The sequence below is a fragment of the Musca vetustissima genome, unplaced genomic scaffold (genome assembly GCF_032173495.1).
Source record: "Musca vetustissima isolate MV318-11 ecotype Yass unplaced genomic scaffold, APGP_CSIRO_Mvet_v1 utg8222, whole genome shotgun sequence".
NCBI lineage: Eukaryota > Metazoa > Arthropoda > Insecta > Diptera > Muscidae > Musca > Musca vetustissima.
Genome location: NW_026887855.1, coordinates 751,325 through 823,413, shown reverse-complemented (window position 1 = coordinate 823,413; position 72,089 = coordinate 751,325). Strand labels below are relative to the sequence as shown.

The 72,089-nt window shown below is 34.1% G+C and overlaps 3 protein-coding genes and 1 long non-coding RNA gene across 6 annotated transcripts; 2 read left to right on the top strand and 2 right to left on the bottom strand.

Annotated features, from left to right (window-relative positions):
* Positions 1 to 4,430: 4,430 nt before the first annotated feature.
* On the bottom strand, positions 4,431 to 8,984 carry LOC133335614 (uncharacterized). Its single transcript, XM_061543923.1, has 8 exons — positions 8,701 to 8,984; positions 7,988 to 8,649; positions 7,007 to 7,246; positions 6,712 to 6,876; positions 5,833 to 6,066; positions 5,497 to 5,781; positions 5,113 to 5,424; positions 4,431 to 5,042 (listed from the first exon to the last, which is right to left on the bottom strand). Exons 1-8 carry the CDS (start codon positions 8,963 to 8,965, stop codon positions 4,431 to 4,433), a joined length of 2,775 nt encoding a protein of 924 aa, XP_061399907.1. The 5' UTR covers positions 8,966 to 8,984.
* Positions 8,985 to 30,721: 21,737 nt separating this feature from the next.
* LOC133335660 (atypical protein kinase C) lies at positions 30,722 to 44,029 on the top strand. 3 transcript variants are annotated; one of them, XM_061543970.1, is made up of 9 exons: positions 30,722 to 30,893; positions 30,973 to 31,093; positions 40,826 to 40,876; positions 40,948 to 41,033; positions 41,093 to 42,088; positions 42,217 to 42,411; positions 43,435 to 43,550; positions 43,645 to 43,771; positions 43,889 to 44,029. In XM_061543970.1, exons 1-8 carry the CDS (start codon positions 30,729 to 30,731, stop codon positions 43,730 to 43,732), a joined length of 1,818 nt encoding a protein of 605 aa, XP_061399954.1. In that variant the 5' UTR covers positions 30,722 to 30,728; the 3' UTR covers positions 43,733 to 43,771; positions 43,889 to 44,029. The 3 variants fall into 3 exon arrangements, with proteins under 3 accessions (XP_061399954.1, XP_061399953.1, XP_061399951.1); XM_061543969.1 differs by lacking the exons at positions 30,722 to 30,893; positions 30,973 to 31,093 and adding exons at positions 35,342 to 35,788; positions 36,317 to 37,223; XM_061543967.1 differs by lacking the exons at positions 30,722 to 30,893; positions 30,973 to 31,093 and adding exons at positions 35,342 to 35,788; positions 36,293 to 37,223.
* Positions 44,030 to 44,055: 26 nt separating this feature from the next.
* On the top strand, positions 44,056 to 44,263 carry LOC133335659 (uncharacterized). Its single transcript, XR_009754528.1, has 2 exons — positions 44,056 to 44,114; positions 44,168 to 44,263. It is a non-coding gene; the product is annotated as an uncharacterized LOC133335659 (long non-coding RNA).
* Positions 44,264 to 54,962: 10,699 nt separating this feature from the next.
* LOC133335658 (fas apoptotic inhibitory molecule 1) lies at positions 54,963 to 55,925 on the bottom strand. The gene is made up of 3 exons (XM_061543966.1): positions 55,722 to 55,925; positions 55,321 to 55,593; positions 54,963 to 55,155 (listed from the first exon to the last, which is right to left on the bottom strand). The coding sequence occupies exons 1-3, from the start codon at positions 55,923 to 55,925 to the stop codon at positions 54,967 to 54,969; spliced, it is 666 nt and encodes a 221-aa protein (XP_061399950.1). The 3' UTR covers positions 54,963 to 54,966.
* Positions 55,926 to 72,089: the final 16,164 nt, after the last annotated feature.

Sequence of the window (72,089 nt, the reverse complement as noted above, 5' to 3'; positions counted from 1 at the left end):
AAAACTGCAAAAACTTATTTTGACTAATTCGCGTATATAATCGCGTTTTTCTTCGAATTGATTTTTCCTACATTCATGCTTGTATTATCATATGCGCGGATAATATGCGTATTTTATCCAAATTTGATTGTGGTGGCACACATCCGCGGTTCTTAACCAATTATTTTAAAATAGATGTACTTTTATGTATTTTCATTGGAGATTACTGAAATCTGACGCGCATAGAAATCTTATGCACGTTGCGTCATTTTTAGCAATTTTTACGGTTTTTGCACACATTGACCGCTAAATGAAACATCGAAAAATTCATAATTATTGGAAGAGACTGCTTCGGTTTATACGAAAACCGCATGCACAACAACTGATTTCCACGAATACGCGGATTGCATGCTTTTCAATATTGACCATTTTTATGTATTGTAAGTGCAATATATTTAGTCATTTTTAACGTCGAAACTCCTTTCAGATGAATCTACCGATATTTAACAACCATCTAAAAGAATTTGCAGAAGAAAGCGTCGTATGTTTTAGAAGATTAAGGCAAAACCGCATTCCCTTAACCATACTAAAAATGAAAAATTCAATGTCTTAATTAAAAAAAATTATTTATTACTATTATATTATACCGTATTTCAATGTGATTTGACAAGTATGCAAAGAAAACGAATGTGTTTATCCATTTGTGAAGAAACTCGCGAATTACAACAAATAGAAATACATTTAATTTATGTTTGAAATACAAGATTTAAAACCACTATAACTTTTGTGCGCAGCATCCGAACTTGTATGTTTGAAATACAAGATTTAAAACCACTATAACTTTTGTGCGCAGCATCCGAATTTGTGAACGCGAACAAATTTCGAATCAGCATATTTTTCTTAACCTATGTACCAAAAATTATAAATGTGCTTGCAAAAAAAATTTCAAAATTTTTTAATGGAATTTTAAAAGAATTTTGTAATTTCCCATATCTACTAGCTGTGTATTAAATATAAGCTCTAAAACATTTTGTTGCCTGTGGGCAACATTGGGCCACAAAGGGTTAATAAAAATACACACACGAAATAGAAGAAAACAACAAATTACCATATCTTGACGCAATGATAATTCGACAAGGCCAAAAATTAACAATAGATTGGTACCAAAATCCCACCGCATCTGGACGGTTAATAAATTTCTATTCTAAACACCCAGACGCATAAAAATAAATCCGGCCACAAACTTTATAAACAGAGTTTTAAACATAAGCGACGAACAATTTCACCAAGCAAATGAGGAAAAGATACGATACGTATTAATGAAAAATGACTTCCTATTAAAAACAATTCAGGAACTACTAAAATCCTGCAAATCGAAAAATAAAACCAAAATTGAAAAAGAAGAAAAATCGTACAAGCCAATGACATATATACCAGGACTTTCCGAGAGATTGAGCAATTCAAATATCAACTAGCTCTAAAATCTAAAAATAGTATCAATAGCCTATTCAGCAAGACAAAATCGAAAATAAAAAAGAAGACAAGTGCTATGTAGTGTATAAGATAAAATGTAACGGGGACAAAACCAACTTATGCCAAAAGGTATATGTTAGTACAACAAAAAGCAAACTAAAGACAAGACTTTCTGGACATAAGTCAGATCAAACTACAGAAAAAACATTATAACAAAAGACGGCTCTTGCAGCACATTGCACAATGACGGGGCATACGCCAAATTTCAAAGACGTTGATATTTCGACACAAGAAAACAATTATAAACGACGATTTACTTTAGAAATGCTTAATATAATAAATGTACCGCAAGAGAAGAGAATGAATTACAAGACTGACACGGACCACTGTGCACATATGTATAGAAATTTAGTTCATAAGCACGGACGAATTAGAGTTTAGTTTAGCAAAGACGGTGTAAAAAACCTGTAGCTTCTCTCAAAACGTAATATTTGTGTTATATTATTTTGTGAAAACCTTATTAAATAATTGTATCTTTTAGTATTTCTCTGAAGATGACTGTCGAAGACAGTCGAAATATTGGAAAATAAAAATAAAAAAAGCAGAAAACAAAATACTGAATTTTATTTAACCTTAAGCCGAAACAAATCCAAAGAAGAAAAATACAAACATTTAAATTAAGTGCGCCAAATACAAAAATCTTAATTAGACTCGAAAACATATTCTAATGTCTCCACAAAATTGTGTCTAGTTATTGCCAAATACTGCGATATCGGCCGGATAGAGGATACACGATGGTCGCTGCATTTCTCCCACAAAAATAGTACTCCTTATGAACTTTTAATAGGCCACTGGATATATTCTTTCTAGGAGATATTTTCAGCAATTGCAATTGTCGTCATTGTTTTCTTACACTGTTTTTGCCTCAATTGTATACTATACTATAAATAAATGCAAAAACATTTTTCATATAAAGATTTTTATTTATGAGTACGGAATCGTAAAAAACTATAATAAACAATTATAATGAATAGACAACATGTCATTGAAAGAATATGTATGGGCTCTTAACATAAAAAAATCGAAAGTTAAATACCTCGGCACATTGCCCTAACTAATTTGCTTTATTGTAGGTTCACTTATTTTGAAATTCGGGTTTCTATGCTTTATAAGGGGATAAAATAATAATATAAAATATTAGTTGTATCCGTCCTCTCCTGATACAAGGTATCAATGGACTAATATAAATAATTTGTAATTATGTTATATTCGATTCATCCTTTTTATTTAATAATGCAAGTATAAATTTTATATATATATATATGTATATGCTAGTTTGTTTTTAATGCTACTTAACACTCGTATTTGTATTATTACTTGTGTTTTATTAACCATACCATTTCTCAATGAATGCTTTTGTTAACATATTTATGTATTTTGCATTTTTTAACGTACAAAAATGTATACTTTTAAAAAGCTTAATTTTTGTTACTAAGTGGAATAATCTTTCATGTGTTCATCCTTAATGTTAACATTTATATATTGTATAAGATAGAATTGGAAAAGGCCTTCTCCAGTATATATTTATTTTAATTATATTTGTGCAATACGAATAAATGCATAAGAGTTTTAATATATATTTCCTACATATACCTCGACAGTATTATGCACAGTTAACATAGTATATAACAGTGGAACAAAAATTTATTATGGAATTAAACGAAAAAAAAAAAACAATTCAACTGAGCCGTACTTTAAAGTTTTTTAGTATGAAGGGCATGTATTTTTAATAAACACATGAAATCGAAAATACTGATTTAATTTCCATAACTCAATATTCGAAATATCAAGTCATATTTCCTTATTGTGTTTGCTGTTTTTAAGTATTGAGGATTTTCACGAATGCCTGCTTATATATACATCTCTTGAATATGTACTATAGCCTTTTGAAATGAAACGTGCTGTGTTCCCCTACAAATTTGTAGTTGTATGTAAGAAAAACTAATGCTATTTGCTTGGCGAAAAATTAAAATAAATCGGGAAAATGAATCAAAATGTTAACCTTTCGCAAGTCCTTTCTCCAAATTGGGGCTTGTTAAGATTTGTTCTATAATTATAATGTGCTGCTTCTTGCCATCCATTCTCTTTGAAATTTGGCAACAAAAACACGGACAAAACAATGAAATGTTCTACACTCATGTAAAAATAATGCACGTACAGTACAATTTATGAAGTAAATTAACAAACTTGTGGTAAACCGGTTTTTAAGGCATTTTTGTTGTGATAAACACACAATATTAACAAGATGTTCTAGCTTTGCAAAGCCACTTTACAACGATTCATGATTTCCGTTGTTAATTTCTTTAACTTCATCAGTAATGAAATGAGAGAACCGATATTTCAGTGAAGTTCTGTAGGACTCTTATTTTGTTGCTATAGAGTGAAATCAAATATTGTTCTAATATGTGAATTTATTAATAAAATCTTCCTGATGTAAGATGTATCGAGCTATAAGATGTGTATTATGAATTTTCAAGTACTGGAAATATTTAAATCACTTTTAAAATGTGATTCAATCAATACAACTCTTAACCATTTAGTCTTATTACCTAAATATTATTTGTCTATTTTGCCTATTTAAATTAGGGTGACGAATCGATACCATTGGGAAAACATAAATGCGTATATATATAAATATATATTTTTGATTAGGTCGAGTTATAACTTATATTATGGATAGTTGTCGTTCACACATTGGAGATAGCACCCGTTTATTTCTCGAAATAACTTTTTAATGCGAAAAGCAGACACCTGCCCATTTCTTATGTTAAGCTACCACTACATGAATGTGTATTATCCTATGTAGTCCACGGCGTCTTAACCCAACTTTCATTCGAAAAAATATTTTTTTTGGGTACAGCACCTGTCGTTCATTTAATGTAAGTGGATTTGATTGCCAGATTGCCATATACCCATGTCTATTCACTGTCAGTATTTAAGCCAACACGCTTTTCTTCCTCGAGCATGGCATCTAATTCATCAGTTAGATTTGCTAACATATTACCAATATCGTTAAGTACATTTACAGAGACTTTCGGTCCATTGGATGTTGAGGATGAAATATTTTTTGCATCACTGCCACAGGCACTAGAATTCGTTATGGCACTTGCTTCTGTTGAATTACCAGAATTATTTTCGTCGATATTGGCATTTTCAACTCCCGCCAGTGATGGTACACTCTCGGCCTGAATCGAGGGATATTGTAATGTTGGCGATCGCAGCAGAGTGAGACCTACACTACCACCACTAGCTGTGCTACCGATGCTATCGCTCCTTATCAAGGATGCGTCATGTAGAGAGGACGATGACTTCAAAGAATGGAATGAGTGTGCTATATTAGCTATAGTATTAGTCGAAGACGAGGACGATGATGAAGATGATGAATGTAAGTGGCTGCCAAGAGTTGTTTGTGCTACAGAATTGGTTGCATTTGCAGAAAGTTCTTGTCTATTCAGTAGTCGCTGTTTTATTGTTCCAGTGTTTTCATTCGCAAACGGTATTGTATCAATTGAGTCTATACTAGAATTGGACTAGAAAATGCAACATCGATTATTTTAAATATTTCCCTTCTGCTTGAAGGCCATAGGATTATAGTCCTACCTTATTATCATGGGTTTTTTCGCAGTGTATTTCTGCTGTTGTTTGTTGTATTGTAGCATAGTTTGCATAAATTGGCTGAGCAGCCTGCTGCTGTAAATATGCAGCATGGGGATGTATACTCGTAGACGCGTTAGAGACGCCCACAGAGCTGTAATACATGTTTGCCGCAAGACCATGTCCAACAGTATTTGAAACAGCATTTAAATGTGAACCATCTTGACTTATTGTTCGTGAGTTTCGTATACTACAATGACGTCTTGGGGGTTCTGGTGCTATTTTTTTACCGACCATCGGGCTTCCCGCTATATACGGCTACAATAAATAAATATTGATAAATAATAAAATGTTATCAATACAACAACTAAAATTAATACAATAACTAACATTGTTTATATTGGCGTTGTCGATTACGTTAGCGGAGGATGCAGTGCTACCTGCAACATTTGCACCTGTGCCTCCGAGTCCGGCGGCATGACAGACATATTCTGCCGCAGCAGCATTCATGTAATGATGTTGTTCCAGCGGAGGCATAGTATTCAGAACAGCACGCTGAAGAATCCCACGCTGTTGGCGAGGTAATGTTCCTCCTCCATCTTCATACATCAATTCTCTGGCAGCAGCATCATTTGTGGGTGTTATGTCACCATCATCATAAGAACGGCGCCAATTCTAAAAATAAATATGGTTTAAAAAGTTGATCGGTGTTGGAGTATTTATTACCATTGTGCTTGGATTGCTTAGGATTCGCTGAGGTGCACCTACCGTTGCTCCTGCCAAAGTGACTTGTTGTAAATGATGTTGCTGTTGCATGACTTGGTGTGGCTGAACTTGCGATGGGTGTCCAAAATGACCATAGTCCGTGGTTGTGTAATGACTGAATGTCAAGTGGCTTCGAGTGCTGTTGTCGTGTATATCTTCAAGAGATTCCAAACTTTTACCTCGTGGTTGACGTACCTGATCAAGTGGATTATTATTGTATTGATATGATTAAATCGAAAAAAACTAGCTTTCAAAATAAATATTACAAAATTCAAATAAAATCAAATTAGAATGAACATTGAAATCCCACACCATACGAAACCAGATAAATAATTCGTCGAGTTTCCGACTTCCCTCCAACTTACATGTAACGCAATATTGTTTTCATCTAATAATAGACTACTGCCACATATTTAAAGGGTTTCTTTATTTAGCTCGTATACAGCAGTTTAAAACATACAATGATGCTAAGAACTAGTAAGCGCACGAGTAGTCAGACTGAACTTTACATTTTTGTTAAACAGAATCCCGATGTTGGAAAAATGCAGCGATATGTAAGTTTTCTTGTGTAGTAATGGTAATATTAAACCATATTAGAAAAGTTGTTACCCTTTGGAAATTGTATAATAAACCATATATATATAATAATAATTTTAAATTTTCTGTGTAAAACCCTGAAGTAAAATAATTAACAAAAATTTTTTATAAATTGGTTCACATACAACTGACGCTGACGGAATGTTTCATCTATTTTTTTATAAACATGCTTCGAATTTTGCATATTAAGTTATATATTTTCTAATTTTGAATCGCAACGAAAATATTTTTCCTTTTTATTACCTTAATTAATACAACATCATTGTCATTACAACATTCTTGGCTACTATTGTAGCATGTGTATGTGGTGTCTGGCATTGCAGAAGTATTGGCGTAAATTTTAGAATCATCCCACGAAACACGGGCAGTGGGTAAATAAGTTGGGGTGGGTGGTAAATGTTGCCAAGGCTTGGCATAAATCTAAATAAACAAAAAATAACAAAACAATTTTAAAATAAAAATGTGCAAACAAAAATATATGAACATATGTATCTAAAGGAAGCAAGGAGAAAAATATTAATTTTGTTCCAGTAGTTACAGTATTTACCTGGTTATAGAGGTTTGACCCCCCGGGATTCCATTTTCCGCTTATTATATCCTTAACACGTTTTATGGCAAGCAAGATTTTCTTTTGATGTCCGAGCTTGACAATACCAATATCTTCCAGATCTTCCCATGTTACTTGAGTAACCTCGCGGACAGTTTTATAATTTTGATCCAATAAAGGCTGCAAGTACTCCTCCAAACGAAGTAGTTGTAACCATTCTTCAATAGATCCCTGACAACAATGTTATGAATGGAAATAATTAAAAAGTTTATGCAGACGCCCAATAGTAAAGTTAGACCTCAATTATTCGAAAACAAATCGGTTTACCATAATTTACAAATATTCGCCCATCATTAAATACGCCAGAATATATAGTCGAAACCGTCTATAACGACGAAATCCAAAAGTCCTGAATTTCTGCCCTTTTTAGCCCACACAAAAAAATATCGCATGTAACGTTGGCATATCGGTTTTAACGACCTGTGTTTGCAAAATATTCGAATATTCCTACAAATATTAACGACAAACCCTACGAACAAACATATTTGTCACAAAATATCGAACGCACTTTGTTCTTAAGTGATTAATTTACATTAAATATACATTCCTCGTACACACACGAAGTACAGAAAATGAATTTATGTTATTTATATATCAAAACAACAAACTAATAGTCTAAAAATTACTATATACATATATCATCCATATTTTATTAATATCGCTTATAACGACCAAATTCACCGGGTCCTTGACCGTTGTTATAGGCGATTTCGACCGTAAATTATTTTAATTCTTTCTCATTTCTAGACCGACTTAAATGTTTGACTTTGCCACTGTTAACATACTAAAAATAACCTAAATTTAGGAAAATGTTTTGTAAAAAATGTTTAATGGTTATTAGATTAGACGCTACCACCGCCAGATATCCCGACCATCACGGATAATCGTGGTCTAACTGTATTTGTAACTCACCGGTACGAAATGTGGCAGATTGTCTAAAACTTGTAGTTTGTCGATTCGCTGCTTGATACGTTCACGATGGTGTGGATTTTTAATGCCAATGGCTGTTAAATCTTCCGGAGTCATTCTTGCTATTGTTGGCAAATCATATCCTGCCGCAATGAAAAGTTGTGCATACTCTTCATATTTCATTTCCATCAGCCAATCTACAATCAACTCTTCATTACGCTGTCGATCCATGGAGCCAATCGAACATGAACTTAAGGAGCTACATCGTGGTGATGAGAGGGCCCCACCTCCACTACTACGTATTGATCCTGCCCCAGAAACTCCTGTTAAATATGATGATGCTCTACCCGAATCTAAACTGGCTGTTGAGTGTCGTGATCCAGAACCTGCTGAACCAGATGAGGAGCCGGGAGAATCTCGGCCCGGCGATTGGGTTAGATCAATTCCCTGATCCTCTTGCAGTGCCAATTGTTGATGGTAATAAACGGCGGCTTTGTGTGTTAACGGCTCTCGCAATGTAGCACAAAAGACTGGTGGAACTCCAGGTATTAGGGTATTCGTATTGACCCCAGGTGGCATACTTTTAGCACCGGTTGTACCCGGTATGGCTGCTTGTGAAGAACCCGAAGATGCCATAGCGGACGATGAATATTCTCCAATTTCGTCTGCAAAACAAAATATTATTATATTGCTAGACTTGAAACATTTCACCTCACCTTTTATTCGCAATGCCACTGTGGGCTCCCGAGGCAAATTAAAGCCGCCTTCCTCGAGCGATGGCGATGAAACCATATTACTCATTATAATACCATCCTCCAACTGTGCTTTACAGGCAGTATTCGGTGCATTTGTCGGTAAACGGTATAATCCTACTTGTTGCTGGTACGATGATGGTGAGGGAACAGGATCTCCTGGAAGGGCTGGTGGGGCGACTTTTGTAATCTTTTTAGCTTGTGTGTGTGGTTTCAGTGAGCGATGCATGATCGCAATGACCACTAATATTTACCGCGCTGCCTTGTATATTGTGAATGAAAAAGTATCTGCAATCTCTAGAATGACGCTAAATTGGAAAATAGCTGAGGTCAACACATACTTTCTTATTTATTTTTTTGTTTGAGTTCGAGGTGAATGTGGATTCAAAGCACCATTAAACCAGATGTATTAACTATGAGCAACCTAACTAAAGCTACGAGTAGAGCATATCAGCATTTAAAAAAGGGGAGAGGTATACATTTTAACAATAAGCCAGCGCAATTGAATTAATGAAGTAGAAACAAAGAGCTAAGCAAAACCAGTTTTCAATTCAATAGCGCACAGGTAGGATTCCATCTTCGAGTGTTGCCAAATAAATCAAAACATTTAACGCTTACAAATTATATATACATGTACAATGATGGCCACGTGAATAGAACGTCACTTACAATTATTTTTCAATATTTTATTGGGGAGATTTGATGTAAGAACAGAAATGATCATCAGACTTTAGGGAAAGTTGTCCGACATAACTTAACATTACTGTAACGTAATATGAAACATAGTTTGAATAAGTTTCAACAATATATTTAGTTTTAATATTGAAAAGAATTAATAAATGTTTGATGAACATTTTGTCTTCCCATATGATTTGATCGATCAGAACGTTTAACAATCCTAGCATATTGTCTCGAGGAGCCGCCCCTTAATATCTTATCGACATTGTATATTCCTATTTATATGAGATCTCTAAATAGAAAAAAAATTCCGTCTTTTAGTTTTTGCAAAATTTGCATCGAGGTAAAGTTGTAAGTAAATGACTGGATTGTCCACACTGGTGGACATCTACAAAGTGGATTTGCTATATACAGGCAGGTTTAGCACCGCCTCCGTCTAACCAATGCAGATTATGGGACATGATGCAGTTGCTTAGAAAAACCAAAAAAGGATGTAGGAGGCAACAAACAACACATTACCTGTATGAGTTGTACAGATATGATGGAATGTTGAAGACATATATGGAATAACTATCGTCGCTGGCATCTAAATGCAATCTACTTTTATGGAAGAGACCAAACAATCGCTTTTGTATATATTCAATGTATTAAAAACATGTTATATATCCCTCACACATTAAATATGCAATCTACTTTTATGGAAGAGACCAAACAATCGCTTTTGTATATATTCAATGTATTAAAAACATGTTATATATCCCTCACATATTAAATATCACAGAGACTCGAAAAACAGGCCCCTAATATAATGGGCACCAACTTCCGTTCCAGCAGATCCAAACATTACGTTCGTAAATGTTTTTGAGTAGCTCCAAAGCTTCTACTTAACCATATTTTCTGCATTAAATTTTGTATATCAAAATTATTCAAGATACATTTTAACAACCAACTGACTTTAAAAGTAACAAGAAAAAAAGTGTCAGTCGGTGTTGCCGACAGATATATACCCCAGCCTATGGTTTGCGGAGATCTTCAGAATTACACACAGATTTTATTATTAGCTTTATATAAGAAATATGGTTTTATCGAAGAGGTTTCGGTTTTAATGTTGCTAAAATTTTATAAAATATTGACCATTTGTGAGGGAAGTACAGGAAGGAGTGGACTATTGGGTCCCATCTTCGGAATTGATATAGGATTGGTAAAGATAATAAGTTGTGCAAGGTTTGGTTCAAATCTGACATTCCATTCGCCTGGTATTGGATTTACTAATATTGAAAATAATAATATTGACCATTTGTGGGGGAGGTACCAGAAGGAGTGGACCAATGGGTCCCATCTTCGTATTTAATCTAGACTTCGTAAAAATAATGGGTTGTGTAAAGTTTGGTTCACATCGGACATTCCATTCGCCTGATATTGGATTTACAAATATTGAAAATGTTGACCATTCGTGGGGGAGGTGCTAGAAGGTGTGGACCAATGTGTCTCATCTTCAAACTTGTTATTGTAAAATTAATTTTTAGCACAATTTTGACCATTTTGTGGGGGAGGTACCAGAAAGAGTGGGCCAGAAGGAGTGGATCTATATTCCCCATCTTCAAACTTAAAATATGTTTGGAAGAAATATTAAGATGTGCAAAGTTTGAATGAAATCGTTTGCTGGCTTCAATAGTTATCGTGCGCACCAGCCAGCCAGACGGACAACGCACGTACGGAAGGACGGATTGACATATGTAAATCGACTCCAAATTTTTTGAAACGGATTTGGTCCAAAGAAACATGGGGTCTAACAACAATATTTCGATGAGACACATTTTCACCGTATCAAAGTGTATATACCCTCATTAGCCATAAGGCTGAGGGTATAAAAAGCATACAATACTTTTCATATAATATGAATGAAGGGGACATAAAGAACAAAGGAACATACACAAATTTAAAACCAGTGAGCGGAGCAGTATAGTCGGACGGCGCCGACCATACGATATCCTACACAACTACCACGAACTCTAACTTTCTGAGGATGTTTATTCCGAGTTTGAGTAATATTTCGTGATATTGGCCCCCTCTTGTCCGATTAGAGGTCAACAACACCTCTTCCTTACTTTTTTCGAATATTCAGTACAGTCCTTCTAATTACTTGTCCAGATTACCTTCACGGTGGGTTGTGTTGTGATTTTCGGATTATACTCTACTCGAAAACACACAAAAAATTATGTTTTCGGTCCATTTCATCCCAAAATTTTAATCTGATCATCGCCGAAAATTGTAGGCGTTGTTCTTGACCATAACTGGAACTTCTTGAAAAATTTCAAAGCCATCAGCGCTATATTTCTCCCTCTAATGTGGTAATGGGTTACTAAATAATATCTGAATACGTAAGCACCTGTAAATATTTGACTGTAACTCCCACATCTGAGTAGATACATCACTATATTTGGTATCAATTTAAAGGCCAACCACTCCTCTTGGATATGCTATCAACTCCTGGGGTCTACATCCTCCAGGAGTAAATATATATGCCATAGAATACAAATTTTGTCATTTTTCACACAAAAGTCAGGGTCCATTTGACCCGCTAAACATTGACCGATCTTTATCAAAACATGCATGCTTATTCTCTGGCCCGATTTCTCCATGCAAAAATTCGCGGTGTTTGGGCCATAATTGCGGCCTCTGGAGCGACCAGAAAAACCGACAAAAATTTAGTATTTGGTCCATTTCATCCCCTAAATATTAACCGATCTTTTCCAAAAACAATAGGGGTCTTCATTGGCCAATTGTGCAAAATTTCGTGAAGATTGGTCCATAACTGTGGCCTGTATCGTGTTTACAAATTATAATGGACAGACGGACGGACGGACGGACGGACACACATGTCTAGATCGACTCAGCTAGTCGAGATATGACTTATACTTAAAGGTGGGTCTAGGACCAATATTTCGCGGCGTTACAAACATTTGGGGCTGCACAAAGCTATAATACCCTGACAACATAGTTGTGTAGACATTTTCATGATTCTTAGGCCGTACCAAAGTAGTGTTAGTTTAATCTTCGCAACAAACGATTTTTTCATTATTTTCATATTAATTTTTGAGTAAATTGTTAACATATTAAAATAGTTGTTTTTGCCAATAGTCGCCAAAAAATAAAATAGTTATTTCATAGATAGAAGAATGTGGGATTTGTATTTGATTTTTCAGCTACGTTTTTACTCTACGTGTTGTAGGAAACCTTCTTTCAGCTGATGCTGTGGTTACCGGTATTGCTATTAAAATTTGTAGGTCGTGGATCCACAGATCCACTTTCAGATATTTTTCATAAAATTGTATGATTTCTTTAAAATCTTAAGATCAAAATTTTATAATTCTCGATAATTTTTTCATTCATTTCATTTTCCAGAAATCTGCTTGTTATATTTACAATCAGTTCGTTCAAACATGGTAAAAATATTGTAATTCTATAAAATATTCGGAGTTCGAACTCATGACATTTGACCTGAAACTTCTTAGAAATAAATTCAAATTAAATTTTACCATTTTTCCTATGTCTTCCAACGATTCCACTATCCCTTCTATATTTGTACGCAATCATGCGGTTCAATATATCGTGTTTCGCAATATGAACGTAATCATTTGAAAGATTTATTTGCTTCTCGAAATATTGTACATAATGTATCAGAACTTTTTGGATTTTCTAAGGAATGAGTAAATTTCCAAAATTGTAGAAAATATTCTACAGCTGCATTTAAATTAAATTTTAAAATGTGAAAAGAATAATTAATGTATACCGCAAAAATGAATTTTGATTTAATAATGGTCTGCGCCGTCATATCCTTAACATCTCAAAAATGTTGCATCCAAACCTAAACTGATTACTATGTTTATTCTGACGGTCTAAAATTATGTTGCTGTTAACCATTCTAATTCCTCGTAACAAAGGAAACATTCTTGACTTTTTTAGATATCTTGTCAAAAATTTTATACATATATGGTTTCGTTTGCTAAAACCGAAAAGAGTACAGCACTTTTCACTTCTTCGACAAAAGACTTCTGAATGTATTCTCCAATTGGTTTTATTAACTCGTTCTGTATTCTGGGACTCAAGTATATTGAATTTTTGGGTGTACTCTCCAAACATTTGCTAAGTTTACGTCTAAAGACAGTATTCAGAAGCCTTTACTTTCACTCAAGACGATGTCTTCCCTTTCACATAATAAAATTGTCTCAGTGACCACTTTAACATACTTTTGTTCTTTCAATATATCTGAAGCTTGTTTGTTGTTGTACTATACGTATTGAAACATATATTCTCGATATAAAGTCCTGAGTCCTCATCATCGCATCTTTGTGGTATTCCTTCTTTCGTGATCTGTGAAGCATTCTAGAGCATCTTTCCAATTTGTAAGAGGGTGCGACAGAGGTTATTTTGGGACTTGGTGATTGCCTCTTCCGCACCCGCCTTTATTTAAAAATTTGATGCCGATTTTACATAAATCACCTTTAGCTAACTCTGAATATGCGATACAAGAAACCCTGGGACCGGGTCGGGCATAATTAAAATTTTACAAAAAGCTCATTTTGCTAAATCTGAATATGCGATAAGAGAAACCCGGGAGCCGGTCCGTGTATAATTAAAATGAAAAACAACAAAATATAAATAAAACAAATTATCATAATTAAAAATAATTTTTGTTCATTTTAAAGTGGTCTCCTGCATGTTCTTTACACTTACGAAAAAGATCCTTGTGAAAATATATAATTTTAATATAGTTACAAGTCTTAAAATCGACATTGTTTCTTAAGAAACATGAATTATCGCTAGTGTTAAAAACCCACATTGGCAAATGCAACATTTTGGCTGAATAGATGTACTTAGCTCGATGAAATTTTGCGCAGAGATGGTTGCAATATTATTGAAGATTACTCAAAGTATTTTTCAGGATGCCGACTATTAGTACATGCCGGTATTAGGAGCACTTACCCTATATAATATATATACATGCTAAATTTTCCCTTAAAAGTCGACTGCCACATTTGACAATCTTCATAATACATATCGTAAGTTAGAATTCATTTCGGACGAATGTGTACCATATATACAAAATCAATTGTGTGCCATCTCAACTGCAACCGCTGTCACCCTTCTATAACGGCTCCTTCACCAAAAGCAACACCAACATACACACCTATCAACTACATGTTCGTTCTCTTTGAAGTATCCATCTCTCTTAGACACCGATGGAACCTTACGGAAAATATGTAGTATTACTATTAAACTTTTACACTTTAAAATAATACAACAAACATATTGGTTAAAAGAAAAACAACAAGACATTTTTTCTCACTATATTCCCAATTCACCGTAGTAGGGCTAGGCTAATGAAAACGGTAGTACGTACGGCCGCACAGATTCAATTGGAAATTACCATTTTTTTCGTATACACACAAAATGCACACATTTCGTTAGCTGTAATAAAACAAGTCACTGCGGATTTTCTTCGTTATTTCATTTATTTGACTCAACAAAAATTATATTCAAATATCTTTCAATTCGTTTGAGTCGATTTTCAATGTTCAATTCACATTTTCTTTCAGCAAAAACTTGTATGAGCAGTTTTTCTGCTTTTGACACACAGACACACACTCAGCGATGGAATAAATAAGATACAACTCCCGACGACCAACAACGATGTCGGATGACGGCGAAGGAGCAACGATTATTAAAAGCAGCACAAATTTAAATCAAAGTCACACAATGACTCCAGGTCGACAAAAAGCTCTCCTCTCTACATTAGAAAATTATCGGAGAAGAGAATTGTTCTCATGTGTATCTTTCGGTTTGTTTTTGTTTCGTCCATTGTTGCCAACATTCCGATAATAATGGGCTAGGCGTAAATGGAGCAGAATTAGGAGCTAAATCTTGTACTATGTAGCAGCGGCAAATTGGCTTTAGTAAGGTATTGTTAAATATGCTGCTCGATAATCCGGACTCCGCTAATCCGGATTATTCGATAATGCATTGAATAATCATATGATGGGAATAATGAGTAGCTATGAAATAAGGTGGAATATTTGTAATTAACTTTAATATGGCCACATGAATTATAAATTGGCTTCAATTGCAAAGGAATTAAATAAATAATATAATTGAAACTCAAGGTAGTCTCACCAAGTCGTATGTTTACATTTTTTTTTTATAATATTAGACAGAGAAAATGTTTTTTTTTTTTAGTTTAGCAGGATATCATTTATACGTGGCAACCCAGTACAACCAAGTTTATAGAATGAGAAAGCTTTTGAAAAATAAACGAAGAGCAGAATGCAAACGGAAATATACCGGCAACTGTGCATTAAGTGGAAACCGGTTATATGTATAGGAATGAAAGTGGAAATATTAAATGGATATGTAACCCTTGAAAGGATTTTATGTTGTGTTCGAATGTAATTCCAGCCTAAATGACACATCCATGGCGCTCCACCAAATTCTATTGACATCCAAATGAATTTGGATAAGGTCTACACATTATGAAAACCCGTACAGTCGGACGAGGCCCACCAATTGATATCCTAAACAACTTAATTTAATTTTCTAAAATTTCTAGAACATGGTTCGGCTTCCGCATATAGGTATGTATTTTCGTCCGATTTCACGTAAATGGCGTGATCAATTGGCATCACATTTAGCATATCGTGCTAAGTTGAATCCAGAATGACGTCTGATTTTATGATTTCAATTATGGTACGATTCAGATTCGGACATAACTTCCATGGGCATACCGTTGTGTTCAAAAAAATAGTAGTGCAGTTGCTCAATTTACAACTGCCATTCAAACAACCAAATGCGTACATATTGTTAGTTGGTCATTGGTATTCAAATTATGAAGAATGGAATCTTAAGATCAAGAAAGCGAATAAAGTCCGGAGAGGTTTGCTGTCGTTCTCTTGATTTTGTTTAGTTTGTTGAAATTCATGAAATCAGTGATGTAACTGTACGCCGGAGATTGATCCTGATGTAACTGTACGCCGGAGATTGATCGAAAATAATGTATATGCCAGAAGTCCTAGAAAGGTTGCCTCATAACGAGGAAACATTCCAACGCTAAGTTGAGTTTTGCAAAATCGTATATAGGCTGGCCACTAGAAATGTGGCGTATGGACATTTCAACGGGATAATTACCCTAAACATATCAGAAAACACGCAAAGGACTGTTTGTACCAGAAAGGAGTGACGTAAAGCCACGGCCTGCAATCACCGGATCTTAATCCGATAGAAATTTTGTTGGCAGATGTAAAACCATGTGTGGCCAATGTCAAAGCAACAACAAAAGCCGAACTATGGTATGAATTTCAAGAAGCATGGGAACAGATACTAAAACAACAACGCAAGAACCCTTTCAACTTTATCCGTGCCTCGCAGGCTGTAATTAAAAATAGGGGATTTACAATAAAATATTAAGTATGCTATTAATACTGCTTTTATCCAAAATTGTTTTTAAATGGAAAAAACATTTTTTACGGAAAATAATAAAAATAAAATAATAGTAGTCATAATCCAATTAATCAAACCCTTTTTCTAATGTACGTATACAGTGGTGGCCACAGAATTAAAACATTTACTGTGGTAAACATTTTTTGGTCAGCCCTCGATTCGTTTGAAGTATTTTTGAAATTTTTTTAATTCAGAACACTTCGATATACTGCACTCAAGAGATTTAGTGTGAAAATGGAAAATTATTTCATGCAATTTTTCCATAAATAACGGTTTTTATGAAAATACATCGACTTTGAAGTGGCCATATAATTAAAACATTGTGTGATTTTTTACTAGACTGCATTTTTTGAAAATATTTTTTAAAAAAGCTCTTTAATTTAGTTAAATTATGTAAACTAAGCACCGATAAAATCATTTACTGATAAAAATTTTTGAAAAAATCTGTAAAATCTATCAAAAATGCCAAAAATGTGTTCAGTACACCTTACATTCAGAAAATAACCCTTATTATAGAAAATAAAGGTCCGAATGCACCAGAAATTTATAGAATTAGTAGAAAACAATAAATAATTCTCAAAATAAATAAATATTTGAAATAAAAACTCAAAAAATTGGAATTAACCTAAAAGAACGATTAAATTTCGATAGCCTTTATTGAAGAAGGCCGGAATATTTTTGCAGTATGTGAGGAAATATCGATTGATATTGGCATTTATTATATGAAATCGATTGTTCGAGTAGTACACAATATATTTGATCAAAAAATATACCAGTCACAACAGAAAGAACAGAGATCAACACCTAGGTTGACGAGTAAAAGTTTCTGCCACACAGCAGCATTTTTGATGCTCAACTCAAGACTTTAAATATTTGTCAAATTGTAAAATTTGTCTTTCATTTAGGCTAAAATAGATTAAATGGGCATTATTCTATTCAAAAAATATTATTTTGGAAAAATATTGTCATGTTCAATAGATTTTAAGGGTCAAGAGTTAACCATCAAACATGATGCTGTGTACCAGAAACGTTTTCTCGTCAACATAGGTGTTGATCTCTGTTCGTTCTGTTGTGACTGATAATTTTTTTGATGAAATATATTCTGTACTACTCGAACAACCGATTTGATATAATAAATGCCAATATCAATCGATATTTCCTCACATACTGCAAAAATATTCCGGCCTTCTTCAATAAAGGCTATCGAAGTTGAATCGTTCCTTTAAGTTAATTCCCATTTTTTTGAGTTATTATTTCAAATATTTATTTATTTTGAGAATTATTTATTGTTTTCTACTAATTCTAGCAATTTCTGGTGCATTCGGACCTTTATTTTCTATAATAAGGGTTATTTTCTGAATGTAAGGTGTACTGAACACATTTTTGGCATTTTTGATAGATTTTACAGATTTTTTCGAAAAATTTTATCAGTAAATGATTTTAACGGTGCTTAGTTTACATAATTTAACTAAATTATAGAGCTTTTTTAAAAAAATATTTTCAAAAAATGCAGTCAAGTAAAAAATCACACAATGTTTTAATTATATGGCCACTTCAAAGTCGATGTATTTTCATAAAAACCGTTATTTATGGAAAAATTGCATGAAATAATTTTCCATTTTCACACTAAATCTCTTGAGTGCAGTATATCGAAGTGTTCTGAATTAAAAAATTTTCAAAAATACTTCAAACGAATCGAGGGCTGACCAAAAAATGTTTACCACAGTAAATGTTTTAATTCTGTGGCCACCACTGTATATCTTTTTATACCCTCCACAATAGTATGGAGGGTATATTAATTTTGTCATTCCGTTTGTAACTCACCGAAATATTCATTTCCGACCGTATAAAGTATATATTTAGGCTTAACCGTAGCCCCTGTGTGGGAGGTACCAAAAGGCATGGACCGATAATCCCCAAATTCGGACTTGAACTAAGTTTGGAAGACATAATAAGATGGGATGTAATCAAATTTTTCTGAAACGGATTTGGTCCCAAGAAACATGGGGTATAGACCAATATTTCGATGAGGCACATTTTCACCGTGTGAAGGTACACACTATATTATACTATATATACACACTAATTAGCCATAAGGCTGAGGGTATAATTGTCTATTAAAAATTATTGTTTACATAATCGGACTGTAGAAATGTCTGTATAGGTCCATTTTTTGGTATGTTCCCTATATTTTCATTTCAAGTACCTGTCAGTATATCTATGGTGGAGGGTATCCGAAGTTCTGCCCGGCCGAACTTAACGCTTTTTCACTTGTTTTGTTACACGTTTCTATATAATTTGCTCTTGTGTTTAAATTGGCAAAATATTTGTTTAGTAGACCAATAGTCCTCCCTTTTACATTTGAGTCGCTTTATAATGATGAAATTTATATTTAATTGTGAAATGTAATTTACAACCTTTTTTATATTACAATGAAGTGAATTAATAAATGAAATAAATAAAATAAGGTTGAAAGACTGGGCAATATGAAATATAAATAAATGAAATAATAATCACCCCCCTATTCCGTATATCGTCGTCGACACAAAACGACGTCGAAGAGAGTCGTCTAAATAAAAATAAACTATATATCCCTAAAAATAAACTATATATCCCTTTCGCTAAGAAAAGTGGAGGGGAAAAAATCATAAGGAATCCTACATAAAAATAAACTATTTATCCCTCTCGAACCCAAGAGCAATACTAGAAACACACACATAAAATTTCATATGAATCAGCGCGTATGTATAAATCTATAATTATAAATGCTAACTTAAATAAAGTGCCTTCTTTGGGGCACTTCCTCCAGCTTCAATCCATTGTTTGGATTTTTCTTTTGTCTCTGGAATATAGTGGTGGATACATGTCTCATCAACAGTTATTTCGCTTAAAACAATCCAAACAAGCTTGAGGAATGTTCATTCTTTTGCGACACATAGCAGTGGAAAATGTATTATAGATGTTCAGCAAATGCCTTGTCAACCACGATGTCAGGCAATCGATTTTGCAGAAAATGCGTTTTAAGTTTTCAATTTACTTACACTTTTTTATTAATATTATTATTTATTTGCAAAGTTTTAATTTTCACAATGTAAGTTCGCCTCAGCGCCAAATGGCTTTTTAGAGGCTAAAAAGGCAACTACTAATATTCACAATAAATAATAATTACACTATGCAAATAAATAAGAAAATTATGTAAAAAGTATTTTCAAATCTTGTAATAAGTATTCTTTCAACTTAGACTTGAATGTAGACAAGACTATTCTTTAATTTCTTATGGTATACTATTATACACATTTGGACCACTATAAGATATTCGCTGTTTTGTAGTTTCAAGACGACATCTCGCAATATTTAAGTTTGTGGCTTTTCTTGTTACTCTCCCAGTCAAATATACATTTCTTTGAAAATTAAGAACTTGTGAACTTATTCATTGAAGGGATTTAAATACGTACATCAATACGTGGTACTTATAAAGACATCTAAGTGGCAAAATAGAAAACAAAATACTAATGGTATCCCAAATAACACGCCAACACTACTTAAATACAAGATAATTAAAAATATATTTAAATAAAAAAAAAACTAACACAAAAGAGTGTAAATGAAAGCCATAATAAGCAACAACAAGCAAATTGCAGTCATTCATACGATTAAAATATGTGTAAATGAAATATATATATACAAAGTTTAAAAAAATATAAACGCAAAATTTATTTTGAAATATAAAAAAAATTATAGAGAACTAAATTGACCAAATTTTTGCTTGGTCCAAACTAAATAAAATAATCGAAACCATAGCCATTATTTTTAATTACTACAGTATATCTACGAGGAAATGAATCTATGAGATGCTCAATTGATATACTATTCCTTGCATCCTGACACCATAGACACCATTTTCGAAATCAATGAAAGTTTGACAAAAATATTGCGATGTTTAGAATTTTTACACAATAGGATACCCCGTTCGCATTGTAAGCTATATACACACTTTCAAAACATGGACCCTTTGTGGGGGAGGTACCTGAAGGATTGAATCAATAATTCCCAACTTCGAATACGATATAGTTGTAGTAAAAATATTATGTTATGCAAAGTTTGGATCAAAACAGAAAATGATTTTACAGGATATTATACATTTATTTTTCGGACAAGTTTTGACTATTTGACTTCTGTATGTTGAAGGTTTTGGCCCCTTATGGCCCAATGTTGCCCACAGGCAACAAAATGTTTTAGAGCTTATATTTACTATGTAGCTAGTAGATATATATATATAAATATCTTTGGATTTCGTACTCAAGACCTGATTATGGACAACACATATCAAAAGAAAAATCTAAAAAATTAAAATTTTTGTTAAAGTTATAAGTTTTCCAAAAATCAAAACAGAAAATGATTTTACAGGATATTATACATTTATTTTTCGGACAAGTTTTGACTATTTGACTTCTGTATGTTGAAGGTTTTGGCCCCTTATGGCCCAATGTTGCCCACAGGCAACAAAATGTTTTAGAGCTTATATTTACTATGTAGCTAGTAGATATATATATAAATATCTTTGGATTTCGTACGTCAAGACCTGATTATGGACAACACATATCAAAAGAAAAATCTAAAAAATTCAAATTTTTGTTAAAGTTATAAGTTTTCCAATATAGAGAAGAGGGCAAAAATATGTACAGTACTAATTTGTGTATTTAAATCCCTTCGTATTCGAATTGTACAAATTCTGTCATCAGAATTATTTTTGATTCTTGTAAAAATGAATATAGAGAATAATTTAAAATTACTTTTCCGTCGATTTAGCGTTTGGCTTTCTTGATATTGGACTTTTATTTTTCAGAAAGAATGTACTGTATCTTCCAAATGCAAGGATATCGCGACAACTTTTTTCATATCCTATTTAGGACAATTGCATTAAATCTCTGAACAGAAAGAAAATTATTCTATGTTTACGGAAGAAAATTCGGGCCACAAAGGGTTAAATACCAAATGTTTTTCACTGATGTTTAACAGCAAGTGTACTATAGTAGTCATTCAATTGCTAACCATTAAAACTACATACTATTATATTTTAAGATAATCATACCATTTCAAGATATAATTATTATATATATAGGGAGAGGGGATCACCTTAGAACACATTTTTCTTTCAAGCTTCGAATTTTTTTTATTTTATAATTTTTGGGTTTTTTAACTGATAGGTACATATCGTTATCTAAAATGCAAAAAGGCGTAACTAACAAAAAATTGAAAATTGACTTTTTGAATGAATATTGTGAATGTCAATAAACTACATGTGTTGACAAAGTTTTACACGGCTGCGGTCAAAAAAGGAGCTTCTATTAACAAAAAACAAAAAGACGTAACTACAAGTGGGTTTATAATAATCTATATATATAAAAGAGCTTAGTGTTAAGTGAGTGAGTGACTGACTGACAGATCAGACAGATCGTAAAGTACTAAAATGTACCAAATATGGTACCCTTTGTATTAGGCGAACGGGAAGAGCTAGAATTCTGAAATTTGGAATGTGGGTCACTGATGTAAAGTTAGGAAGATGTACAAAAGCGTTTTTGGAAATTCGTATTAGAACGGTACGAAAAGTACTAAAAAGTACTAAATGTGATACCATTTGTATTTGGCGAACCGGTAGAGCTAGAACTCTGAAATTTGGATTGGTGGTTTGGGTTAAGTAGGAAGTTTTGGAAATTCGTATTACAGTGTACTCAATTTGGTACAAATTGAATTGTGGATGAACCGATAGAGCTGGAATTCTGAAACTTTGATTTAGGATAACTGTGGGGGTGTGGGTTTAGTAAGAAGTATTGGAAATTCGTACTACTTTGTACTAAATTTGGTACATTTAAATTTGGAATCATTATGAGGGTGTAGGATCGGGGTATGCAGGAAGTTTTGTTGGAAGTAGAAGGGTACGAAAAGTACTAAAATGTACCAAATATGGTACCCATTTTATTAGCGAACGGGAAGAGCTAGAATTCTGAAATTTGGAATGTTGGTCACTGATGGAAAGTTAGAAAGATGTGCAAAAGGGTTTTTGGAAATTCGACCTATATGTGTACTAAAGGTACTAAACTTTACTGAATTTAGTTCCTATTGTATATATATTGAACATATATAGCTTGAATCTTGACATTTTAAATGGAATACAGGTTGGGAAGTGGTGTTGATGTACGGAAATGGTTTAGGACATTCGTACTTATATGTATAAAAAGTGTAAAATGGTACTGAATTCTGTACTATTTACCTTCAGTTGAGTGTGTAGAGATGGAATCTTGATAATCGGAATTAGCTTTAAAAAATCATACTTATTTGTACGAAAAGTACTAAATGGTACTAAATTTGGTGGAAGTTGATTACGTGTGAACGGATAGAGCTGGACTCCCGAATTTTTTAATTAAAATTACTGTTGGAGTGTAGGATTGACATATTTTAGGAAATTTTTAATTATAGAAACAAAAAGTACTAAATGGTACCGAAAAGCTTACAAATGTGTGAACGGATAGGGCTGTATTCTGAAATTTTGAATTAATATTACAGTTTGAGTGTAGAATTGGGATATGTCGGTAATTTTTTTAAATTCGTCATTATGTGTACTAAATGGTAAACAAATTGGGTACAATGTTGATTCGAGTTAACGGATAAAGATAGTAAACGTAAATTTGGAATTAAAATTACAAGATTAAGGAAGTAATGGAATTTCGTATTTATGGATACGAGAAGACCTAATTGGTAGTAATTATGGTACAATTCGTTTTGTGTGGGTGGACTTAAAAATAAGGTTGGAGTGTAGGATGAGGTAGTTTTAAAAATACGTAATTATCTGTACTAAATGGTGCTAAGTTTAGTACAATTTAGATTTGAGTGAAAGGATAGAGATGGATGGATTTGAAAAGAAAATTACTCTTATAGCAAAGGATTGAGACAGTGTTGGAAATTCGAACTCATGAGTACGAAACGTACTAAATATGGTACAATTTGGATCTATGTGAAGAGATAGTGCTGTTATCCTGAAATTAATAAATAAAATTACTGTTTCAGTGGGAAATTGAGGCAGTTTTAGAAACTCATACTTATGTCTACGAAAAGTAATAAATGGTACAATTTGGATGTTGGTGAACGAATGGAGCTGGAATCTTTAAATGTGGACCTAAGGTTGTTATTGGAGTGCATGACTGAGGTATTTTTGGAAATTTGTACTTTGGGTACGACAACCAAAAAAATTGGTACAATTTGGACTTTGGTGAACGGGTAGAACTCGAATCCTGGCTACGAAAAGTAATAAATGGTACAATTTGGATGTTGGTGAACGAATGGAGCTGGAATCTTTAAATGTGGACCTAAGGTTGTTATTGGAGTGCATGACTGAGGTATTTTTGGAAATTTGTACTTTGGGTACGACAACCAAAAAATTTGGTACAATTTGGACTTTGGTGAACGGGTAGAACTCGAATCCTGAAAGTTGCAACTTAGGTTACTCTGGGAGTGTAGGAAAAGTACAGAATGGTACCAAATATGGTACAGTTTAGTGAACAGATAGAGCTGAAATTCTTAAATTTGGATTTACGATTGAAACAGGTTTGGAATATTGAGATTGGTTTGGTATATGGGTACGAAAAGTGCGGAATGGTTTCACACAGAGCTGAAATTCTTAAATTTGGACTATTTGAAAGAAGGATTGAGGTACATTTGGAAAATTGTACTTATGAGTACGAAAATCACTAAATTTGGAACAATTTGGAAGAAGGATTGAGGTACATTTGGAAAATTGTACTTATGAGTACGAAAATCACTAAATTTGGAACAATTTGGACTTTGGTGGAAGTAAGATTACTTTTAGAGTGTAGGATTGATGTAGTTTTAGAAATTCTTACCTATGAGTATGAGAATTACTAAATGGTACTAAATTTGAAACAATTTGGATTTGGTTGAATCTTGAGATTTGGAATGAAGTGTAGTATTGAGCTATGGAGACAACTTTAGAAACTCGAATTTATGTGTACCAATAGTAAATAGAATAGAAACTTTACTAAATTTGGAATAATTGAATTTGGGTAACGGAGAGAGCTGGAAACCTAAAATTTAGAATGTTAGTCATTGACAGAGAGTTAGAAAAAAGGACCAAAGGGTTTTTGGTACTAAATTTAGTGGAGGTGACGGTATAGAGGTAGTCTTGAAAATGTGTAATGAAAAGTTCTAAATGGAATTACATGTGGAACCTGTACGTTTTTGCTAAAGTGTGGATTTCGGAAATTAGTGCTTATGTGTATGAAGAGTACTTAATGGTAATAAACTTGATATTAAATGTAGGAATAGAGGTGGAATTCAGAACTATAGTACAACTAATTATACGGTATTCACGATTTCCATATGAAATATTTCTTTTGTATTCCCTTTCCGCATACGAAGTAGCGGGTACTTTGCTAGTAATATAATAATTGAAAAACAATTTTGTTTTATTTAGGTATACATCTGTCAGTGTATTAAAAGTGAACTTAGAACCATCTTCATTCGACGTGTTTATAGTTTTCAATCAAACCAGTTTTTTGCTTCTCCTACACAATTATTGCATTTTAGCTAACGATATGTAACCTTTACAATGAATATGGCCACTTCCGCAGTCACTTACAACTTTCAAAAAATCAAAAAATGTTAAATAAACCAGAAACAATTAAATTTTTTTACAATTCTCCCTTGGTACAACTTTACATGTGTTACAAAATTTCGGACACCATTGCTAATAATGGGAAAACTCTTTGAATACTTTGAAATTTTTATATTCTTTACATGAATAGATTTGACATATCCTTTCTTTGCGAAGAATTTTTCCCTGTCACTCACGCGACATTTTTGATTTTGCAGTGTCTGCATTTATAGTCTTTAAATTAGTATTTATGCCAAGAACAAGAAGAAAAAATGAAAAATATGGTCTTTCTATGCATTTTTTGCCATTACTTCGACTTCGGTTTACCTTTTTCCGGAAATGCCCATATACATATGACTTACTTTAAGTTCGATATAAATATTTTATTACTGTTTTACTGGACATGGGGCAGCTTTGAACAAGGCTTAACATTTTTGTACAGTGATTATGTTTAATACAGTGATTATGTTCAAATATCTATATATATATATATATATTTCTGCGAGGAGGTATTTTACCCTTGGAAAGCTCGCTATGCAAAATGACAGCTTTTTCGGTTGGATAATGAAGCTAGGACCATCCAAATACAGCTAGGCCCATCGCATAATTTAATCGCAGGCCACTACAACCTGCTTTTTAACCCATTAGTCCACATTACTGTTTTGAGTTTCTTTTAAATATAATGCAATAGCATATTCATGTGCACAGGTCTAATAGCAGGTCCTAGATTCAAATACGTATTTTAATAATGGGTTTTTGTAATCGGCAGACTGTAAAATTAACTGAATTTGAAGGCACATATTTTGTTTATGGATATTTGTAGCATATTTATATAACCTGCATGAATCTTTAAATAATAAATGGTCTGTTTTGGATTTTCCTTTATAATGGTATATATATATATATATATATTTCTGCGAGGAGGCATTTTACCCTTGGAAAGCTCGCTATGCAAAATGACAGCTTTTTCGGTTGGATAATGAAGCTAGGACCATCCAAATACAGCTAGGCCCATCGCATAATTTTATCGCAGGCCACTACAACCTGCTTTTTAACCCATTAGTCCACATTACTGTTTTGAGTTTCTTTTAAATATAATGCAATAGCATATTCATGTGCACAGGTCTAATAGCAGGTCCTAGATTCAAATACGTATTTTAATAATGGGTTTTTGTAATCGGCAGACTGTAAAATTAACTGAATTTGAAGGCACATATTTTGTTTATGGATATTTGTAGCATATTTATATAACCTGCATGAATCTTTAAATAATAAATGGTCTGTTTTGGATTTTCCTTTATAAATGGTCTGGTCCCGTACTACAAGAGTCAACAAAGTTTTAATCACTTTTTTCTGTCCATCGTGTAAACGACAGTCGGCAACATTGTGCATTCAGCATTTTTTCTATCCGAACTTTCAGTTAGTGTCCGAATAACCGGTTTTATGTATAGAAACTACAATCTGTTAAGTCCACATATTAGCTTCGTATTTTATTGTCGTACTGGAGGTCATCTAAATGTCTTAACGTGGTTTTAATTTACCTTGTTTTCTTAGTTGTGTACTCCATTCATTCTATTCCAGAGTTGCCGAATCTATAAATACACATCGTTTTCGATCTTTATTCATATAGTTTTCGTTTCTAATCTCTGTTTAATTGTTTACTTATATTTGTTTATTGAAATCACACTGAAATGTTACCAACACATTTACAATTGACTAAGAAATTTGAAAAGGGAGTTTTTTTGTTGGTTTTGCTCGTCGAATACCACAAGCGAAAAACAAGCTACTCTTACAATCTCGAACACACACGCACACACACACACTTGTTTATCTTATGCGAGTACATATATTAATCTATTAATCGTAGCACGTTTAACGTTTATATATTTTGCAGAATATATGAAATAGCTTCTTCTATTTAATTGAAATGCACTTAATTTGTTATTAGCGATACTTTTAATGAAATGTTCCATAAATACGTATGTGATTGAAGCTTTGGTTTACTTTTCACTTTGTTCGTTGTAGATGGTACTGGACAGAATTGCCAACTTCATTGCAGGGATATAATCATATGATAACAGCCTGACACTGGAGCCGAGAAGTCGTTAACTGGCATCGGCGGCACGTATAGCTGCAATAGCCACGATGTTACTAGTATTAAACGGTATGTGCATAGAACTTTTTACTGGGTTAAATGGCATTTACATTTTAACTTTTTGCCGGGTTAACCTCCTCTGTGAGGATTTGTTTGTCATATATGTAATTGACAATTTACATTGCTTTTACACAATATGTTATGTACATATGTGCTGCCACTGTAATTGATATACTAGTTTTGATTTAGCTGACTGCTTTGATACTTTTTTCTCAGATACCCTCACAAATATTTCGTTTAAGAGCACAATTCATAGCTGCACAATTATGATAACAGCTCAGAATATTTATACTTTTTCCCTCTCATTACTGAAAATTCTTGCATTACACAGGAAATTAAAAAATAGTTGTTAATATTTTAAACATCGTCGCAAACCAAACGACGATATTGACAGTGAATTGATATTATACGAGCCTTCAATGACTGTACATATGACTGTCAAATTTTACGATTACTGACTCTCCAACAACCATAAATATTTTCGTGGTTGCCTGATGAATAATGAACATTTGAGGCCACACTATTAAGCAACCAACTTTAAGTTGTTCAAGTTTTTACCAATATCAATCAAATATCTTAGTATTAGGCACTAATTTGGTCTTGTGAAATGATTTCGAAAATGGTAGTGCCATAAAAATAATATCACATTCTTTTCTTTTCATTTAGTGTTGCCAATTGTAACGTAAACTATTTCATGTAAACATTGCTTGTGTAAGATGGCAATGCCGAATTTCCTACTAAGCGCTGTGCCGCCGACACACCTCGTAGCCTTTGTTCTCTGATTTTTTTATCTTGTTTCGCGTTGGGAAGTAATGGTTTTTATTTAGTAGTTGGTGAAAGTTTAATTAAGTTCTAAATAGTAATTGTTTGTTTGCTCTGGTGCGGCTTTTTCCGCTTTTCGTGGTAAGGAGAATTTTGAGCTACAAAATAAATAGGACCGGGAACGTATTTAGTGTTACCCTGCGGCTTTGTCCCTATTTGTCATATAGGTTATTTTTTATTGTAGCATAAACCTACTTAAATAGGAAACAAGCGTTTCCGAAATGACTAATTCATTGCCCAGCATCATAATTTTCGGTCTGCGAGAAGTTTGTAAATAAAGTGATTGAAATATTCAATGCCACTTGTTGATTCTATGTTGCTGTCTGGAAAGGGAGGATGCTGTATTGGAGTTGCCATATCTAATTGAATATCTTTTGGGGGGGACAATAGTTGGCAGAATGAGATGTTGGTATGAATAAGTCTAAAAGTTTAGCCCTTGTGCCCTCTTTAAGCAACATAGAAATATTTCACTTTGTGAGTTTCTATGGCCGCACAGTTATAAGAGGTCTATAACAACCCTTGGAGCCATGTTATGAAATGCTTTTCCTAAAAACGGTATATTTTAAAAAGGTTTTGCCATATATGGGGATTAATGAATGTATAATACCCGTCGGTATAATTTTAACGAATTAACATTAGTATTTAGTTAAATTTAACGATTCTCAGAAATTTTTGGAAACGCTCTTTGCTGACACCTCTAAGAACATTTTGAAATTTGTACCATAGGTAGGCCTTCTGATCATTATTACAACAACATAATCGAGCTATGGGGCTCCAATGCTATTTAACATTTTTAAAAATGTCACTCCAAAACGTTTGAATTGTTTACTGCAAATAGTTCTTTTGATAAAGATTACAACTACATAATATTTTTGAGGATAATTTGATATTTCCGAAGGTTTTTGAAATTTAAAAAAAATATATACCTAAACCTTAACAAAATTTTCTTTTATTTTCAATTTCTTTCTAAGTAGACGGCCTTTCTCCTTTAGTTGTCGTAATCAGTAATCAGTATCAGAAATTTTTGGAAACGCTCTTTGCTGACACCTCTAAGAACATTTTGAAATTTGTACCATAGGTAGGCCTTCTGATCATTATTACAACAACATAATCGAGCTATGGGGCTCCAATGCTATTTAACATTTTTAAAAATGTCACTCCAAAACGTTTGAATTGTTTACTGCAAATAGTTCTTTTGATAAAGATTACAACTACATAATATTTTTGAGGATAATTTGATATTTCCGAAGGTTTTTGAAATTTAAAAAAAATATATACCTAAACCTTAACAAAATTTTCTTTTATTTTCAATTTCTTTCTAAGTAGACGGCCTTTCTCCTTTAGTTGTCGTAATCAGTATCAGAAGGGCTACCAATGGTAAACATTTCATAATCATAAATAATAAGAGGTGTCCGTAAAATGCATTTAAGCCAAATTAACATGATGCTGAACAAAGTCTATTTTGAATGTTTTGCAGAAAATGCCGTCGCAAATAATGCCCGATGGCAGTGATGGTGCTAATAATGAAATTAAAGTCAAAACCGCATATAGTGGAAAGGTTATGATCAGTTATATAAAAGAAATGCTTTTCCTAAAAACGGTATATTTTAAAAAGGTTTTGCCATATATGGGGATTAATGAATGTATAATACCCGTCGGTATAATTTTAACGAATTAACATTAGTATTTAGTTAAATTTAACGATTCTCAGAAATTTTTGGAAACGCTCTTTGCTGACATCTCTAAGAACATTTTGAAATTTGTACCATAGGTAGGCCTTCTGATCATTATTACAACAACATAATCGAGCTATGGGGCTCCAATGCTATTTAACATTTTTAAAAATGTCACTCCAAAACGTTTGAATTGTTTACTGCAAATAGTTCTTTTGATAAAGATTACAACTACATAATATTTTTGAGGATAATTTGATATTTCCGAAGGTTTTTGAAATTAAAAAAAAATATATATACCTAAACCTTAACAAAATTTTCTTTTATTTTCAATTTCTTTCTAAGTAGACGGCCTTTCTCCTTTAGTTGTCGTAATCAGTATCAGAAGGGCTACCAATGGTAAACATTTCATAATCATAAATAATAAGAGGTGTCCGTAAAATGCATTTAAGCCAAATTAACATGTTGCTGAACAAAGTCTATTTTGAATGTTTTGCAGAAAATGCCGTCGCAAATAATGCCCGATGGCAGTGATGGTGCTAATAATGAAATTAAAGTCAAAACCGCATATAGTGGAAAGGTTATGATCAGTTATATAAAAGAGAACATCACTTACGACGAATTATGTTTTGAAATACGTAAGAATTGTAATTTCACTTTGGAACAGGTAAATAATAGAAGATAATATAAGATAATAATAACAATATGAGTAGATTACTTTATTTTAAACCAATTTCGTTTTGCAGCCGTTTACCATAAAATGGGTTGACGAAGAACATGATCCTTGTACAATATCCACACAAATGGAACTAGACGAAGCCATACGGTTATATGAAATGAATCATAATCCGGAATTGCTAATACACGGTATGTTTTGATCACTCTAGATATTTTATATATGCTGCAAAATGGGAGAGTTCCGTTAGTTCACATTTCAAGACGCGAATTCGATGTAGTGTAGACTATTAATTCGTTAAGAAAACATACAGAATTGTATAAAAATCAATATTCTGTAATTTGTGATATCAGATTTGTACCGATCAACTCCACTTTTTGATAAATTTTAAATGTAAGTGCCAAAGGCCTTGTTATTTCAATAACTCTTTATATTTATTTGCGTATTTTAAATTTTTTTTGACAATTCGGTTTCACTTTTCCCATTATAATTTACTGTTTACTATCCTTTTCGATGCCATAAACCAAATGTTAATTTGGTTCTAATAAAGTTTAATAAACTGTTATTAAAATACCTTTAAATTTATTAAAATATTATTATTTGATTTGGACCGATCAACCCCACTTTTTGATAAATTTTAAATGTTAGTGTCAAAGGCCTTGTTATTTCAATAATCTTTTATATTTATTTGAATTTTTTGACAATTCAAGTTCACTTTTCCCATTATAATTTACAGTTTACTATCCTTTTCGATGCCATAAACCAAATTTAAATTTGGTTGTAATAAAATTTAATAAATTGTTATTAAAATACCTTTAAATTTATTAAAATATTATAATTTTAGGTGCCGACTTTAGGAAACAGTTATCCAATACTCGGCATGGTTAATACACTCAGTTTGTTGGTTATAATGAATTCGGATTGAAATCATAACTTCTGTTGTGGAAAATCAACTAAAACTGTTTTTACTAAAAGCATATGTATATAATAGTTATGCCAACCAAACAACTATCGCGGAAGAAAGTACCGGTTTTCTAACTTTTGGAACCGGATATTCCAACGCTAAACTTGATAAGGTTGGGCCACTTACAGATATTCATATGATATCACTTTTAAATTCCGCAACTTCCAACATGTAAATCCCAGAAATCCGCACTCTTTTTCTATCCACATAATGAAAACCTTCGAATCTTATATGAGAAACAATTGTATGGAAATGCCTGTATATTACATGTCATGTTCCAGGTCGAAAATATAGCTTCAAGATTTCCAATGCTATGCGCAACATAGGTTAACATAAAATATGTGATATTTACACAGATATTTTGTGTTCCATACGACCATTGTTGTTCGTTATACGAATATTGTGTGGCAGACAGCTGTGCGGGAGCAAATTAAAGTTTGCACTTAACTGAATGCCCTCCGAGAGATTGGGGAGTTTATGAAAGAGCATGCGCATAAATGAAATATTTTATCTTGAATTATTCTCTTCCACTTTTATTTTTCTACATATAACAAATGTAAATATTCAAATACATAGGTAGGTTACAAGTTGTCTCGCAATATTCAAAAATAACTTGCATATGAACAAGTTTTAGGTGGCACAAAATAATTACAAATATGTAGTTTATTCTTTATGTAATAAGTGTTCACTTTGCTACAATACCCCTGTGAAGTTGAAATATCACACATCTTTGTCAATGTCGAAGTTGGTGTTGGTGTTTTTCCTTTTCTGAACTTGCGCTACACCAAAGATAGATGTTGCGACAATGACAGGGAATTAATCACATCACAAACATATTTCTTGTGGATAATTTGCTGGTGTGTATGGCATCTCTCATAGTTTGTTTTTGTTTCGGGTGATAAAGGTTTATTTGCGTCAATGTTAACTCTCTTCATTACAATGTCAGCCGAGTTGCTCTGAGTGTTGATAAACGAAATAGGAGACAATAAAGTTAGTTCAGAGACCATCATTTCAGAGAAAACACTCGCAATATACTGATATACTGACATTGAATGTCCGATTCAATGCTGTTATCGTTGCCTGGGAGCATTGAAATCTTTACCCCAAGTATGTCGTTTTTCTATCGGCAGCTGGCCTCTATATTTTTTGATATCCTGCCAACTATATGGAAAGCAGTGTTCGAATACAAACGCTATTATACCGTACCACAGTATTACCAAAATATTAGTGTTAATGTACCGGTAGATTGTATAATTTTTATTTTTGTGTTCTATAACTATTATCAAATAACTTCACAGATCTAAGTACTGATTTACATTTCAAAATTTTATTCGCCTCTATTTTGAAGTTTTTAGTGAGAGAGTTGATGGGAATAAATACCTTCACATCTCGCCCACAAGCTGGTATAATATTTCTTCATCAGATATAAAAAATAAGAGTTTCTCATGCTCCGGGAAATGGAACACTACTATTGTTAGTATTATGGAGGTAAACAACGGTTTGTAGTGGTCAGATTGCGATACTCAGATTTTTAGAATACGAACATCGTTGTGCCGAACCGTTACAGTGACACTAAAATTTTTTATTATGTTTATGTTGCGAAAAACTAACAATAACAATATTTGAGTATTTGTGTACCTGGCGGTAGGGAGGAATAAATTATTTTAGTGTACCGTTTCTTTTCGAACACTGATGAAAAGTCATACTTTCTCCACCTCAGCCAGTCGTATACTTCTGTATAGCATAAACTGACAAAAAGTATGTGTTTGTTTTTGTCTTGTCTCAGGCTCGGACTGTTCTCTTCAGCTGCCTTCCACACAAATTGCAGCACTCGCGCACAGCATTTAGTGGAAAAAGGATGTATTTGTAAGGTTCGATTTAGTATTCGATTACCTTTTGGAGAGTAAAATTACAGAATACAAAAATCCGTTTTTCATTGAGGACGTTGAATTATTATAAGAATAAAGTGCTGCAAAACGTGCAATTGACTAACTTTAATATTGATTAACTAAATCAAACGTTAAGTGTGCCGATAATATATAACAATTTAGTAGAAGGTAAGGAGGACGTGGTTTAAGCGTGGCGTGTATGGTCCGTCGCCTTGTCGGATATGTGTACACACAAAGAAAATCAATAAAAAATCATCCAAAAACTCCACCCAAAAACTTGAGCCACTTCCAATTTTATTTTCTTTCTCTGATGTAGACGAAATGGTCCCTGAATTTGTTTAATGACATAATTGTATAATTTAGTTTCTTATGTATCGTCGTTTTAATGATTCCCAGTATTCATTAAAATATTTGCTCTAAGAATTTCGTATCTCGGGGCATGTGCCAATATGTAAGCGATTTGTGGTATGCATTACGGGGCAGCCGACTCCCTTTTATATGTTGCCAATAATGTTGCTATATAAATGGTTGACTTGTGTACATTTAGCAAGGTCGAAAATGTAGAATACTCTGATTTTCACAACAAAATACTCTGAAGTTCGCTGTCAACGAAATAACGTTTTTCTCTTGTCCTTTGTTCGCATTTTCTTCGTTCGATATTTTCGTTATTGGGTAATGTTCATGCATACCTTTGTTTACGAATTGCCTGGATGTGCATTGTCAGCAGCTTCGGAGATTTTGACGTCAATTGCGATATTAACCTGGATTTTCAACTATGGCCAAGGGAGGGGGCGCCAATTTGCTAAGCGTTAAAATAAACATAAATATTAACACACTTTATATAGTGCAAAAAGTAAGTACTTACAACTATTTATGTCTTGGATTTGAAGAATTGATCATAAAAGCTACGCCCTATAATAGCTACCAAATTATGAAGACGTAATATTACAAGGATTTTATATAGTACATAACACATAGGTTACAGTTAATAAAAATCTTTGCTCTTGATGTTGTATCAACCATTGACACACATGAATTGCACTTGATTGTGGCAGTAATTGGAAATATTATTAATGTGGTGTTCGTCTTTTTTGTACTTATTTAAATCCGAATTTTACCCGTATTTATAAAACGACGACGAGATGTTTTTCCTTTGGGCAGGAAGATGACATTGACAAATCGCCTAAATATATTATGTTCACTATACATAATGTATCCGATGCATTTTAAAAGTAATAATATGAAAAGCACGATGAACAACTTCTATTGGCAAATATTGCTAGAATTGATATTCATACGGTTTCAAATATATATTTGACCCTTTCAATCAGAGATAAACTCACAAAATGTGTCCCAAATATGACCAAATATGACCGAGTTGAATAATTGAACGGAAGAAAGGAAATATAAATTGATTGGCTCAAGTTACACACAAAAATGCCGGAGCTAGTTTTGTTTACTTATTTGCCTATTTCAGTTCGAGTCATTTACAATGCGAAAGTAGGAGTTGTCTAAAGAATAGTTAAAAGACGTAAAAAACAATTCTTGAGTCATCGGTTGGAAATTGCAATAAACACTGAATAAAATTAATATACACCATGGCTTGGGGTTACTGGAGCGCCACAACTGTAGACCGTGGACGGTCTCCCAGACGTAATACGCAGACGACCCCATTGCCAGTAAATTTAGTTCAACAAGAAGAGGAACCTTGTGTGACGACAACTACGACCGCAATTCAATCTTCAACTACGACAAACTCAAATACATGTCCCAATACACCATCTGGCACCCAAGCTAGCCTATGCTATAGTCCCACTTGTCGCAGTCGCTGTAGCAGTCCATGTCCTGGCAGTCCTTGTCCGGGGAGTCCTTGCGGGTCTATTACCCCTCCGCCACCTCCCCATCCTCTGACATCGTCGCAGCAATATCTTCATCAGCATTCTAATAAAAATTGTCCAGCAGCGCAACAGGTCTTTACTGCCCAGGATTATCCTTCCAGACGTCAATCATTGGATCGTTTGGATAGTCCACAGGTATGGACTTATAGTAAGGTACTGACAATTTATTTAAAGTTTAGATTTCACCCCTTACTAAGGAAAGGTCAAGAAAATAGGCCGCAATGGTTTCCATGACGTGGACGTTTACCAGGATCCACTACTACTACTAATTAAATATACATACCAGTAGGACAAGTTCCTTGATTGTGTGGTTACATGTATTTGGAACGAAATATATCAAGCATTAGGGAAGGTTTTTGCGGACTCGACATCTTTACAAATACGAATGGATGTTCCCGTCAAAGGTTGCGGAATCTAATTTTCTTGAGCTTTTCCTTCATCGCGAACTGCACGCTGTTTACATTTTATGCTAATTTGGTTTATTTTGGTTTTTTTTCTTTGAACATAATCTCTTCAATTGCATACTTTGGCATCCGTGTCATGACTTGTGAATGTTTCCAAAAAAACTCATTGTCATAATCATTTTTTGTAATGGTTGCCGATTGTCTGATATCACTTTGCCCATGCTCATTATAACAGTCGAAATATTTTGATACCATACAGGCGAACCAACTTTCGGATATAATGTGCCGCGGGGCAGTTGTTTCGTCCATCCAGTCGGCCAACAACACCCTCACTCGCGGTGTTTCCCTACACAGTCGTAGTGGAAGTGCCCATGGCAGCATTCATGGCGGTGGCAGTCATCACGGAAGTCACGGAACCATGGGTCCGCCTGGCAGTGTTCATGGTTCAATGGGCTGTCTACAAGGCAGTACCGGGCATTTGGTAAATGTGGGTCATTCGAACAGCGGTAGTGTGGGAATGCTTGCCGGCGGAGCTGTTGACACTGGCGACTATGACGTTCCCCATCCACATCCATATACACATCACTATATGCAAACATCGTCGTCAATAACCCCACCCCATTCTACAATGAATTTGATTGGTTCCCGACCAGGTTCGGCAGGGCCGTGTACTGGCCACGAATCTGGTTCCGATTCTAGTCAAGGCTGCGGCGGGCATATTGGGCATATACATATGGCTGGTATAGGTGGTATCGGTGTCCACCACTCCCATACAGGGGGCAGTGGTTCTCTGGGGCGTTGTTCCAGCCGCTGCCATAATACAACTACAACTACAGATGATTCTGGCGGCGGAAGTGGCGGTAGTGTTTTCGGCAGCGGCCCTTGTATGGGCATTGATCACCAACCACAACATCAGCATCATCACATTGTTCGGCATGGTAGCGCTGGCAGTGGCCTCAATGGCTGTGGCAGTGTAGGAAGCGGAGGTCGCAATAGTTCTCTCAGCACAATTCACAACGGCCACGGTCATCATCAACAGTATCATCACGAATGTATCCACTATGAACGACTACCCATACCAGTCCCCATACCCACTGTGCCAACGACACATCACCAGCAACAACACTTGCAATCGGAAGAGGAAATTGAACCGGCATATGCAACAGGTATGAGCATGAATACATCATGTGTCTTGTATAAAACATCTTACTGATTATATATATATATATATATTTTGGGAATTATTTACTTTTGTACTTTTGTATAATTTACAAAACAGATTTAGTGTTAACTCGCCTGAACAAAAATACCAATGTATGTTATGTGCATAACATTTCAAATGGTCTGTATGTAAGTACATTCGTGCAGACATCCAAGGTAGCTGTACAAGAGTTGTTCGATATACGTGCTATCGTAGCTCAATTTATAATATTTCCAGCAATGCTCATTGTTCTTGGCTACTTTTTCATTTTTTAAATGAAATTACTTCTTCAACGCCTAAACCACTTTTTGTTCTTCTTGAACTAGTTTTTGCTCCTTTCTATGTACAATTTAAAATAATCGACTGTTGTTTGCAACTCCTTAAGGAAAGGAAAACTTATCCATTTTCCTAAATATGCGTGATCGGATTTCGACATGTTTTCTTGGCATATTCGCGTATAATTTGTGATTTAAGTTTCTTATAATCTCATAGCTGGACGTTTTTTTTTAAATTCTCCTCTTTTTTTGTTTTTTTTTTTCGAGGTTTTGGTTTGTTAATGTTGGGGTTTCCAGCACACAATTCTAAGCATATTTCTTTTGTGAGCGATATGTTGATGGTCTAGTACGACACAATTCTAAGCATATGTCTTTTGTGAACGATATGTTGATTTTGTTTTTTTTTCGAGGTTTTGGTTTGTTAATGTTGGGGTTTCCAGCACACAATTCTAAGCATATTTCTTTTGTGAGCGATATGTTGATGGTCTAGTACGACACAATTCTAAGCATATGTCTTTTGTGAACGATATGTTGATGGTTTGGTACGATTGAAATTAATATGGTCTGAACTGAATCGTTATCGCATTGGTGCAGTATTTTTTGTAAGACCTTTACTGATAATGCAATAAGCCTATGTTAACTGCTAATCTTATCTCTCTCAATTTTCTATTAATGTATTTGTGTGGGCATTTCCACGTTCTATGTATTGAAAATGTTTATACTTAAAAGTAGCTATTAATTAAGAGTTGATATGATTGTTTTATTATGGAATGACCCGTAAAAAATTATTTGTTTGAACTGGAAATGCGTCGTCATATTCATTAGGTATAAAATTTCGGTCCCCTTTACACTTTGCAGCATATATAGAATGTTAAAAATATTGTCAACAAATATAATAGAGCGAACGCCTAATAACAGTTGAGGTTAATTGTATTGTTATGGAGTGGCCCATAATAAATTATTTGTATTGACTGGAAAATATTGTATCGTCGTATTCTTTTAGCATAGAATTTTCGTTTACATTAGTTTTTTTCTCGAACTCACATAAGATCGTGTTACCCATCCGTTTTTCCCTGCATTCAGTCTTCAAATTTAATTTCTACGACGAAGAATCATAAACTTAAAGATATAGATGGCTACTTTTGTTAGAGAACAAATTGTTAAAAGTGAATAAGTACCCAAAAATACTCGCTTTAAGTGTGACATACATAATAACAAAATTAAAATTTAAGGGGAAGGCCCTACATGTTATCAAATTGATTAATACAATGAACAGTCTACCTATTTTCTGTTCAATCGTTCTTTTAGTTTTTTTTTTTTGTTTTATGCCATTATTTTTCATGACAATTTCTGTTTTTACTTAAGTTCGTTAATGAACGCATAACAACACATTGCAGATGGATCTACTTCAACGCTGACAACGCTATACTTTATGCGACTTGGCACACATTCACACGAATGTTCTTGTTCTCATTCACGAAGACTCTCATTCTCGGGTAGTTATTTACATTGACATTCATTAGGGTATCTCTTCATATAATCTACTGTTCTCATCAATTTGTTTCACGATTCGCTACGGTTTCGTGTGGACGAATTAGTGGTCACTTAGCACTAACAGTTCAACCCGGTGGATTGTCAAACAAAGAACATTGTGTGTTGTTGTCTGCGAGTGATCGGTAAAAGCAAAGAAACAAAGAAATCAATCAAAGTCAAAATATATTATCGGGAAAGAAAATCAAAATTATCGATTGGACTATACGCAATGTTGTAAATAATAATATTATAGGAGTGTAGTTTGTTGCTTATATAGAAAGTAAAACAGCGCCATGATCATTTGGGGCGGTATTTGTGATGCTGCCGCAATTTACGGGGATCAAACTTCATCTTTTTTTATGAGTGGTGGTGCAGGAAGTTAGTAGTTTTTTATTAAATCAATTTCAGCACATATCTGACAAAAATATTAGTTTTCCAATAATGACTTTACAACTTTTTTGTAACGATTCCCACTTGTGCTGTGGCACCGCCAAGTTGAAACAACATTTCGTCCAAGTTCATATCTCTCAAAATCAAAATTATCGATTGGACTATACGCAATGTTGTAAATAATAATATTATAGGAGTGTAGTTTGTTGCTTATATAGAAAGTAAAACAGCGCCATGATCATTTGGGGCGGTATTTGTGATGCTGCCGCAATTTACGGGGATCAAACTTCATATTTTTTTATGAGTGGTGGTGCAGGAAGTTAGTAGTTTTTTATTAAATCAATTTCAGCACATATCTGACAAAAATATTAGTTTTCCAATAATGACTTTACAACTTTTTTGCAACGATTGCCACGTGTGCTGTGGCACCGCCAAGTTGAAACAACATTTCGTCCAAGTTCATATCTCTCAATTCAGGCCAAGAATAAATATGGATGATGTGTTGATTCATGAAGATGACCAATAATGCAAATTTTATAATTTAGCCAAAAATGAACTCGGCCAAAAGAGGCAGCACGATGGCTAATGTCTCTGAAAAATGTCATTCAAAAAACCCTTTATATATTTCATTGATGATTGTCAACATGGACCATTGCTTTCAAATGAAGCTTAAAGGAATAATATATTTAAGAACTAAATAAATGATGTATAAGATTCTCTGTTTGTGGAACTCGTTTATCACGTTGTACAGTCGAAATAAATGATTTCGCCTATATTTATAAATATACATACATATGTGTGGTTGGCCTTTTTTACAACAAACTTACTTGGCCCCCATACTGATTACTTTTAATCATATGATGTTTTATGTAAATTTGATAATACATAGTTTGAATATACATATACACCCATTGTCGCGTTTCTTAATTGTATGCTGTGTAGAGACAGTAGGAATGTTATTCAACGGCATTCTTGACATTTGCCATATTTCGCAATGACTGCGTTTATTGAGATATTTATACTGCTGTATGTTTTTATAATAATAATTGATTTGACAAAGAATTTATCTCAATTTGCGGCAAAGTACTGTAAGCTGAATACTAAATGTTATTATTTAGTGGGAAAAGTGAGCAAGGGTATAGGATATTTGTTATATTTTTCATTTTATTTGTGCTCAGAATATAAAGCGCTCAAACCCATAAGCAGCATAGTTGATAATTATCCCTACACCAACCCAGCATCTTAATTCGCATTGAATAAAACACTTTGTTCTGTGGGGTAATCGAATAAGACTGCTAGAGAACGATTTCACTGTATATAATCATGCATAACTTGTTTAATTGGAAATAACTCTTTTAAATCTCTTCAGTGTTTCCAAATGTTCCAGCGGCCCCTGGTTTGTTATGCGATGGAGAAGACAGTAAGTTATTAAACTTGAAATACGAAATTATCTGTGGTGTACGTACGATTGACTTTATTTGATTATTGCAGGAAGCATATACCGTCGGGGCGCCCGTAGGTGGCGTAAACTATATCGTGTCAATGGTCACATATTCCAGGCTAAACGTTTCAACAGAGTAGGTTACACACGTGCATTTTTTATTCGATACTTATATATTGTTTTTCTGTCCAACAGCGTGCGTTCTGCGCCTATTGTCAAGACAGAATTTGGGGCCTGGGACGTCAAGGTTTCAAGTGCATTCAATGCAAGCTGTTGGTGCATAAGAAGTGTCACAAATTGGTGAAAAAACCCTGTTCCAATGAACTTGTGGAACCGTTAGTTCCCAAAGGCTCTGAAGAAGACTTCGCAGAGCAATTACCGAAAATGGCTCCACCCATTCCAGACTATCCACCCATGCACTCCGGATTGGAAGAGTCACGCATCTCGGATCCAGAACATTTGCCATCATCCTCTGGTAGTGGAGGAGGCGGGGGTCACATGTCATCTGGAAAAGATCCTGTGGACATGGGATCGCAGCGTCAATTTTCGTTGGACGACTTCGAGTTGATACGTGTCATTGGGCGCGGTAGTTATGCTAAGGTATTAATGGTTGAATTGAAAAAGACTCGGCGTATTTATGCCATGAAAGTAATAAAGAAGGCGTTGGTGACTGACGACGAAGACATAGATTGGGTCCAGACGGAAAAACATGTCTTTGAGACGGCTTCGAATCACCCATTCCTTGTGGGTTTACATTCGTGCTTCCAAACTCCTTCGCGTTTATTCTTTGTCATCGAATTCGTTCGAGGTGGGGACCTCATGTATCACATGCAACGACAGAGACGTTTACCGGAGGAACATGCACGCTTTTATGCTGCTGAAATCAGTTTGGCTTTAAACTTCTTGCACGAGAAAGGAATTATATATCGCGATTTGAAATTGGACAATGTTCTGTTGGACCACGAGGGTCACATAAAGTTAACCGACTACGGAATGTGTAAAGAGGGTATACGCCCGGGTGATACAACATCCACATTCTGTGGTACTCCCAACTACATTGCGCCAGAAATTTTGCGCGGAGAAGATTATGGATTTTCAGTAGACTGGTGGGCTCTTGGTGTTTTGCTATATGAAATGTTGGCTGGCCGCAGTCCCTTCGATATCGCAGGAGCTTCGGAAAATCCTGATCAGGTATGATATAAGATGTATTGGATTATATGTAAACGAGCAGGTGTAGTGCTCCATAGTATATATTTTCCCTTTAACATCTACCAGTAATCAGATTTAATTTATAGATTTTCATTTGATATTTGTTTCAGAATACGGAGGATTACCTCTTCCAAGTTATTTTGGAGAAAACTATACGTATACCAAGGTCATTGAGTGTCAAGGCGGCATCCGTTCTCAAGGGTTTCCTTAACAAAAATCCCGCTGACCGTTTGGGTTGTCATAGGGAAACTGCGTTTATGGATATTAAGAACCATCCTTTCTTCAAAGTTATTGATTGGGAAATGGTAAGTGGAGTAATCGGGGCCACATGTTTATTTTATTTAAAGAGATATGTTTCGTGTAATATTTGATGATAACTTTATAATTTACAATTACTATAAAACTACACACTTTATTTTCGATTGTTGTTATCTCATCGCCAAAAGGTTGCTCGAAAGGAAGTAGCTCCACCATTTATACCCACATTTGATCCTGGTGATCCATATTTGACAACCAATTTTGACGTTCAATTTACTAGGGAGCCACCTGAGTTCACTCCAGATGACCCGTAAGTCCTATAGTTGGGATTAAATCCCTAGTGGCATATACTTTACTTGTGTAATGAAGGATTTGCCTTTCGGCAAACCAAATGGTGTTGTTCATATTAAAAACAATATGTGTACTGCTACCCTAAACTGCTCAAACTTAAGCGAACATCGGAGAAAAATTATTACCTATCATTCACACACACATACATGTGAATGTTTTACTTACAACGTTTTCCTTTTTTTAACTCCCCACTTTACCTAATATTTTCTGCTTGTATTTTACTTTTTCCAATCTTTTATTTGAAAACGAACATATACACATTAGTTTCACAATGAGTCTGCCTGCGTATATATTTTAAAGTTTACTAGATACATTTTTTGAATTTAGCATTATTGAGTATTAAACTGTCTATTTGAGGAGGAATAATCTCTCTTACTTTTACAATACAACCTAAAATAGCTCATCAAAAACAAACCCGTTTTATTTTCAATTCGAAAATAAAAATTAAAATGAGATTTTGAAAATGCTAAGACGAAGTGGGCTCATTTCGTAAGTAGCTATTCATAATTTGCATTTCAAGTATGCATAAAACACAATGTAGGATTCATGATCTATACCAGTTTAATAGAAATAAGTTATTCATCAAATGTTCACAACATTTAAATCCCCTAAAGTTTTATTTGTTATTTTGATTTCGTATGTCAAACAAAAAATCTTGCTCCTCGCTTTTCTTTCATGTTGTCGCCCAATCAACACCCCTAAAACACACTCATTCATAGCTGGCATACAAGCAAGTTACACCGCCATTCAAACCACGTTTAGACTCAGATCGTGATTTGGCCAATTTCCCACCTGAGTTTACAGGCGAAGCAGTACAATTAACACCCGATGACGAGTAAGTCCGTCTTGTGTATTCTAATTATATAGGACAACAATTGATACAGACATATACAAAACTGTTTACTATTTACATTTTCTACTTTATTTAGCCGTGTCATTGATAATATCGATCAATCGGAATTCGAAGGTTTCGAGTATGTCAACCCTCTCCTTATGTCTTTGGAAGATGAAGTCTGACATCACGAGTTTTGTGATTTGCATCCCTACAACATGCGTGTGAGTAAATATTAGTGTGACAAATGCTGTGCTAATTGAGTTCTAGAATTCCTACACAAGAACATTTTTTCTTCACATACGCAACAATGATGTTTGTGTTTCTTAATGTTTTCACAGCTTTATGGCGAAGACTCCAGTGACTACGATTCTGTTGCTGATGATTTAAGTTTAATGCGTATAAACGCCCCTAATAACAATTTAGCAACACAATTGAATAACTACATCAACGATCACCAACAACAAATGCACCAACATCATCATGATTCCCAGCAACAACAAACATTCCATGAATATCATCAGGACCATTCACAGCAACAGCAACAACAACAACATTCACATAATGGTAACAATAATAATACAAATAATGCAAACAATAATAAAAGTAGTTTATTGCAGCACATGTTTTGCCTTCCATTAAACTAATCTTATAAGCAGACAGACAAGTACAACATATAAACGAAAATCGTGTCTGTAACTGAGAAAAGAAATATTTTATGCAAAGTAATTAAAAAAATATATATGAATATAAGATCCGTAAACACTTTAACCGCTCAGAGTCTATGAACGACATTAAAATGTATAAGAAAACACACAGATTTTTCTATTCGAAACCACAATCACACCATACTATGAAATACGACGCATATACATACAAATATATAACGATTTAAAGAGGGAGACATTTAGCGCGAAATCCCATGTCAATGAAAACTAATTTGAAAAGTACATAACATTCAAAATGTGACTCTTTACATGAATAACGGGAATAAAACGGCGAATTGAAATATCAAATCGAACCAACTTGCAAAGCTCTCATTATAGTTATACTTTTCAATGCGATCTTTTTATGACGCTGAAATATTATTTGTATATTTGTTCATAATTGTGTTTCACACCTATGTATTCCTATGGATTCCCTTACTCGGCGTATAAGCCCAATCACATTAAATTTCGTTTGATCACTTTCTTTCGCGCTTATTCTTTGAAAACATTCGACACCCCTTCTTGTTTATGCATTCGAAAGGTTTCACAAAACATGAATCTGTATGAGTAAATCTAGATAAGAGTGTTCTGATCTGAAGCGTACTTAGTACGAAAATATTTTCCAGTAAAGAGTTACTGTTTTCATAGTAGTAATATAATAACGACACAAACTCTTCAATTTTTAAATTCCTCTCCCTTTCATGAAAACGAATATAAATTTACTAACGCAAAGCTTATTGAAAAACAGAAAATTATTAAAAAGTATATATACAATTTTAAGATTACAATTAATAGTCATTACTGTGGTCATCAAATGTATTTGTATTTTGAGTCTGTATTACTTGTGAGGATTATCTTTTATAAGACAACCGAGAAATAACGTATGTAAGTTTGTTTGCACATATATTGAATAGTTGAATAACTAAGTATCCTCTTATGCATTGACATTAAACGTTTCATTTTCCCAGGTACAGGCGAGTGTGTGTGTCTGAATGTAAAACCTGACCCATAAAATTGTATGTACTTATCTAATTTATCATTTTACGTCCTTTGTATTATTCTTATTTTATGGAGGGACGCCACACCCGTAACGAAAAGTATATGTTGAGTATTAGTTTATATCAGTCAACCTTTTTTAAATACACATATTAACAAATTCTAAAAATGTGTTGTTTGTTACTACATTATTATTGTATTATTCTTATTTTATGGAGGGACGCCACACCCGTAACGAAAAATATATGTTGAGTATTAGTTTATATCAGTCAACCTTTTTTAAATACACATATTAACAAATTCTAAAAATGTGTTGTTTGTTACTACATTATAATGGAAAATAAATTAAAAAAGTACTACTTATTATAGTTAAATAGAAAAACGTGACAATTGTATGACGATTAAAGCCCTTTCTAAATTATTTAGTATGGTTAAATTAGACAAGATTATGAAACCATAAATAAGTTGATCTGTTCCCCCAATCGAATAAAAGAAATAATGTTGCTTCCTTTCCAATACAACTTATGTTTAAGTATAAGTCGTTAGAAGAGTAAAACGGCAGATCCCTCAATCAGTTTTATGTCGTTGCAAATGTCTCGTCGGAGAAGAGAATAGAAGAAACTTTCTGGAACCACGGAAGAACAGATTTTAATAACAATTGTTTAATATAAAAATCAAATTTTTATTTTTAAAAATAAAAAAAGGTAAACAAGTAACAATTACATAAAACTATTTTGGATTTTGTTTTATTTCTTGATTTACATGTGTGTCGGTAATGTAGCTACTAGGCCTAAACCACGGTCCATTAAACGGGTCATGTAAGAAACGAATATTACGGATTATATATCACAAATTTCCAGTAATAATTTTCTGGTATCACACCCAATCGATCAAGTACAGTACACATAAGCGTTTTTAATAAAAAGAAAACTATTTGAAATTATTCCAAACGATTCCAAACGAGGGTTAATCAAAACACTTTTCCCTTCAGATGTGTGCTAATTACGTGACCGGTACTGTATATATATATATTATTGGGCCACGGTCCAAGCCTATATATTTAAATCTATTAAAAACAGGGCGGGACAACCAAAACCTTCATTTGTTTGGACGCATAGACAGAAGAAGGTTGTGAGACTCGCTCTGTCGTGAAACTTCGTCTGCAATAACAAATTGCTAAGCAGTGTTGCCATTTTGGACATTTCGGACCAAGGCACGACACGACTGACTGATTGGTGGTTGTTTACTTCTGATTATGAGTACAAGGCGAATTTAATGAGGTAGCCGCATCAGCCCAGCTGTTGTTGTTAAACATCAAAATGTTCAGCTTATTCTGGATATTTGCTAGGGAGATATCTCGCATGTAAAAAATTTTCGCTTTCACATTCTCGCCTTATTCTGAATGAATAGGGAGATGCAAAAAATGCGAGATGCGGATTCGAGTTTTCGAAAATGGTGGTTAAAAAAAAGATTCGTGTTGCCATATCGTAAATTAAGTTGCGCTGTGTGTGGCCATATTGTAATTTAGGTTGCAATGTGCGTAGCCCCATTGTAATTTAATTGTGTAACATTTTTCAATATATTTTTTATTGATTTTTGTTATTAAAAATTGTTACTTTCTATTTTTATTTAAACTATATAGCAATACAAATGTGAAATATCAAGAATCCGCTGTATAAATGCTTTGGCATGTGAAACAGCTGTTCATTGTTTTGATGCAATTTGTTGCAACAACTACAATAGATTACAAATAAAAGAACATTTTTTATGATGGCAAAAACACAACGAATAATAAGAAGAAATCTGCGATTTAATTAATTAATTCACAGTCTATTATTTCACTACATAATTGTGTGCCTTTTTATTTAATTCCGACATTTTATCTCCCCAAATTCTTAAAGTGGACTGTTATGTTATGATTTGCTTAAAAAATTAGTTCTTTCATAATTTTTATTTAAGTTTTCCACTGTTAAGCGGCTCATCAGGCAAATTTGGGTTTTCCATAATTTAAATTTTTTTTCTTGAGAGACAGAACCTCACCCTTCATACATTCCTTGGCAATACTTGGTTCAGCATGCATCGTTATCAATAGGATTTCCAATGGCAGTTTTTCCAGTTTAAAATTAGCTTACTATCATTTATAATATTCTAAATCGTCATAGAATAAGTATTGTGAGAATATTTTTCAAAACATAGTTATTACTTATGTTTTTGTAGTCAACTCCCTTTAAATTTATTAGCGAAAAATTTCGAACAAAATTTCATCACAAAATTTTTCCCCAAAGCGGATTTTTTCGCTTTCGAACTTCATTCAGAATAAGGCGAAAGCGAGAATGCGAAAATGTTGTTCAGAATAAGGCGAAGGGAAAGAGCGAGTAAATTCACATGGAATTGACATCCAGAATAAGGCTGGTTGTAATTTTCAACCAAAAATCTACAAAATTTGATTGAATTTGTGCAACAAATCCTATCGGTTTGTTTTTCCAAAATATTTTTCACATATTAATGTACAACAATTTTAGAAATTCGCATATGCGACTACCTTACTGAATATACCATGGACGCCATTCTGTCGACTGTTGATTTATTAATAAACATTTGAAAAATTGATAAACAGCCTAGGGAATATCCCGGGGCTGAACCTTTTTGTTTTTAACAAATGATTATCGGTTTTTCGAAATGATTATCGGTTTTTCGTTTCAAGTATTGCCCTAACTTGTATATGGGGAGTGTTATAAGCCCAAGTCAAGGAGAACACAATTACAGTAAAGCCCACTGACGTGAGTAAAAGTTTATCACTCATCTAAACACACAAAAACACTTTTTGGTTTATTAGTAGACACAGGCTGGTGTGTTATTTGTTTGCAAGTACTAAGTATGTTCTAATGATATAGTAATGTAGGGTAACAGCAAGTGTTATTGTACAACAAACGATACAACAACCACATAGAAATTTGTTTTGTGAGTAATACAAGTGTCAATATCATTTGACTGAAAAACGTAAACCCAAGGTACAAGGTATATTTAATAAGGTAGCCGCATCGGCCCAGCTGTTGGACAAATAAATGTCAAAAATGTTGTTGTAATGTTGAACCAAAAAATTAAAAAAACAAAATTATGAATGAAAATCTCCGAATTTCGAAGAGCTTTTTTGGCAATACTTTTATTAACATTTTCTACAAAAATTTGTGTAAAAAAATCTTGTCAATCTGTTTGTTTTGGCAAAATATTTTTGACATATCAAAATACAACAACCGATGTTTGTTGTAGAAATTCGCCGATGCGGCTACATTGTATATCTACCAAGGTATATTTAATAAGGTAGCCGCATCGGCCCAGCTGTTGGACAAATAAATGTCAAAAATGTTGTTGTAATGTTGAACCAAAAAATTAAAAAACAAAATTATGAATGAAAATCTCCGAATTTCGAAGAGCTTTTTTGGCAATACTTTTATTAATATTTTCTACAAGAATTTGTGTAAAAAAATCTTGTCAATCTGTTTTTTTTGGCAAAATATTTTTGACATATCAAAATACAACAACCGATGTTTGTTGTAGAAATTCGCCGATGCGGCTACCTTGTATATCTACCTTGATATCTACCTTGCCAAGGTAGATGTATAAGTTAGCCGCATCGGCGAATTGGGAACATGATATGGCAAAATTGTTAACAAGGCGAATAATAATAATTTCGCCTTGACCAAGGTAGATATACAAGGTAGCCGCATCGGCGAATTTCTACAACAAACATCGGTTGTTGTATTTTGATATGTCAAAAATATTTTGCCAAAACAAACAGATTGACAAGATTTTTTTACACAAATTCTTGTAGAAATTGTTAATAAAAGTATTGCCAAAAAAGCTCTTCGAAATTCGGAGATTTTCATTCATAATTTTGTTTTTTAATTTTTTGGTTCAACATTACAACAACATTTTTGACATTTATTTGTCCAACAGCTGGGCCGATGCGGCTACCTTATTAAATATACCTTGGCCTTGACATACAAAACTCGAAGAAAATTAAATGCAACCAATCAGAATTAAGTATTTTTATAAATGAAAAATATTTGTTTACTTTTTGAAATTTTTTAAAATTGCAAATGTTTGTGTAAATAGCTGATTTTGGAATAGAAAGATACATCAAAAGTGCGCCTTAAATGTAATAATGTTGGTGGCGTCGGATGTATGGAGATATAACAAGATTTGGACTATTTTTTTCCGTAGTGTTTGTATGTCCTCACATGAAATTTGAAAAGCAATATTATATAAAGAAGAAGAAGGTGCTATCGAACCAAATCTTCTTTTCGATTCTAAAGTCTTGTTGTCGATTCCATAGTCTTCTTATAAAAATCTCATCTCAATGGCCTACCGCTATACCTTTCATTTTTTGCCTTTTTGCTCTTTATTTCCAAATATATTTAATATTTTTATTTAGATAAGGTGTTGGAAAAAGAAAACACAAACAAATTGCTATGATGTATAATGGTACCATCAACTGGCTTGATAAGGGTACCTTCTTAATATACCTTGACGTAAACAAACATAGATATTATTAACAAATTGTATTTATTTTAAAAATGTATTATGCTGGAAGTTGCGAATTATTTTTTGAAGAAAGATTTACTGCTTCAAACATTCCCAGCGGGCAGATTGAGTAACTTGAATACAGGATAACATTATATAAAGAAACATTTCGAATTGTAGGCGTAGCCCATTTTCCTGTTGGATCATTTTTAAAAACATAATTTGTCATTTTCATATTGACACGAGCTGAGTTTTGTTAACAACTTCTATAATTGTATGTTCCATAATTTTGTTCTAAATTGCTGAAATTTTTGCGTAACGCTACCCTAACGCTACATTGTACGCAAAGAAAGTCATAAAAGCCATTTCGCCCCTGAAATATGCAAAATAGAATCCCAATCATACACTGCAAAAGAGAGAAAAATGAGGTATATCATTTTTGATGAATAGGTGGGATATTTCATGTGATAGATATTTGCATTTAATATCTAATCTTTGCATGTACTAATCACTCACATTTGTCAGTGCAGACAAAAGAAGTCTAAAAATTCAACACATTTTAAATTTTTAAAAAACACTTATGGAAATTTTACTGAGTAATTTATTTTATTTTCAAAAACATTTGAAAAATGCTTAGTAGTAAGTACTATAGTCAAATCAGGTCTCTTTATTCACTATCCTTCACTGAACCTTTAGTTTAAAATATACCAAAATTACATTAGACAATTTTACTTGCGCAATTGTTTGTGGGCGGGAAGTGAAGGACTGTCATTCCCCTCAACTCTCTCACCAGGAAACTACAGAATTGAGGCAATTAAAATTGTTTAATGTAACAGCCTGTTTACTACCAAACCTTTATTTATGTAAAAAAATGTTTCTTGATTCAAAACAAAAATAAATGACATATTTTTCAAAACCAAGGAGTTTGGTCATACGTCACTCGAATTCTTTCGTTTAGAATTTTACAAAAACAGGCTGTAAAACCTGAAATACAACATTTAGTAATATTTTTACAGTTGTTACAATGGGTATGTTTGATAACCCAATAATTTTTAACGAATTTTCACCGATCTTAAAAGTTCAGGAAATGAGAGCAAGCTGAGAAAACATTTTTTAGCAATTGTTTACTGAGTATTAAAAAATTCTTACTCAGTAAGGGTCGTACCTAAATTCGTGCGTATGCGTACGATTTTATTCACCTCAAAAGTTAAATACATATATTTAAAAGAAAGTTACCCAAATACGCATTGCGTATAAAAATATTAAGTTGAAAAATGTCAACATTGACAATGTGTATTTTGGAATTTTTGTTTTTTGAAAATATTTGTTTTTCTATAAATGCAAACATTTTTCGAGTTTTTGTTTTTTATGCCTTTTTAGGGCGAAGATCATTCATGTAAATGTGAATGATCTTCGCCTATGCGACGCGTTTCGCCGTTGGTTAAGCGGCTCATCATCAGTTAAAAAAATTGTGTCATCCATTTTTGCCGTTTTCAATTGGCACAGATGAAAATGTTTGAAAAATGTTTTCACCAATTTTTGTTATTTTGATGCCAAATGTATTTTTTTTTTTTCAAAATATCATGTCATCCAGAAGCCGAATTCCAGCAAATACACAACCCTGTATCTACATTTTCGGTCAAAAGTTGTTGTTGCGGCGAAAATATATTTAAACAGTTTTGATTTATTTTGTACTTTTCGAATTTTCTTATGATATTTTCTCCACAACAACTTTTGACCGAAAATGTAGAATTAAAAAAATATATAGATTTTAGCTGGCCTTATTGGATGACCTAATATATAGACCTTGATTTCTAGCAATAATCTGAATCAAGGCCTATATAAGGTCGGCCAATAAGCGAATTTATAGAGAAAACTGCTGCCTTTTAATATTTTAAAAAACAAAACACAACACAGTTCAAAAAACGGCATATACATTAGAACTCTTGGCCGGGTTAACCTACTTTATGAAGATTTGACAATTGAAACCCACTGGGTTAACGAAATCCGGTTAAATGTAAACGTACTATAAATTTGTTCTTTAATATCTTGAAATAGTCTAAATGTGCTTCAAAAGAACGATATAAATTAAAATGGAATTGAATGTTGACAAAATATTAATATTGTCGTTTTAAAATCAAACATAATTTTGTATGTATGCATAAGTCAAAATATGATTTGACAGCAAACCTATTACTCAGCTGTCCTTACTGTCCGATCTTATACAGACCTTCTTCTGAATGTTTTTATTATTTTGGATCATGGTACAGTTTTAAAAGTTAACAGACAAAACCCAGCTGATTTGATTCCAACGTAATACTGGAGTCAATATGAATATGACAAATTATGTTTTTAAAAATGGCCCAACAGGAAAATTGGGTACACACACAATTATAAATTGTTCTTTATTAAATGTCCTCACGAATTCAATTTACTCAATATGCCTTCTGGAGGGTTAAAGAACGCAAATCTTTCTTCACGAAATAACTCACCATTTTCAGCATTTTCGTATGTGCTACACATATTAGTGGCAATGACTCAATTAGAGGAATTATGTGGAAGCGATAAAAATATAAAATTGATCGATTTTCATTCATGTTTTTCAATTTTATTTTGAGGATTTCAAAATATTTATGTATATTTTGTAACAAATATTTTTTTAGAACTTAAAAAAAAAACAAATTTCCATGTGGTTGTTGTATCGTTTGTTGTACAACCACTTGTCGTTACCTTATATAGTTATACCATGATTTTGGATATACTAATTTCATAAATGACAATTGCTATTTTGTATCGAGTTGCTCAGTAACTTCCAATTTTGAGCAGCGTTCGCAAAAATTCACTCGCGAATGAATAAAAAAAAACTTTTTGTTTTGTGCTCATTTTACGAATGAATTTATGGCGATAAATTCTTTACCAAACGAGCATTCGCCAAGAGAATGTTCACACATACATAAAAAATGAGCAGGGTGCGCAAAAATTTGCTCGCGAATGATTCAAAATACATTCTTTTCGTTTTGTGGTCATGTTACAAATGAATTTATGGCGATAAATTCTTTACCAAACGAGCATTCGCCGAAGAATGTTCGCACACACATAACAAACGAATGAGAGCACACAAGAACGTTCGTTCGTTTCGTTTGGTTGAAATTTTTTCTGACATTCTCTCACGAATGAAAACAAACATTCCCGAATTCTCTCGAATGCTCAAAACAGCAACAACAATAACAACAATCTTTCGTGAACTCAATAATTGTTGGACATGTGTTTTGTTATTACACACACTTTCTGCTACACACACATTCATTCGTTGTATGTGTTTACTTTTTTATGATATGTTTGTTTGTGGTTGTTTTTAACAGTGCTCGAGAGCATTCGCGAACATTTGTTTTTTGTGTTTTTCAAAAAAATGTTCTTCAGCAAAGAATGCACGCGAATTGTTCGTGCAATGCGAACATTCGCTAGAGATTGCATATGCTTGTTCATTCATTGTAACTTTATCATTCGCGACAAATTGAAAAACATTCGAATTCTCGCCGTGAGCATTCGTGAGAAAGAGTGTATTTTAATCATTCTCCGCACCCTGATTTTGACGCATACATACTGGATTTGACAGGATGTTGTTCGAAAACGTTGTTCAATATTTTAACGTGAGAGAGCAAACTCAACGTAAGTTACTGAGTAATTTTTACTGGAAAATCTATCCTACAACCCTAATATATCGAGTATCCAGACAGTTTTATAAGAAAAACGACGACATAGCTTGCAGTGCGGTTGCGTAAAATGCCTTGGATGCTATGATACATCATTGTATGACGACTTAAACCAGTATTGTGTTTTTGTTGTGTGTATTAAGAGGCTCTTATGTATATTAATAAACGACCATACAATATTTAGGTTCTTACAATTTCAGGACATTAAAATGGACATCAATTCATCCTTATCTCTCCCGTTTAAGCCGTTCTTATATGTCGCGATTGAACCTTCAAAATTTCAAAAATTCATTTTTCAAAGTCAATCTGCATGTTCGGCTTCGTTGAAAAGCAGAGTAGTACTAAATATTAAACCACCACAAGATGTTTATATAATGTGTGATTTGTATAGTGAAGTTTTTCCAAAGCCGGTATTGTCGCCGCATTTTCTTGTTGCGCATGGCTTTGATGCAACTAATTTCAAGCCAATGCAAATTTTGCAAATTCTTCATTCGAGTGATAATGAGGACGAGTTTTTCGTTAGCTGTGATTTACAGAATTTACATATTTTTAGCAGACCGATGAAAAAGTTTGCTATGTGCTTTTTAACGAAACTACGTTACAAACAGTTATGGGAAACAGGCCGTTCCCAATTAACCGATGACGAAGAAAGACAACTGGCTGGAGCAGTCCATTCTTATTGTTGTGACGCCAATCGATCAATAAAAAAGGTAAGTTCTGTAGTTCTTTGGCCATTTTAGATAATTAGAGGGGCTATACGTGTCAATGACATTTTGTATTATTTCTTTAGGTTCACATTGGATTTACCGCCTTTACATTTAACAGCAGCAGTAAACGTATGGAAAAGTATACCGATACCGTGTATTCCAGTCCAATATATGACTCCAATAATAGCCAGATTTTGAAGCCATTTATAGGACATGCCATTGGCGGATCCGAACACACGCTTGTGCTCAAAAAATCATGTCTTCAATCCCATCAATTTCGCATTGAGTTCCATGATGATAGCAACTGGAAAGCCTTTGCCACAGATATACGTGTTGAAGAGGAGGGTAGCGTATCTTTTAAAATACCAGAGTACAATGGGCGTTGGAGTGATGGCGAGGATACCTTGTTGGTACACATAAAACTAATTGGTTGTGATGTGTGCAAACAACGAAAGCGGTTCAAGTTTTTGTATACGCGAGGTGATGACATTTTGGATATACCTTAAAAACACTGCAAATATACAGTAACTTTATTTTATACGGAATATATTATAGTTCTGGCTAGACGCCCGCAAATTCTTAAGATTATGCTCGCTAAATCTCTTTGAATAGATAAAATTGAAAAATAATAATTTTACATCAGTATGTGTGTGTGTGTGTTTAGAGATTCTACTAGCCGATAAGTTGCTAAATTCTTAAATCATTTGTCGTTGAAGGATCCATTGAAAATCGGTGTAGTTGATCGCAACAGACAATGTGCGTATATCTGTAATTACGTTGAGAGTATGGAACAAGGTTCCTGGATGATTTCCTGGATTTTGGCTTCGGGTATTTCGACGTGATTTGCCAGAAGGGTGTGGCGGATTCCGCTGTGTTTATTGCCACTCGATCGGGTTTGCAAGATGAATTCAACGTCATTGTGGTAAACGGTTGTATCGGTCCCACCATCGACGAATTCTGCCTAAAATCAATATTTGGAGAAGGTTAAATAAGGCTTGGAGTGTTTAAAAATTATTGCAGATGCCTAATCGTCATCGATACCGAAGGATTCACTAAAATGGTAATGCTCCTTGGTGACAACTTAGATAGGCTTTCTGGGAAAATGAGTATGAATTCACATAGTTACCGTGTCCTTGCACAGCTCATCGTTTATATAGAGATTTAAAGTGTCTAATTCCAGCATAATTCTATACTGAATACCATTAATTGTTGTCACCCATAGCCGATATTGTTTGGTCTGCTCATCGGTGTATTGGTCAAGTGGTTTTCCATCTATGAATAACAAATATTCGTACTTGAATCCCGGTGCCGGATCTACACGTATAATACATCGCGCCTGCTCAATGTAAAATGTGTCCTCGCCGACCAGTTTAAACATCCAGTCGCGTCTTAAAACTTCCTAGGGTGCAAATACGGCCAGTCGAAGTTGTTGACGGTTTTCATTAAAAAGTAATATTTCGAATTAATTTCAATACAATGAATTTTGGGTTTAACAATGTTTTAAAATACATCCAGAACGTCCATTACCTTTCCATTAACCCAAATCATGCGACGACCACTAGTAGTGCCATGCTCCAGTTCAATGCGATACATTTTACCATTAATGGGGGCACACCATTTCGCCGCAATGTTGTTTTTGTTATAACGCTTTTCTTCCGGCAAGTGGTCCAAACTCATAATGGGTTTTGAAGATAAATTTTCTAATTTCAGCGATGGAGAAAGAAATGTCATAGCCAGAAGCTACTGAGTGATGACAATTTCAGAAGTACGACCACTATTATTATGCTTGAGAATGGTTCTTTATATTTTGTAATATTAGTAGATTGTGCTAAATATAGAATGAATGCGCCAATCAATAAACTCAATATTAGACTGCAGGTGCAACAGAAGCGGGTGGCACCGCAGCGTGGTACATACAAATTTGAAGGCTTTAATTAACAATTATTGGCTTTGTCATCGGTGCACTTTTTAGCCATTTGTGAGTTACGAGTCAACTATTTTCCATTCGCCCAACTAACTCACACAGCACTAGCCAGAGTTCACCACGTATTAGGTTTCGTTTAGTAAAAGGACACCGAAAGGAGCGAAAGTGAGTGTTTGCCGCTACAGCGCTAATAAACTACTAAAATTAAGGACAACACTCAACTCATGTAGGAACTCTTTGCGAGCTTCTATTCTCTGGATATACGATAGCCAGTCTGCCATCTAAATGTCGACAGACAATACAGAGCCATCCCCCGAGACAAGTCGCCAAATACCAAGGCAGTATGGATGGCGACGTTCGACAACCCTCCATAATTCGTGTTGCTGTTGTTAAGGGGATCTTAACAACGTGTTAGTACAGCCATATGTGTATATGTGTGAAATTTCAATGTCATCGTGTGGGGATTGGGCACACGAGTATACAAACGATGAGCAAGTTGATGTATAACTCCTAGTCTGTCTTTTTATTTTGCATGTAGCCGGGCAAAATATAAGATAGTACTAGTGTCGAAGAATGGCGAGGAAGCGAACTTACAAGGCGCCAAATATTAGCTATAGCCACTTGTATCTGCCCAAAGCAGACACATTAAACAACAGCAACAACAGACATGACAAATGCTGCGTCACGAGGCGGACAGGTCATAATAATCACAAATAGGTTATACGGTAGAAATAAAGGAGCCAAATCGTTTCAGTTTTGTATTTCTGTCCATGTCTCGAATACAAAAATATTGCGGAAACATTGGAATGCAATGTTAACGAAATTTCAAGAACTGTCCTGAACTGACTACCTTAATTTTGTTTATATTAATGTATGTTTATGTACAAACATAAAAAACAGATATATACGGTATGTATATGTACGGTATGTTTTTATCAAAGAGGTTTCGGATTTAATGTTGATCAAATCTAGGTACCAGAGGAGAGGGCAGGCGGGTCCCACCTTAGGACTTGATCTAGGCTTGGTAAGAATAATAGGTTGTGCAAAGTTTGGTTGACATCGGATAGTCCCTTCGCCTGATGTTGGATTTATAAATAATGAATTTTTGAATCTTTTGAAATTTATTTCTAGCACAATTTTGTCCATTTTTTGGGGGGAGGTTCCAGAAGGAGTGGACCGATATTCCCCATCTTCGAACTTGAACTAAGTTTGGTAAAAATACTACGATGCGCACCAGCCGGCCAGACGGACGGACCTTTGTAAATCTACTCCAAATTGTCCGAAACGGATTTGGTCCACTCCTTCTGGCGTTGGTGATAAATATGCTGCAAGTCAACAGCAGGTTTGCTATATACTATCTTATATGATTGTTCATATGATAAGAGTGTTTAGAGTTTGGAGCACCATTTACATAAAACCGGGCAACATTTTATATGAGAGCTATATCTACCTCTGAACCGATATCAACCAAAGATCAATCAGTACTTAATCAAAACCGATTTCAGCAAAACATCGAAAACGTTAATTTGTATTTAATTCAATGCGTTGTGCAAAATGTTTTCTCAATCGGTCAGAAATTGTGACTTGGGTGAACTGTTTTTTTTTCGATTATGTTCTAATTTTACAATAAACATGCTTCATGGAAAGACAATACCATGAATCAATTTGAAAATAATATTATACCCACAATTTAAGATATTTGAGAAAATAATTAAAATTCTATCAAAGGTGATTTTGAAAATTGTGCAGGTAATGTTGTATACCCTATGATGTTAATGTGGTATAGTATAATTTTCTCTTGTAATTGATGTATTATTTATTTTTTTTGGTTTTAATGAATTTGAATTAGTTCGACATTTATCGGTAATGTTATTGGAGCTATGTTGTTGTATAATGAAATTGTGGAATATGTCAATGGAAGTTTATATATTGTCTTAAAAGCTTTATTTTGCATACGTTGTAAAGACTTCAAGAGTGCATTGTTTTTATTATTGGCATACGCTACTGCTATATAATTCAAGTGAAATTGAATTAGTGACTCAAAATCATTAGTTTGGCTCTTAAATTTAGTTTATTTTGCATTTTATAAAAAAAAATCCCATTGCAGGAGCTATTTTGGTTTTTAGACTATTGATATGTATATCTCATGAAAGATCATTTTGAAGTAGTACTCCTAAATATTTAACGCTCCGTACCTCCTTTACGATATTAGATAATACCTAGATAATAGAAAGTACCTTCTGGTGCTTGGGGTCTAAATCTTACTATCTCAGTGTTACTGGGATTAAGCAGTAGGCGGTTTAGCCTTGTAAATTCAATCACTAAGGCTGCGTCACGTTTCATTCAGGTTCTCAATTCAGTGTCGAATTTATATGGATGCGGTAAACATATGTCATCTGCAAACATTATTAATTTACCATCTAGGCAAAGGTTGTGTAAATCATTTAAGAAGATTGAAAACAATAATGGACCTAACCCACTGCCCTGTGGTACCACAAGATTGACTGAACCCAAATGATTCTTGCGTCGTTGACGCAAATATGCACATATTGCATCCTATTTGATAAATAACTTTTAAATAACAATAATTCATTAAGTTGATTTCCATAGTACCCCGTTTCTCAATCAAAATGCCATGATCTAAAAGATCAAAAGCTTTTATGAGATCAAAGAATATACCAGCAACTCCACTAAAACCATTGTCAAGCCGCTGCAAATTGTGTGTTTTATGTTAAAAATAGCATCTGCCGTTCAGCAGCTCTTTCTAAAACCAAACTGTAGACTGTACATTAGATTATTATTCTCAAAATATGTGTGTAGCTTATCAAATAGAATTTTTTCAATGACTATGTCAAATGAGGATAAACACCGACTGACCTATACTTGTCCAATGATGCTACGTTTGCTTTATTGGGAGTAATTTTGTGTACTTTTGGGTAATATGATGAGGAATTAATCAGGTCAAAATTACATAACCTCATCAATGTATATCAATATTTAATTTTTTATTAGAACTTGTAGCCTTCGTTTATCATCCCTTGCGATTCGCTTTCGCAATTAGTACGGACAAATATGTTTGTGGCTTATCAAATAGAATTTTTTCAATGACTATGTCAAATGAGGATAAACACCGACTGACATATACTTGTCCAATGATGCTACGTTTGCTTTATTTGGAGTAATTTTGTGTACTTTTGGGTAATATGATGAGGAATTAATCAGGTTAAAATTGCATAACCTCATCAATGTATATCAATATTTAATTTTTTATTAGAACTTGTAGCCTTCGTTTTTCATCCCTTGCGATTCGCTTTCGCAATTGGTACGGACAAATCTACAAAGGAGTAATGAGATTTCCTCCTGTGTGCGCTTTTTTTAAATTCACTCAAAGTATACGACATTACATGCACTTGAGTTTACTGTAGAAATGTGTATTATTCCTAAATTGATGAGTATCTGTTGTTATTGCACATATTTTCTGATTTGTATTACTCATGTATGTATAAAAATTAGTTTTTAGTTTCATCCAAAAAAGTCGATTTCATTCAAAATTTAATATTTATTACTGATTCTAAACGTGACTTACATAAATTAAATTTATCATTGCTTTCTTCATTCATTTAGTACAATTTAGTACACATAAATACCCATTTTCATTACCACCTACATCATGCAATCCAATGGAAGTTTTATTACCCAGCTGCAATAGAAACGTTATTTCTCAATTTCAGAATCCAGACCTATCGGTTTACCCTGAGTCCAAATTGTAACAAATTTAGTACTATTTAGTACTCATTTCTAAAACTGTTGACCTACCTCAATTCTACACTCAAACTGTAATATTAATTCCAAATATTTAGTATTCCAGTTCTATCGGTACACCTAAATCTAAATTGTATCATTGTACTTTTCGTACACCAATCCTACACCTCAACAGGAATCCTAACTCCAAATTTCAGGAGTCTAAACTCAAATTTAGTACCATTAACTACACACAAGTACGAATTCATAAAACTACCTACTCAGCCTTATCTGACACCTTCGGACCATGAGTGACCCTCGCCCTAAATTTCAAGATTCTAGCTCCAGGCGTTTCGTCTGGTCTTTTATTAGTATAGATAGATGAAAAAAGGGACTGTACCACATTACCTGCCTATACAGCATTTGCATCACTTACTCTATAAACATGTTAAATATCGATCGAAATTAATAAAGTCGTTGTATGACCTACATTTAAATTGCAACTAACATACATTCAAATCAAATACGTGTCTGACTAAATCTATATTTGTGTGCAAGGAATGTAAGACATTGACTGTGGTTACAGCTACCTTCAACCTTTTCGCTATGCAGAGAACGCTCGGCATGGTAGTGACATAATAGACACAAGGCGCCTTTTTCTTAATGCCAAACTCCCTCACAAAACCATTGCATAGTTGCTGTCATGGTCAAAGTTGTTTACAAAACAATACTAAGTGGGAAATTGAAAATTTAAATTTTGGCAATCAATAATCGCAGGCAATGAGGACAAAAAATATTTTATTCTTTCCAAAATTGCCGAGAATATTTGACACACTGTGAAAGAGGAAATACAAAATGTTCAAGATTTAATATAATTAGTCGTCTCAGGATATATTAGATCTATTTTGGAGAACAGTCTGACTGCGAGCCATGGGACAACTGCAAAGTAGATGTTCGGTCAACTCGTCCTCCTTTTAGATAGACGACAGTAATGTTATACTTGGGAAAACGTCAATGATTCCTCAAAAGTTTAATCAGATCAATCTACGGAGATAAATCTTATAGATTTCTTAAAATCGAATTATTTAGTTTGGGATATATATTGAAGTTTGACCTAGAAATCTCCATTCATTGACATTCAGCCGTTTTTATGATGTTTCGCTATTATACAATGTTAATTTCTGCAAAGTTAATTTCTTAAGCTAGTTCAAAATCGCATTTAGTATAGGAGTGCGATTTTGAACTAGTTTAAGGGGACCCCCCCATTCTCGGGGTCAAAATTTTTGTTGACTTAATTCCAATCTACACTAATTCAAGAATGTCCCTGCAAAATTTCAAGTAAAAATCTCAAGAACTCTTGAAGATATAGCCGATTTATTGTGTCAGCATCAAGTGACGGCTGAAGGGCTTCTCAAACTTTAAACGCGTTTTTCTCTAAACATTTTTTTGCGAATGGCGGGCACGATAACTCAAAAACTAATAACCCAATCGATTTCAAATTTTTACACGTTTCTCTGTGAGTGTATAGCTATCGTATGAACTAGGATAAAGCCAATCGGTGAAGATCTTCCTTATTTTTTAACTTGGTTTTTGGTAAAAAATCGGCGATTTTCAAAAAATATTTTTTCAAAGTTCCGCCATTTTGTTAATTTTAGAGCGAAGTCAATAATCCTAGTTCATACGAGAGCCAGACATGTACTCTTTCTAACACCGTTGGAATTTTCGGATTCCGATGTTCCAGCGAGGAGTTATCATGCCCGCCATCAAAAATAAGGACTTTTCTTTGATCACAAAAAACAACAACAAAACAACAACAAAAATTTTTTGTAAATTATTTTTCTTCTTTTTTAAATCTTCAAATATATATGTGCGAAGTTACAAACCTTAACAAGCATTGGTATTCATTTACCAGCCCATTTAAAATCTTAAAAATAAAAAATCGAGAATGGGGGGGGGGGGGTTCCCTTAAGATTAAACTAATTTAAGGGGGTCAAACATTTTTTTTAATTTATTTCGAATCTACACAAATTCAAGAATGTCCCTACAAAATTGTTCCCTTAAATTGACAGTTTTGGTTTATTTGCGAATTTCAGCTATTTTTGGGAGTGCATTTTTTTACAATATTTTAACCATTTCAGAATAAACGAACGCAAACAAATCCTTCAGTTAGTGCTCATTTTGGTAAGCTGAGTCATATTTAACTCAAAAATTTCCAAAACTTATTGATTGTATTTTGGTTGTATTTGTATGGTGTATTCGTAGTTGTTTGTTGTTGGACTGTTTCTGTGGGGAATCAGTTTTGAGTCTGAATCTGTCATATTTAACACGACAATTTCCAAAACTAATTGATTGCATTTCGGTTGTATTAGTATGGTGTATTTGTAGTTGTTCGTTGTTTGACTGTTTCTGTGGGGAATCTGTTTTGAATTTAACGTATTTTTTTAGGCAGAGCCCTGCCACTGTGTACCCAGATTGCCATGGCGCTGCCAGATTCTGTGCACATATAACAAATGTGCGTCCCCTAACTACGTTGTTGAGAGCAAGAGCGTGGTTGCGATGACAGAACGGAACAACAAAGACCCCAGAAAGTGGTTGTTTTTGTTCCATTCCACTGTTGCGAACACAACGTACCATCCATACCACATTCCATCTCTGTCATGCATTTGTCATTTCCTCAGTCAGCTATTGGCTGAAACTGTTCTAATTCTCTCTATGCTACTCTTCAATTCAAGTCAGAGTACTAACAACCGCGGAACGGTATAGACACGTCGCGCGCTGGGAACGAACGTTTTGCAATTCGCGTTGGCTCCATCTAAAGAAAAATAAACAACAGTGAATAAAATTATTTTGTTTTTGTGAGATAATTTGAATGGAAACCCTCAGTTCAAAGCCAGGTTTAGTTTTGGCAAAATAACCCATTTAGAAAAATATCAAGAGGTAAAGCGCAATTGGATTCTAATGCGAGGTTGTCGGTGTTGTGCTTCTTGTTTTTATTGTTGGCATTCGTTGTGTCTTGTGACAGGCAGTATGCGCGCTTTAAGATTGAATTGAAGGATTCGTTTTGTGCTTATTGTTCACGGGCACCCCTTACGAAATACCTTAAGTGCCTCAGGCACATAGACACTTGGAACGGTTCACGTCAAAGACTAGCCTCCTATACGTCCTCTGTTATTTGACATTTGCCTTGGCACTTATCGGGAAGTTGGAAAGGGATCAGCGACTGAAGAAAATACGAACGTAGCAATCCATCAGTAGTGTTTTTGTGTTTAGTTGTGTGAACATTTGCGAAGTCGTAAATTGCAGCAGTTGTCGTCGACTCACGTACTTTTTTACTGGCGAATTTTTGGTTGCAGTCCGGAGTTCAGGAAACATAACCACCACAAGCGTGCAGTTGTTCGGCACTTTATGTAAATTGTCACAATCAAATCAGCTGGGACAATTCAGTAGGAACTCGCACATAAAAGTAAGTACTTTAAATATGTATCCATTGATATAAGAGGGGCTGCTATGGACAGCCTTTGGGAGTGGGTATTTCTGCTATTGGGGATGCGTGCACACGATTGCACTCGAGCCCTTGTACACTATTGTATAATGACAACTATGGGAATTTAACAGAATTGTCGTGTTTTTGTGGAAAACCTAGGACAAGGGTCCAATCCTCACGTCGATATTTGTATTTGGCCTTGCGTTTTAACATATACACACACATGTAGCTATGAACAACGCGTGTTACGATTAAATCGATGATGACATTATAACGGTTGTAGTGTTTACGACAATAGAGTCTCCTTCATGACGAGACTAGAAGTTCTTGCGTGGAGAATACAACAATAACAAGGCAATAAAAAATACAAAACTGTTGTAAAATCCTGCAATAGTGTGGGGACCGGGTAATGCGAAATCGTCTGGTGGTGTCTACATTGGACATGACTCATCGCAGCAGAGACGTGGATTTGTTTTCGCAGGATTTCAATTACCAATGTGGAGAATTCGTCCCATTTTAAGGAATTCCGAACACGACATTTCTTGAGCGAATGACGAATGGTGATGGAATGATGCCGCATGAGCGGGTTTATTAGAGTTTGTGATTCTTCTCACAGAAGAAAATAAATTCAATTAAACAGCCGACAAATAAAAGTCTAGGGGTATGAGCTGGCATTGACGACGCCACTGTCATGCGTATCGGCCCAACAAAAATAAATAAAATACAAACAACTACACATAGTCCATAGTCCGAGTATGAGAGAAGAAAAAGCTTCAGCCAGGATAAGTTAACCTTCGCATTGTTTATGGCGTTAGTGGTGAAATGTTTATGACAATCTCGATTTGCTACCAGAGTCATCGGACGCAAGCGACAGCGAAAACAAATGTTGGTGTTCGGATGGTACACACATACATATATAAACGTACTGGCTATATAAAATACATATGTATGTATGTACATAGGGGCTCAAACAATTGGCGCCTCTGTAATGACATTCACAACAATGTATAAGGGTTCATTGAAAAGAGGACACTGTCGTGTCCTTTCAATCACACTGACGCCTACACTCCCAAAAAGTGAACATCGAGCACACATACAATAACGGCTAACCTCTATTATTAGTTGTCAATATCGAAGCTCCATGCGTATGAAATGTTGAGAATCAAATTTCAGAATTCCAGTCTGTCGATGAGCTTTTTTATAGCTCACAATAAGCGAATAACGACAAAAACAAGGAACAATTTACAATTTCGGGTGACACGTGTTTCATGATCTTTTCATAATGACAAGGTTCCCATTCCCATTGGAATTGGACTAAGACACCAGCATTAGAGGAAACGTCGGCTTGTGTCAGTGTTTGTGTTCTTTACAAAACACTCACTGCAGTAATATACACCAATAATATTACTGCAGTGAGTGTTTTGTTACCCAGACCTAACTTTGTTTTGGAATTCTATTCAAATATTCATTATCGGACTGAGTGTGTTGTAATTAAGAGGTAAATATGTTCGACTTGTATTTTTTTAATTCGCAAGAAGGAACAACGGCTGCCACTAAAATGTCCATATACGCTAGAATTAAAAAAAAAATCAACCAATATTTTTAAATAAATCACATATATATAAGAGCATTGCCCAAAGCTATTCTAAATGGCAAGCTTCCTCCACAAAAAATGTGCAGTATTTTCACGGAGATATAGGTTGGCATCGATGTCGTTGTGGCATGTTAAATGCTAGGAGAATGTAGACTTCAGTTATGTGTTATGTGGGAGCAGTATTATTCAAACTGTAATGAATCACTGATACCCACATACAAATTGCGGACAGTATTGTGAAATAGAAAAATCTATGGACATCAATGCCAACGAAGAAATGCAACATTCTATGTTATTTATGGTGCTCTGCCACCCCTATTTGATGTTTGTGCTAAACGTGCCACAAGCGTGATTATGGAAGCTGCTTATTTAGCAAGGAAAGGACGAAGTGTGTTTGGAAGACAAGAACACAGCATTAATCGGAACCATTGCCAAACCACCCCTTAGAGGATTGGACGAAACACAAAAGAAAGCCGTGTGTGCAGTCAGTATTGCAGCAGCCGTCGCAGCTGCTCCTGAAGCCTAGAGGTATTCACAGGCCAATCCAGACAATGCCTGTGTAGAGTGAAACAATAAAACACCAGGACAAAAGAACCAACGAATATAAACATTTACTGCCAATTACGAGTAGCAACAACACGACTGATTAATCACAGACCATAACAAATTCGTAGACCAGATATGCAATTGCGGCACACAATAGAAACGCACGTGTTGCAAATTTCAAAGAACCGGACGAATTGGCTAGGACTCATATCAGATATGCGAAGTTGCGGGTCCCTTAAGTTAAGGCGACCAGATTTTGAAAATGAAACTAGATGACAAAAAGAGAAAAGTTACCTATATTTTTAATAAAAATAATAGTAAGTGTTTAAAACGTACATTTTGATTTACTTATAATATATAAAATGAGTTAAAAAGTCGTGCCAAATTGTTGGTCCAAAGTTAATAATCTTTTTTAAGTCGAGTATGTTTTCTAAGTATAATTTGCAACCACAGGCCACAAGGAATACTAAATTACATCCAATTTTATGGAACTTCAAATAAATTGTTAGTATAACATTATTTTCAAATTAATATATGGAAAGACAACACATATAGCATGTTAGGTGTAAAATTTAAATTTACTCGAGTAAAACATAACAATTTGGCAATCTAAAAACAAATGGATATACCACATTACCATCACTTACTCTAATTAACTTTTTAGGGAAATTTGTTACCCAATTGGAACTCAAAATCGAAAATAATAGATACTTCGGCATATCTATATCTACAGATGCTACAACATATATTTATACATTATAGAGACCGGAACTTCAAAATATTAAACATTTAGTAATTATTGCCACTGAACACTTGCTGTGCGTACATTTCAAAGGAGTGTATTTTCATTTAAATTTTGAAAGCTTAATGGTGTCAAAAGTAAAATTATGAAAAAAATTAAATTATATACCTGCATAGGACTACCTTGAGAATTGTGCCATGATACTTCTCTTGGAAAATGTGTCCAAAAATCCTGAAAATATTGAAAATACATTTTCTAAATATTTCGCTGACATTTCATAAAACTTACTAATTTGTTTACATTTACAAAACTGAATATTGTCAAGGCTTTAAAAATATAGATGAGAAAGATGAAAAAATATCCCAAGTATATTTACGTTTTGTAATGTTCTTTTATGACCAGTCAATGGCATATGTATAAGGTGGCACAGAGGGCGAATCCATGTCATACTCGTAGTCTTCCTTTGCTGTCAAGCACCACAAAGAAAATATATTTCACAAACACTAAATTTTTTATATATTACATCATGGAAGGTAACAGCAAAACCAAGGTTTATTCATAAGGTTAACAGGCAGGCGAATTCATGCCTTAGTCTTCTCTTGCTGTCATCATTTAAATCGCGAAATACCAACCAGAACAGGATACAATCTCAGACGTCAGAACGAAAATATTAATATTTTGTCAACATTCAATAAAATTTCAATTTATATCGTCTTTGTGAAGCGCATTTGGACTATTTCAAGAGTTTAATGAAGATTTTCAAGTAAATTATCCTACAAATTATAAATTGTGTTGTGTTTTTATTTAAAGGCGAAATAATTAGTTTTCGCCTCGGCAGAAAAAATTGACGTTAAACTTAAGTTTTGTCTATGAATTCGCTTACTGGCCGACCTTATATAGGCCTTGCTTCAAACAATAATGTAAATGAAGACTTCGAATTCGCCTCCTTGTCAACCTTATGAATAAACCTTGAGCAAAACTACAAAGCAACAACCACATAGCAAATTGTTATTATATTTAATACTAGTGTCAGTTTTATATGTCAACAAAACATACGAAATATCAATAAATTTTATTAATTTTCAAATTCTGATTTTTAAATTTTAAATTCGAACGAATATATAATTAAATCGCTTCACATACTTTCACGGAATTGAGCCATTGTCAGTTGTATGTGTAACACGTATGCAAATGCAGGGAATCGGGAATAATTTTATGAAAAAATATTAAATGAATTGAATACGGAAGTTCAATTATTTCGAATTCAATACCTACTCAATTTCCCTGCTGGCTGACTTCTAAAATCATAATTTGCCATATCGAAATTGACACGAGTATTTCGTTGGAGTCAAATCAGCTGAGCATTGCTGTTATTTTGTATAATCTACCATGATTATACATATTACATATTTTTTGTTATATACTTTGGTAACCATATGAATAAAGATTGATCAGGTCCTACCCGAGACCTAAATATAAGTTATTGATTGTTCATTTCTCACAATATATTTATTTATACACTGATGCGATCTTGCAATTTGCATTTCAAACCAAAACAGAATATTCGAGACAATATTTTAAATAAGACAATTTAGCTAAATCTCATTTGCATTCAAAAACAAGAATAAATTGGGAGATTAGAATGCAACGAACTCGAGCAACTTGTTCGATATGAACATTTTCATTGCAAAAATACATTTTTTGTACGGAGAAAGGCATATGGCGAGGAGGAGGGCGATGTTGGTCTCACTGCCCGCCACAACGCATCCCCCTGGTATGTATGAATGTGAAATTGAAAAATTGACTCACTGCAGAAGAAGGTCTCAACGGAGCCATGGTTTTTGTTTTTATTATAATTCTATTCAATGTATTTTTCATGTGTGTGTGTGTGTGTGAGGTGGACTTTCTATGGAAGATAATCATTCCAGAATTCAATGAGCGGTGAATATAAAATAATTTCATGCGGTCAGTTGACACTACTTTGTGCAAGGGGTAGAACTGGAGAATTTCAAAACCTATTTGCATCCATTTGCCCATCTCAGTAATATAAACGTTAAGCGACTCTCGAAAGTGATATGTAAATTTAGTACATATTGCATTAAATTGATTCAGACCAACGGAAGGATAGCCATACGAATAAACGGAAATTGGAGAGGGAGCAGAACAGAGCAAGAGACTTATATAAAGGGCATACAATCAACATCATTTGTCATTTTGGATGTAGTGAAAACAACATTCAATTTCCAATCACACAAAACATTCAAATACCCTATGTGTTTGTATGGCGTATGCGGAGTACAAAGAACCTCGATACCAAACATATGGACATCTTGCCCAATCTCTTCCGACCCGCACCCAGCTCTCAGCTCAGTTGTAAGTAGTTCGAATATGCCAGCGTCGTAATGATTTGTGGTTCAAGGTTCGAGGTACATACGTGGGACAAATCGTAACACCACACACATACAGGGTAACGTCGTAGCCAAATCCACTATCCACAGAAAGGAGAAGTAAAAAGGTGGCATTTACATAAACGATTTCAAGTGCAATTCACTTTTCTTTTCATTCCTTTTGAACACTTTTCAATTCGTTGACACCACTGAGCAGGGGGACTTGACAACAATGACTGCAAATTAAGGTACGATAAACATAGACATTCATGTGAATGGTTTTATGGTATTCTATATCGTTGTCGTCAGATTTGAAATGAATGTTGAATGTTCAGCGATATCGTCTGATTTCAGGCATTATAATTGTCCATTATAGTCAAGTTGCCGTTTGAGCCTTACATGCACCTGAACAAATTTTTCCAGAAGGTTTCTCTTAGTTCTGTGGAGGATACATTTATAATATTCGCAAGATATAAATTTTACGACTGATTCTCAGATAGAATGCGATGACGACACCGCCATCCTGCAATTTCAATTATGCACACTTCAAATTAAATATATTACATATGTACATGCATATGTGCTTATTTATGCTATGTTCTGCGTCTGAATACTCGGGTCGACGATGTCATCATTGTGATGACCAACGCAATGATTGTAGTGGTTGTCATATGCGGTTGCAATAAAATAACAAATTCAGAACGAGTACAATTCTGCCTCTCAATGTTGCTCACATTGGCTGTGTGCTTGTGTTCGTCGCGCTTTAGTATTTGAGGGTCACAATTTAATTTAATTTTTTTAGGTGACGTCAAAACCTAAATATGTTATTATAAGTTGCCATTAGTTGTGGGTTGCAATTTATGTATATCGCTGTCTCTCCAACCCCACCCTGATGATGTACAGTTGACCTGAGATGGTTGCTGGACAAGCAACGCTTTGCAATGGACCAAGTAAAGTAACATTCGCTTCGTTGTTGTCACCTCATCACCGTTGTACGTGTAAAACTATGACAGATGTCTCTAGCAATTGGATAATTGTTGGTTTGCAAACAACGATAACAATAAACCAATGAGAGATTATGACAACTATTTACGGTGTAGATGCAACTATTTACTACGAAGTGATGGTTCGAGGCGTGACCTATGCCAGCTCTCATTTATTTTATTTTCGAGACGACTAACACTATTTGGTTTGTTTCCGTACCTCTTAATTATGCAACTAGTGCAAGAGCGAAATCTAGAATTCGTCTAAGAGTATAAATATACATGTGAAATTGTGAAGACTATTAAAATGTGAATACTAAGTGGCAACACTTCAAAATCTACATCAACCATGTATTTGTGACTATATTTTACGCTAGTCTTCAAAGCATGTAAACGTTTTGTAGACCACACAATAATAGGACAATATAGTAGTATTTTGTGTACAGATTGTACAGTAAAGTACCGTGTAGTTTGGAATGCTCGCCAAATGGGTCATTCTGGGTTCTGGAAAACATTTCTTTATATTTCTAAACTTATGTCATTCTCCACTTGAGATTGACTGAGTGGAATTGTGAACTATAAATTCTAACATGTGCATACGTATTGAACCGGACGACAGCCGCAGTGACGCGTTTATCATTCCCAATTTTCAACACGCACACCTGCTAGCTATATAACCACTTTCCAATGGGTGTTTTTAAATTAAGACGTGCCTTCTTATTGTGGCGTTGTCTGCAATACTGATGTTGCTTGGCTATTGTATCATATTTCTTGTAAAGCGACGAATTTAATTTTTTAGCTGGCCTTTACAGAGCATAACATTTTTGTGAGTCTCGCATTACTCTAAAATCTCTATTGTAATTAGAGGTGCATCAAGATGAGGACCACTGTTCGTGTTTGGTTCTGGCTGAAGACAGTAGTACTTCAGAAGTGCCCACACACCGTCCATCACACTATTGACTGCATCTCCACTTTATCAATTGTTACAAACCATGATGTCGGTCTCTCCCACTCGGATTGTTCCCTCGTACATCGTTCAGGTATTTACATCAGTTTGCAGAGCAGCCTGGAAATTTAGTAAAATGGTAAAAATAATAATAAATAACACATACAAATGGAGAAAGCGTTAAATGATGCATTGGCTGTGGTCTACGGGAGTATGACTTTCTACTTTATCAATTGTTACAAACCATGATGCCGGTCTCTCCCACTCGGATTGTTCCCTCGTTTCGTAAATGCGATCAATGTTGAAGCTGAAATATAAAAAATCTTAAACCACAAAACATTTATGTTAAATATGGTTTGTGTGCGACGAAATGCAGGGACGTTAGAGAAGCTGTTAAGGCCTTAAGACAAGGAATATCGATCAAAATAAGTAGTGTGTATATGCGCGGAGAATTCGGGAAGTTTTTTTAATTTTGTTCTTATTATTTGCGGATAATTCGGATGTTTTTTTAATTTGTTTGAATAATTATAATTAAATAACAAGACATATGCAATAAGAACAACTTTTATCTACATTTTTGTCAAAATAAATTATTCTGCTTGTAATTCGAAAAGAAGTTGAGGAATAAAAGTATTTTGAATAAATTTTCTTAAAAATGTGTACGTATATGTATATGAATATATATGTATATGAATATATATGTATATGTGTACGTATATGTACGTGTATGTACGTGTATGTACATATATGAAATCTCGAAATAACGATTTATATATTGTAAGCCCTCATCGTTAAATCGGAAATATCTTCATACCGAGTGACATATTTTTATACTGCTCTAAACTGCAGAGAAAAACTATATTTTAATTTACAAATATTTATTTTTCGTATTTTATATAAATAATAGGAATAGGAATTCTTTTTTAATTTCATTGAGAACAGTAGTTTTTGCGAGGATTAAAAAAAAAAAAATTGTTTATTTGGAGCTTCAAGGACTTGACGTGTAGCTTCTTCTTGAAGTTTTTTTAAAACGATCGATTTCAATACTATTGTGGTCTCGCCATTTTACACACGCTTCCAAATATTGTATGACATCCGAATGCTTTACTGTCGAGTATTTTTTCCGGTTATTAATTTCATTGCCATCTTTTGAGTAACATTTTTACCAAAATAGCCGATATAATGTAATGTAATTTCAAATTTAAAAATCCAGCTCCATCCGTTTCTTCAAGTTAAAATTGTACCAAATTTAGTACAGTTTAGTACTTTACGTATACATGAGTACACGCTTTCAAAACCACCTCCTCATATCGACCCTACTTCTAATTTCAAGTGTTTAGCTCTATCCATTCACATACTACGAAATTGTACCAAATGTAGTACATTTTAGTAAATGTCCACACTCCCTCAGTGACCCTCATTTTAAATTTAAGAGTTCTAGCTCTACCGGTTCGCCAAGTACTTTAGTACTTTTCGCGCCGATATTCTATCACATGAATATGTTTATTGTTACAACATTTGTGGGGAGACATTTCTGAATTTGTTAAT

Excerpts from the sequence above, each read along its gene's own strand:
- LOC133335660 (XM_061543967.1), top strand. The coding sequence starts at position 35,354 with ATGGCTTGGGGTTACTGGAGCGCCACAACTGTAGACCGTGGACGGTCT. Across the intron at positions 37,224-40,825 it reads TGAACCGGCATATGCAACAG|TGTTTCCAAATGTTCCAGCG; the intron begins GTATGAGCATGA and ends AAATCTCTTCAG. Across the intron at positions 42,412-43,434 it reads AAGTTATTGATTGGGAAATG|CTGGCATACAAGCAAGTTAC; the intron begins GTAAGTGGAGTA and ends ACTCATTCATAG.
- LOC133335658 (XM_061543966.1), bottom strand. The coding sequence starts at position 55,925 with ATGACATTTCTTTCTCCATCGCTGAAATTAGAAAATTTATCTTCAAAA. Across the intron at positions 55,594-55,721 it reads TGATTTGGGTTAATGGAAAG|GAAGTTTTAAGACGCGACTG; the intron begins GTAATGGACGTT and ends TTTGCACCCTAG. Across the intron at positions 55,156-55,320 it reads ATGAGCTGTGCAAGGACACG|GCAGAATTCGTCGATGGTGG; the intron begins GTAACTATGTGA and ends TATTGATTTTAG.
- LOC133335614 (XM_061543923.1), bottom strand. The coding sequence starts at position 8,965 with ATGCATCGCTCACTGAAACCACACACACAAGCTAAAAAGATTACAAAA. Across the intron at positions 7,247-7,987 it reads ATCTGCCACATTTCGTACCG|GGATCTATTGAAGAATGGTT; the intron begins GTGAGTTACAAA and ends CATTGTTGTCAG. Across the intron at positions 6,067-6,711 it reads ATGATGTTGTATTAATTAAG|GTACGTCAACCACGAGGTAA; the intron begins GTAATAAAAAGG and ends CCACTTGATCAG.